Raw genomic sequence first — 60,948 nt, forward strand, 5'->3', positions numbered from 1 at the left:
CCACTAGGGTTGCCCTACTACTTTATTTACCATTGACTAGATTCACTATAACAAATGTTAAGTGTATAGCAAAGAATACTTAATGCTGAAATTAAACCAACAGGTGCTTCAATCAAATTAGAATAAGATATGTGCACATGTATACAACCAGGGCATTGCACCTTTGTGATGTTTTTTCCCCCTTCTAACACATTTTTCAGTTGAAATGCAGGATAAATGTCATGTTTTATAAGGAAAACCTTTTTTAATTATTTATTAAAGTTTAATTTCTTATATCACAAATAACTGGCATTTTTGACAGCAACTGATAAGATGCTGACAGCTGAGAGCTCTACAGAGCCCCTTGAACCAAAATCTGAACTATCCACTAATGGTTTGTATATCTTAGCTGCTTATATCTGCAAACACACGTTTGATAGCTCTATTTTGTGTGTTCTGTGCCAATGTTATCTAACCCTTCTTTGCTTCAGGGTCAACGCAGGTGAGATTGCATCTGACAAAAAGCTGGATAACTTTATTTAAACTATGTCCACTCCTCACATGTGACACCAGTGTATATCCCAGGGGGTGTCGCATTTCCCTATAACAATGCATGAATTCATCACAAGGACAAATATACAGCTAAGTGGTTCTACATTGCTGAGAAGCTCTTAAAGGCTACATTGCTTATTTTGCGCTACTGCTAGCGAGGGTTAGAAATTTCTAGAGAGCAAGGGGGAACCCACTTCAGCAAGACTCAAGGCCTCTCTGCTTTGTCTGCTGCCACTGTACTCTGCTCAAGAATCCCTATCTGTGGAATTATAATTGAGGATAAATATTATCAAGTGCAATCCGAGAGGGTGTTGTGTATTTGTGCTGGGGCCAAGACGAGAAACTCAGTGAAACTGAACACCACCGTGAGCCCTGACCACAGGAGAGCTTAGATGGAGGCAGGGGACCCATCTCCTTCTTTTGCCCACCGCAGGCAGTAGGGAACACAGAGGTGAAAGGTCAAGGTAAGAAGTATAGCGTCTTCAACTAAAACGGCATACTCAGGAATACATCTAACAAAAAGCTGAAGGTTGAACAAGTTTTATAACAAACAAGGGGCAGGGATTACTTTCACTCATGACCTTGTTCCTGGGGGTCTACATTGAGTCTTTTCTTCTAGTCTCTCATCACCAGGTGGAAGAACAACAATCCATAATCCAACTGCTCTAATCTTGTGGAGGATAACTGTCAGCACCTACATACACAGTGAAATGCTTTCCGGGCTTGTTACAGCACTGGCACCAGTGGTAATCGCTCTAATCCTGATGTATCCGTGGTAAACAAAACCCTTTTGCACAGTCATTATCTATTCACAGCCAAAGGCCGTCAGATAACAAAGTAGATCAGGGAAAAGAGAGTGAGTGAAAGAAGACAGAAAGACGCTAGCAAGAGAAAAGAGTGTGAGAAGAAGCAAAGAAGCTGAAAACTGAGGGAACTAGAGAAGGCGGGATTCTATTTAATTGTATTATATAACAATATGTAAGGTGTGCCAAGCAGGTATTACTTTTTTTTATTCAGATGAGGATTTAGTGTTGTAAAATCTGCAGCTTTGATGTAATTTTTTTTACCTCAGCTTCTCACAGGCTGCATTAGGGAGGAGACCTGCATGAACGTCTAGAGCTTGGTGGCCAAGTGAAAGACTGCATCTTTAAAGAAAGCTTGATGCCAAAATAAAGTATGGTCTGCTTTTTGTGTAACCGGCGACCATGCCCGGACAAACGTAAGGCTCGCTATCTGAACTTGGCTGTCTAAGCTCCTACAAGATCCTCCAAAAACAGATGGGTTGTCTTTAATTATGAAGCAGTTTTTCTTTCATTGCCCTGAAGAAGACGACATTTGAAATCGCAGCTCCACAAACCTGATGCGTGCGCCAGTGCGAGCAGATGCCTGCCCCAGCTGCTGGACTGAGAGCGGCCGCCACATCTTCTCTGTTGATAGGACTTGCTGAACTCAACCTGCGCTCCTGTTCATCATCAGAATGGTTTACTCTAAGAGGTTGTGTTGAGGCAGAGAACAATAGTTTAGGGTAAAGCAATTTAAATGTGGTTCATTTTATTGTGTTTTGCTTTATTTTGGTGCTTAAACTGTGTCAAGCCAGAACAGGCTTAGATCAAGACGGAGCTAAGGCTATCGGTGATTCAAACTTTATCTCAGTGAGTGGTTTGAGCACTAATAGTCTGGTAACATGCACTTGTTCTGTTTTATCAGTGTTTGCCCTTCCACTCCTCTCACTGGCTTCTATACAATATGTCTGCGCAGTGCTTATAAATCTGTTAAATTGCATCTCTGTTATCCTAGCTGCTAATGCTAACGCTAAAAGCTCTGCTAATTCTAAGACTGTAGCCAGCATTAGTTCTGCTGTGTACAACAAAGCTCGCTCTGTTTGCACCGCGATCATCCAAAGCACACCGCCATCTTGGTAGTCCATTACGCCATTTGATAAGTCACTAGGATGGCTAGTTGACACAACATTAAGAATCATTTGTCTAAAATGTTATTGATTCGTAATCCAGCTAAATATTCTTTTTAAAATAAAATTATTGTACTGAAATTTTATTTTATTTTCCCTTCTACTTTGCATTGTGAACTGGTTGTTTGAACACCTAGCAAGCTTGGAGAGTAAATTTGGCCTCATCTACCAACTCCTCAAAACATGCTTTGGTTCTTAAACATATATATTAACACTGAACTGTGACATCATTGCATTGATTTATTGGTTATAAGTGTTTCAGTTGCATTCTTATTTGTCCTTTTAACAATTTTTTCCCATAGTTTATTAGTTTTCTTTATTCCTTTCATTTGTACTCAGTAGTTTAGTTGAATGTTTGTTGACCAAAGTATTTTAACTTGAAGTTGAAGTATTTTGTTTATACATTCTTGTGGTTTGAGAGAGGTGGTTTGTGTTTATTATATATATGTGTACAGGGCTTGCTGTTTGAGAACGCTAGTGCACAAATTCACTCCCTCATCTATTGTTCAATAATACTACACCTCACTAAGCAGCTATTCATAAAACAATAAATGACAAAGACTGATCAAAATGACTACATCTGTTAATTAAAACACAACACAACACTGATGAAACTGTACATGAAGAGAACTCCGAACCTAGGATGTATGTAATTGGATCCAGCAAAGAGTAAATTAAAATATCTTGCTTAAATACTAAGGCAGAGTGATTAGTGGCATGGACAACGGGTGAGTGGTAAGTGGCAGTTGTGTGGGGGAACATGACTATGACGGAAACCGACTAATGACAGAGTATGAGTATGAAATATAAATAACTGATAAACACAGAATAACTAGAACTATAAATAAACAAAAATGAAGAAAACAAAGCTAATAATCAAAAGCACAAAAATAATTTAAAACAAGATAAAGTCACCTGATTATTAAATTGTGTTCACCTGTGCTTAATTTAATCTCAGTATGATTGTAACTGTTCTGGGAAGACCTCTGAGGTTTGTTAGAGATAATTGGTGAACAAACAGTCTCATGAATCCCAAGAAGCAAATCAAACAGAATCACTTAACAGGCAACTATTAGTTGTCCACTCCACAAATCTGGCTTCCTATAGAAGAGAGGCAAAGACAAAATTCCATTTGCATTTTACTACAAGCCATTTACAGGGAAACATGAAAAATAGTGGACAACTAACATTGCAAATCACCCTGAACACACCTTACTTGTGAAACATGGTAGCAGCAACTTCATGCAATGCTTTTCTTTAGCACGGGCAGGAAAATTGGTCGGAGTTGATGGAAAGATGGGTGGAGATAAGAATAGTGCAATTCTGGAAGAAAACATAAAGAGTCTGCAAACGACCAGACAATAACCTAGTCAAAGTCCAGACCTAAATCCATTTGGGAATCTGTGAAACCATTGTGCCTGAGCTGAAGTATCATTTCCATCCACTTTGTTGCCATGGTCTGTTACATAACACCCCAACAAAATAAATGAAAGTTTGTGTTTGTATTGTGAAACTCAAAGAGTATGAATACTTTTGCAGGACACTGTATAACCTGGAAGCACCTCAAGTTTTATTGAACAACAGATACTTCACTGGGCTGAAAGGAGAAACAAAGTCATGGCTTTCAGAGTAACCTCGAGGTCTGCTTTACATCTTTCGGTATAATTAGGAGATGTTTACTAAAAGGTATTTAAGGTGTAGCTGAGAAGCTAAGGGGTGGCAAGAATATATTGGAGAGTCTTGCAGCATCATTCCAAACCAATGTCCGTGAATGCAGCAGGCATTATGGACAATGTAAATGTACCAGAAACTTGTTTTTTATTATTACTTAAGAATTGCTAGACATATTTTTGGTCCTTCAAACACCTTCTCGTCTTTCCATAACAATTTGATTGAATAATAAATTATATTTATGTTATAGATTCAACGACTGAGCTGTGATGCAGACGGGTACTAAACTATGAGCTAAAGTAAGGCAGCAGGTATACCTGAAGGTAAAGGACATTAAAGTAAAAATCTACATGAACAATAATCACCTTCAAATGCAGCTTTATTTTTCACTGGCGTATTTTAAATGCCACAAACTGTCTCAATGGTTTTTGTCTTCTGTTTGCCAGGGAAACGTGTCCACGCACATGGCAGAGTTTTTAAATCTAAAATCTCTAAATACTGGACCCTCTTATAATCCCATGTGGTATGTTCCCACTTAACTAGTAATTGTATTTTCTCTTCACGTATTTAATAGAACAACATGGCAGCCGTGCTCCTAATTTCTTCCTTCTGCTTGGAGGACAACTGAAGTGTTGAGTGCAAAGAGAAGTGCACACAATTAGCTAATATAATTCACAGATGTGCTTGTGGAGCTTTTCTGCCTCTCTGTCCCTCATCTTAAAGCTGCACAGCAGGCTTGGCAACTTGAGAGTTATAACATGGCCCTCTGAGCTTTAACCCCATTGTGACCTGCTGGCACATACATTTCATATGACGTAGTAATTAAAATCCACTAATTTGATAATAATGCAATAACAGCGGCACCTGAAGGGCTAATTTAAAGAAAACATTTCCGCAGATTCCCAGTGAAGCATAAAGCTCCATGTAAAATACAGTAGCCTGTCGGTGCTCTTTCTAAGGTCTCTAGGGTATTAGGAGGTACTGATTTCATACCGAAGTCATTAAAAGCTTTGTTCCCCTTTGACTGTGAGCGCCTGCATGGCGTCAAAGCCTGTGAATGATATTAGATCCCCAAGGTGTAAACCTGATGAATATCTGAGGCTTTTTTGGAAAGGGTTAGGGTTGAATCTTTTCCATAGCTCAAGGTACAGAGGGGATTCTCAAAGTAAAAAAATAATCAAGTATCTTAGACTGGAGAATTGGTTTCATTTATTAAGCTAGATTTAAAACCTGAAAATGTTTATTTCTTGTTTTCTGGCAAGTACTTATGCTAACAAGAGAGCAACCAAGTGGAGTAATAGATCAGGATTGCATAGAATAAAATGCAACAACAAATGCTCTGACGATATGTTCTAACAGAAATGTTGATCATAATGAAACGTTGAGTTAAATTTCCTATGTAATCTTTGATGATTGTGGCTCAGTCAGTGTTTTCTTTAAACTTTACCACCGAAGACATTAACCCAAATAATGTTATACTTTAGAACCAGTAAAGCTAAAAATCTTAAAAAGTATGCAGCATTAATAAATCATAATCATTGTTTTTCAAAGTGAAAAGGTGATTTTAAACTACGCTTTTCTGACACAAAAAGAGCTACTTGAGTCACACCCCATAAAACCGGATATCCACTTTCATAAGGAAAAAGATTGGCACAGCACAGACTGAAAGCCTATCACTGCTAAAAGTTATGAACAGAGAACAGATTGTTTCTTTTAGAAAATAAAATATGTTCAATGGACATTTATTCAATGCATGTTTTATTAGTTATTGAAACACAGAAAAAAGATGTTGCGAGCAGTTTTGCTGGAATGATGATTAATGTGGGAAGCGTGGGGAAGCTTTGTCAAAGTAAACAGATGAATAGGCTGGATTTTTCAGTCTCTTTTTGGAATTTTTTTATTTAAGAAAAGAAACAAACCAAAGCTAAAGGAAGGGAATGCAAGACAGCTGATGCCACGCCTGTGAAAGATTGCTCAAGAAGGTACTCAGCAGCCAGACCACTGAAGTTACTGTGAGTGTTATGAGCATAAAGATTGTTAAATTAGAAAAAAAAATACTTTATTAAGGCCTTTTTCCAGGCATCATTAATACAAAAAAAAACAACTGGAACTGCTATCTAAATCATGTTCCCACTGCATATTTACCCTGAATGATTGGCTGAACTTGTGTCTTGTTTTTTCTCTGTGTCAGAACCAAATGAACAAGATCACATTTGACTACAGATGCTGACTGAATATCTTAACTTCCCCTCCATTAGCTTAAAGTGACTTTTTAGGATAAAATAGATTAAGATAGAGGGAAATGGATAGACAGATTGAGCTCTTTTAAATTTCTGGGTAGGGTGTCAGTTTGCAAAAACTCCAAGCCGCTGCTTTTAGAAAATGTTTCTCCAAACTTCTTCCTCATGATTAACATTTTTTTTTTATCTAAATCTTCATGAACTCAACTTTATAAACTCAAGTTAAGAAAGAGAATTTTCAATTACTAATCTCTTAGGTGAACATTTCTCAACATTGGAGATTAAAATGAATTTCACTGCGATTAGCAACAAGCTTGGATACAGTTATAAAGGAAAAGTTGTCAAATAAATGTATGCAAAAACCTATGCTTTTTATAAGGTTTGTAAAGTTAATATTAACTTACTATAAGATTTAATATTAGAGTTCGAAGTTATAAGTGCTTAAGTAGAAGGCAACTGTTTTGCCTCTTATTCAAATTGTTTCTTTAGCTCTGAAGGATTGTCATGTCCTGGATGACTGAAAATCTACAGCAGCATATTAACAAATTTATGAAAGCCCTCTACTCAGACTCTCCAATGTGCTGTCCAGCTTTGTTAATCATAACAAACCTCCTCATGGAAAGGCTTAGGACCTAATCCAAAGTGTGCATTGACCATGACTGTTATTAACTGTGAACTAGCAAGTTTGTCCCTGATTCCTCCTCATCAAAAACAAAGACAGGAAACTGAAAGCTGGGACATTATTTGTTTCTCCCTTTCTAGCAGAGGCATGGTAGCTTTGAAGCCTACAGGAGTGGAAGTGAAGTGATTGAACTTGCTCGGTGAAGCTTGTTCTGCAAGACAGAGTCGCACAAATCATGCCACTGACCCATTTGTGGGTGTGTTTATTGAATCTATGTGCAGTGTCTTTCCCGCTAATGATCTGCACGGACATGGTGAGGCAGTCTGCAATGTCTGGTTGACCCATTACTGGTCAAATATACTGAAGAATAGGGCAGGAGATCAACTTAGAGGTGTTTTTGTTTACTCAGAATATTTTTATTATAATATTTTATTAGTTTGAGTATACTGGTAATGATCTAAAGTGCATACGTATCGTTTTCTGCCTGCAGACTCCCAGAGGGTGGTCATGGACATAGTTTACTTTCACAGGCAAAGGCTTCCATTTGCCATTGTTGTGCTAAACACAGCTTTGGCACAGAGGAAATTGAATCAAGGAGCTATCCAGCGGCGTTCTTTCGGCTGTCTTGTCCTTATCATTTCCATCAGCCTGATCAGAAACACATTGGGCTCCCACCAGTCGAGGGTCAAAAAGCCACAAAACCTTTGGCAGGCAGACATTTCCTGAGCACTACATCATACGTTGCCTGTGTTGGATGTTTTCCGGTGATGTAATTCGTAAATAACGAGTAATTTATTTAGCCAGCAGCACTCAAGCTGCTGAAAACTACACATCAGTACCAGAAAGTAAATAAGGCTTTATTTAGATTTAACTAACTGTGTGAACAGATTAAATTTTTTTTCTTCGGCAAAGGGTTAGTCTCACACAAATTGTCCTGTAATGTCAGCAGATCGTTCACATGAAAACTTATAGAAAAAACTAAACAAAACACACACATCTCCATCAATAAAGTTTAAGATTTCAGAATGTTGATCTAAAAAAAACATGTTTCTCACTAAGTCCTAAATTGGTGCAAAAAAGTACACCAACATCTTTATAAATTTAGAACCCCTGTTCGCTATAACTTATCTTCAGTTTCCAATCATTGTAGAGCAGTTTTAGTCCACTTCCTAAATTTCAAACATTTGCTTACATACAGCCTTGCTAAGATCTATTCCCACTATGGCAAAATACATACAGGTGTATCACATCTTGTGCACATAACTAGTCCATTGTTACTCAGCATTTTAAATGATGTTTGTCCTGTTTAAATGTCTTACATTTAGTTTGGTGTGCATCTGACTGTTGAAGTGAAAGTAAACACCATGGAAACAATTAAGCGAAAATAAGATTGTAGCAGCCTGTGAGTCTGGTAGGGGATTTAAATGGGTCTCTAAAGGATCAGAAATCAGACATTCCAATGGATGGAACATAGTTTACAAGTGGAGGATATTCAAAACAACAACCAGTAAGCCCTGGTGTGGCCATCTTAGCTAGTTCATATTGACAGCAGACCACCAGATTCTAACAGAAGGCACTAAAACCTTGAAAAGTAAATAATAGGACCCACATTAGGCTCTTACCACTGTATAATCAGAAAGAAACATGCAAAGATTTAACTTTAATGAGACCTGTGAAAACAACAAATATTTTCTCTCCAGAAAAAGACTGAAGTTTACCAGAGACATGCCAACAGGTTGCTTGGGATTGAGACCAGGAAAAAGGCTTTTTGGTCTTACCATAATAAGTGTAAGCATATGGAGTTTGTTTTAATGAGATGAAGATTATGCTTTTTGGGAGGCTGTGGGCCTTTTTCTCTTCCAAAGGCTCCATGAAGCATGATAGAGAGCATGGCATCCATGAACTCTTGGTGTCATCACCCAGAAATCTGAAAATGGCTTGTCAGTTGGGTCTGTGAGAACAGACCCAGGACTGTATGATCTAAAAGAAAGATTGTATAAAGCGGAACGGTCATAAATTCATCTCTCCGTATGCTCCAGCACTATGAAAATGTTACAGGATAAGACTAAGTGCTGTCCTGTTGGCAAAATTGGTTACAGATTTTCTCTTCACCGAAATGTACTTACAATACAGGAGGCATTTTTCTAAATATTTTAGTGAGATTATGCTCCTTCAAAAAAGTTATATTCTAATGTTTTTCCCCATCTTTACCACGGGTGTCAATAAATGTGGATACATATGGATGTCAATCTTTATATTTAAAACAGCAATACACTTTTTTTTAACACATGGAACTAAAATTGCTCATTGGAAGTTTTTATCCATTTGTGAAACAAAACATATAAATTCCAACATCCAGATTTTTCTTTAAATAAGAAAAAAAAACACTAAATAGAGCATTCATAATTTTGTGAATTTTGAAAACAGAATCCAGCTAGCTTGCTCCAAAGCCAGAAAACATAAGGTCACACTAATCAACTTCTTAAGCTTCTTGCAAAACAAGCTCCAATTTATTCACTGCATCCACATGACTATATGAACATGACCTTTTGTTTTTAAAAGCAGGAGCCATTCCTGCTATTAATTTTTTCCCACAAAATGAGGTGGCACAACATTTAACCGATCACCCAATATCATGAAGTCAGGGAAAAACTGGAGGCCACAACAAATATTATAAGGTACCTTTTATGGCATACTATTATGACAGATAATGATGCAAAGCACTGACACAGCAAATTTGGGAAGATTTATCACAAACAGAATAAATGAAACAATGATTGCTTTGTTAATTTTCCTAAGAAAAAAATGTAAGAAAAAAACGATAATGGATTTAATAGTTGGAATGTTGAACAGCAGTGTTGAAAATGGATAATCGTCATTTGCAAAAGCATTGGAAAAACTGAATAGTGGTAAAAGCAAATCAATGCAAGTGAAAGACATTACTCTTCATTACTTAAGGGTTTGACATCTGTTCAGTTTACATCTCTACATCTACCCCACATCATTTCTTATTCTCATTGTGAGTCAGGACATAAAGTGCAATTAAAGACACCTAAACAATAGAAATATTTCTTGATCCTTACTGAGAAAAATACAAAACAGAAAATTCCCCAAAGTTCAAATCTTCAGAAATATAAATGACACATTTATTCCATGGCACTCAGTGCTCCTAAAAAGGCACATCTTTTAGATTCATGTGCAAAAATATAATGAAACAACACTGATACTTTAACAAGTAAAAATAAATGTGGGTAAGAAGGCAACAAACAGAGGATTTTTGTTCCTGATGTCTTCATTGTCTCTGACCACGCTCCTGCTTAAAGGCAATGATGAACTTCCAGGCTTCAACATAATGGGACAGGCAGAGTTCCTCTGGGAAGTGGTCCTCCACATCTGGGGGTATGTCCATGTCTTTCCGCTCCATGTAAGACACCAGAGTGTCTTTCAAGCTTAAGATGAGAAAAAAGAACAACTTAGAACAGGATCTGATACAGCAAGAGTAATGCAAAAAATACTACACAGTGGCTTAAACATTGTCATTAATATTGTGTGTAAAATTACACACTACATTTAATCAGTATTGCTTGGTCTACATTAGCTGCGCTCGAGTCCCATGTAATGCCAGATATTTTTGTCCAAATGGAGACTGCATAAAAATGGCTTGGGAAATACAGCTTTGATCTTTAAGATGTCTTGCTCAAGCTGAAGTCTATTTTTTATTAATATCTGTTTCCTATTCTAGGTTACACTAGCATCTTAACTCAACGCTGTGATAGACCTTGTTGATAATTGTTCTCATACCATTTTCAGTGTGGTTCCAGCTAATCATCAGATGACAACATTTGCTTTAAAATGAGTTTTGTGCTTCAAAAACTTTGTAGTTTGCTTTGAACCTCATACAGTTTATTGAGTAGCGTTTCAGATGATCTCTGTGCAGCTTTCCCTATATTCTTCTGTTTTTTTTTGTTTTTTTCAATCTTCTTGTAAAGTTTGAAAAGCACTTAGATTTTTAGGGAAACCCAGATATTTTAGATCAACTTGATAATGTGCATGGCCTATAATACAGTCATGCAGGTCATGAACACAAAAACAGGCTGTATTTTCTTTAGTTTTTAAACTGGCCTCGATAAATGTGGATGGCTCCCCAGGAGTACGGCTGCCATAAAGACAGCAACAACTTTAGTCAGAAGCTGAGATACTCATAAGTTAAAAATACCTTGATTAAAACATCCTTTTGGAAAAGTGGACCAAATAGTCACATTTATTAGACTACATGTTTTTAAAATCCTGCATATTTTGAATTCACCTGTGATGGTGAGTTCAGGCAAAACTATGACATTATAAAATTATGACAGTGCTTAACATTCATGGATCATCATCATGAATGAACAAGTGATAAACTATATACAGAAAATTCATATTACCCCCAATCAGGCCTGTAGGTATCAGGATCATTTGGCTTTTTGAGGACCAGAACCAAGAACTCGTGCATCTCTAACAGGAAAGTGTCAGCGCTGTTCTTGGAGAAGAAGGCAGTTAGCAGCCTGTGCTCTTCCTCACCCAGTGGCTCCTTGTACTTCTCTGAGACTCCCGCAAATGGGTCCTGATGACCACAGCAAAGGAATCAACAACACACCATTTACAGATTCTTCAATAACACTATAGATTACCACCACTACTGGTAGAAGAAGCGGTAGTGACACCTTACCCTCTTGAGCCGCAGCATATTTTCAGATTTAAGTGAGGCCAGCAGCTGCCACAGAGCTACACAATGCTTTAGACAACACATGCTGAAAGCCTGTCGGCAAAAATGGAGACCATTAACTCATAACCCATGACCAGAACTATATTCATTAACATGAAAGATTATAGCCTCAAAGTTGGATAAAAAAACAGTTGCAGTAAGAGGCAATTTTTGTGTGTTTGTGTATAAAAGTGTAACAAAACAGTTTCTACTACGGAAGAGAGAGTAAACATGTAGCAGATAATAGAACCGGTGTCTCCGATAGGCCGACCTTGACAATATGCTGAGCCATCTGGTCTCCCATCTGCAGAACCTCCTCCAGGTAGCAGGACAACTGGATGTGGGGTTCTCCCCCAGTCATGGCGAGGAAGCCGAGCACCACTTCCAGCGTGGACAAGGCCTCGCACACCTCGCTATAGGAGTGCAACTCCCCAGCGACGGAGAAGAGGGAGAGGGTCTGCAGGGGCTCCTGATGGTATAATTAAAGACATTATAGACACTGAGCTTGCATAGCAACACTTTTAAAATATGTGGGGTGTGTAGTATTAAGTAAGTGCAACAACAGATGAACTACAACCACAACCTTTCAAAAGTATTCACACCTTTTGAACTTATATATTTAAACACACGCAAGCAGAACCCTATTATATTACAACGTACTTGCTTGACTTTGGCTTTAACATCTTTGAGGATTATCTCATAGTTGCGATCATGCCTGTTGACCAGTGTAGGAATGCCCTGTTGTAAGAGGACATGTATATAAAGGTAAAAACTTTTTTGTTGATCTTCAGAAGGGTGCTGTAATTGTGTTTTGCATGCACTCACATCGACAGTGATGAGAGGTTTTCCCAGCAGAAAGTGGGAGATGATCTGCTGCTGGATCTTGGGCAAATCATATTCATAAAGGGTCTCCTGGCCCTTCTCGATGCTGTACTGGGTATTGGACAGAACCAGGGGCATTAAGTCCCGCTCCAGCTCATAACGGATCACATGCAGATCAGTGAGATCTGCTGGGCTCACTTTGTAGCTGTGAAATGAATACATGAATATATTCAACCAAGAGATGCAGTGGATTTGTAACATGCTACCCTAATATCTCATTATTTATTGAAAAATACCTAAAACATATATAATGCATTTGCAGAAGAAGTTGAAACGCATTAAAACCTGCAGATGAGCAAAAATGTGGCAAGAGCGCCCTCACCTGGTCTCCTCTCCGGTGTGCTTGTCCACACAATAGACGAGGTCATTGTGCAGAACAATTAGGTAGCTGATAAGAGCTGTGGAGCACAGGCCTGGACCCTGTCGCTGAGGTAAAAGCACCTTGAAGTCACTGTTCAAGTCCAGGTCGTTCTGGCAGAACTCATTTGGGATCTTAATCTCACCTGAAGAACATTTTCACGCATGTTAGACTATTACTGTGTAACTAGAGCACTTTTACTGTTGGTGTTTGTGTTTACCATTGGTTGTCAGAGACACTCTAAGCTGGTTCCAGGTTGTTAAGAAGATGTTGATGTATTTCTCATACCAGGCTTTAAGGGAAGCTGTGACCAAAAAGAAGTCAAGCATGTTTTAAGGAGCATGGAGTCACCACAGCATATTTACACAAACTGTATAAGGACTGTTTTTCTTTTAAGAATACTTATCTTATTTTAGACTAAACTCACCAATTTTCTGACAGACAAGACTATAAAATGTATGGTGCCAAGTATTTGACCATGAGACTTTAAAACATAAGTCAGTTTCTACTTCCATAAAGAGAAAATATTGCATGTATGCGAGTCACACGGTTGAATACGCTAAAATCGATGCGTGTGGATGGTCTCAATACCAGCTTTCTGACTGTGAAGAAATTCACTGATGGTGTCACAAGTCAGCTCAGTGTTGTTTTGAAACTTCTTGACCAGATCCTTCTGCAGTGTGAGGATGTCAGGGAGGTACTTCACCAGGCGGAGCTCTGCTTCCTACAAAAACAAAGTCCAAAATTGTTATAAACATTCTTGGTGTTATAAATGAGTAAATCATGTAAAAACTGATGTCCTGTCAAAATCACATATTTTGTCATAAAAGATTGTGTGATTACAGAAAGTTGTGTAACCTTAAATAAACAACTTTTAAACATTTTTATAGCGCAGAAAGTACACTATATGGCCCTTAATGTGAAAGAATATCCCAGCTATATTATTCTGATAACTCCCTGTTTCATTTTTTAGTATCCTCCGCATTAAGTGGCACTGGGTAAAGATGTGTAATAAGCCTTAAAATAAACTCACATTTTATGGCAGTGGTATCATCTGACACTGAAAATTATAGAAAATCCAAATCTTTATTTTAGTACATTTATTCGCACAATTTATGTACTCCTAACAACTACCATAAAATCAATGTAACCAAAGTATTTTTTTTTAATTTACACTTTTTTTTTAAGTCGATCGGAATGTCTAGTAACTTTTACTTTTACATGATTCCAAGTTCCAAGAGGTTCAGTGTAATAAATACAGGTCCTTCTCAAAATATTAGCATAATGTGATAAAGTTCATTATTTTCCATAATGTCATGATGAAAATTTAACATTCATATATTTTAGATTCATTGCACACTAACTGAAATATTTCAGGTCTTTTATTGTCTTAATACGGATGATTTTGGCATACAGCTCATGAAAACCCAAAATTCCTATCTCACAAAATTAGCATATCATTAAAAGGGTCTCTAAACGAGCTATGAACCTAATCATCTGAATCAACGAGTTAACTCTAAACACCTGCAAAAGATTCCTGAGGCCTTTAAAACTCCCAGCCTGGTTCATCACTCAAAACCCCAATCATGGGTAAGACTGCCGACCTGACTGCTGTCCAGAAGGCCACTATTGACACCCTCAAGCAAGAGGGTAAGACACAGAAAGAAATTTCTGAACGAATAGGCTGTTCCCAGAGTGCTGTATCAAGGCACCTCAGTGGGAAGTCTGTGGGAAGGAAAAAGTGTGGCAGAAAACGCTGCACAACGAGAAGAGGTGACCGGACCCTGAGGAAGATTGTGGAGAAGGGCCGATTCCAGACCTTGGGGGACCTGCGGAAGCAGTGGACTGAGTCTGGAGTAGAAACATCCAGAGCCACCGTGCACAGGCGTGTGCAGGAAATGGGCTACAGGTGCCGCATTCCCCAGACCTGGGCTACAGAGAAGCAGCACTGGACTGTTGCTCAGTGGTCCAAAGTACTTTTTTCGGATGAAAGCAAATTCTGCATGTCATTCGGAAATCAAGGTGCCAGAGTCTGGAGGAAGACTGGGGAGAAGGAAATGCCAAAATGCCAGAAGTCCAGTGTCAAGTACCCACAGTCAGTGATGGTCTGGGGTGCCGTGTCAGCTGCTGGTGTTGGTCCACTGTGTTTTATCAAGGGCAGGGTCAATGCAGCTAGCTATCAGGAGATTTTGGAGCACTTCATGCTTCCATCTGCTGAAAAGCTTTATGGAGATGAAGATTTCATTTTTCAGCACGACCTGGCACCTGCTCACAGTGCCAAAACCACTGGTAAATGGTTTACTGACCATGGTATCACTGTGCTCAATTGGCCTGCCAACTCTCCTGACCTGAACCCCATAGAGAATCTGTGGGATATTGTGAAGAGAACGTTGAGAGACTCAAGACCCAACACTCTGGATGAGCTAAAGGCCGCTATCGAAGCATCCTGGGTCTCCATAAGACCTCAGCAGTGCCACCGGCTGATTGCCTCCATGCCACGCCGCATTGAAGCAGTCATTTCTGCAAAAGGATTCCCGACCAAGTATTGAGTGCATAACTGTACATGATTATTTGAAGGTTGACGTTTTTTGTATTAAAAACACTTTTATTTTATTGGTCGGATGAAATATGCTAATTTTGTGAGATAGGAATTTTGGGTTTTCATGAGCTGTATGCCAAAATCATCCGTATTAAGACAATAAAAGACCTGAAATATTTCAGTTAGTGTGCAATGAATCTAAAATATAGGAATGTTAAATTTTCATCATGACATTATGGAAAATAATGAACTTTATCACAATATGCTAATATTTTGAGAAGGACCTGTATGCTCATTTGATATCCCCTTTCGTTTTTTTTTTCTTCTATTAAATCGCCTAATATAACATAATTACATTAAAAACGTAGCATTATTAGCAAGCAAAATAATAAAAAACAAAAAAACGGCTCGCACTAAGACTCAAGTCCTATCGTTCAAGGTAAGGAGCCGTTCAAAAGAATTGATTCGTTCGTGAACGTCAGATCTCTAACTGCAGCACAAGCAGATCCTAAACGGATTTTAATGAATTATTTAAAATCTGGTTGAGAATATTTATTGTACTTTAAACAGCTAAATTCATAGATTAAAAATTGTAGTAAAATATTTGCATATGTGTATACTATCTTCTCACTGTAAGCTTTTGCATGGATTTTACTTTTAATATCTGGAATATTACTCCATGATTCAGAAATGCTGGAACTTTTTAAAATTGAATTGAATTTTTATTTGAATGCATGAGTGTACGAAAAAGTCAGACCAAAGCTTTCCCCTGTGTTTTTCATTTTTTATTATCAACCTATTTTATTCCTTCATTTAAAAAATGTATTTATTTATGTATTTCAGCTAATGACTATTGATACACTAAGTTTTCATGTTTTCTCTCTGCAGTGTACGATGCCCTTTGCTGCTGATGAACTGAATTTATATTGCACTTTTCCAGCCATACCGACCACTCAAAGCACTTTACACTAAGGCCACATTCACCCAATCACACACTCATACATACACAGATACACAACTTGAGGTTAAGTGCCTTGTCCAGGAGCACATCGACATGTGGCAGGAGGAAGCTGGAATTGAACCTGCAACTTTCTGAAAGCTGAATGCTGAAATGTTCTGCTTCTAAATTCAGACAAGACAGAAGTTGTCGTCTTTGGACCGGACTCTTTAAAAAAGAAACTGCTTAGTCAATCACTTAACCTGGATGGCATTAAATTGACCTCCGATAATAAAGTAAAAAACCTTGGTGTTATTTTTGACCAGGACATGTCATTTAAATCCCACATTAAACAGGTTTCTAGGATTTCCTTCTTTCATCTCTGGAACATTGCCAAAATTAGAAATATCCTATCCAGGAGTGACGCTGAAAAACTAGTCCATGCATTTGTTACTTCAAGGCTGGACTATTGTAATTCTTTACTATCAGGATGTCCACAAAATGCAGTTAAAAGTCTTCAGCTGATTCAAAATGCTGCAGCAAGAGTTCTGATGAAAATTAAAAAGAGAGATCATATTTTCCCTACTTTAGCTTCCCTTCATTGGCTCCCTGTTAAATCCAGAATAGAATTTAAAATTCTCCTCCTCACATATAAAGCCCTTAATGATCTAGCTCCATCATACATCAGAGATCTGATTGTTCCATATGTTCCTAACAGAGCACTTCGTTCTCAGACTGCAGGTTTACTGGTGGTTCCTAGAGTCTCTAGAAGTAGAATGGGAGGCAGATCTTTTAGTTATCAGGCTCCTCTCCTGTGGAACCAGCTCCCAGCTTTAGTCCGTGAGGCAGACACCCTGTCTACTTTTAAGGCTAGGCTTAAAACTTTCCTTTTTGATGAAGCTTATAGTTAGAGTGGCTTAGGTTATCAAGGAGGGAGCCTTCCTCCCTCCCTGTTGGATTGAGTAAGGTGGAGTCAGGTTTAGCCTAAACCAGCTCAGTTATGGTTGAGGTGCAAACACACCCTCCATTTCTGCTACCTGTATGACCCCCTCTCTTTTCCAATGGTTATGGCCAATCTGACAGAGAGAGGTATCCCAATCGTTGTGGTTTTTAGTATAACAATGACCGTCAGTGGGCTCTAGATGGACAAACTGTCTACTTTTAAGGCTAGGCTTAAAACTTTCCTTTTTAATAAAGCTTATAGTTAGAGTGGCTTAGGTTATCCTGAGCTATTTCTGTAGTTATGCTGCTATAGGCTTAGGCTGCTGGAGGACATAATGACCACTTTCACCCTCTTCGCTACATTCTCATACTACTCTCTAATTTTGCATTATTTGCTGTTATTTCAGTTTTGAACTTTATGTTCTCCCTCTTTTCTCTTCCTAGAAGCTACACCTGGCCTGACTCTGTGTCTACCTGTGACACCTTTCTGGAGAGGGGCATCGTCTAAGCTTCTGCTGGCAACAACTTAATACTCACCCTCTACCGATGATCCACATAGCCCTGTCTTTCAGTGTTTAACCCTTTCTTTCTCCTAGACATGGTTACTGACTGAGCTTTTACTGTGACTAACTCTATGTTCTCTCTTTCAGACTCTAACCTTGAAAACTGGCTCAGAGTTTATCTGTTCTTTCTTTCTAGGTGAAACGACTAAAGGAGCTACATCCACTAACATTTACTTTTCCTTCCCATAGAAAGTACTCCTGGATCAGTGCTTCTGTGTTCTTTTTGTGTCTCTGCTCTGTTCTCTCTAACCCCAGTCGGTCGTGGCAGATGGCCGCTCACACTGAGCCTGGTTCTGCTGGAGGTTTCTTCCTGTTAAAAGGGAGTTTTTCCTCTCCACTGTCGCTACATGCATGCTCAGTATGAGGGATTGCTGCAAAGTCAACGCCAGTGACTGTCCACTGTCTCTACATGCTCATCCAGGAGGAGTGAATGCTGCAAGTCACTGACTGGATGCAATCTGCTGGGTTTCCTTAGACAGAAAAACTTTTTATCCAATTTGAATAAATAACTGAATCTGACTGCACTGTTCAATGATTAGGTTTAATTGGAATGTATGTACCTGACTTTGTGAAGTGCCTTGAGACAACATGTGTTGTGAATTGGTGCTATATAAATAAACTCAATTGAATTGAATTGAATTGAATAGACTACTCTTCCCACCGAGCCACAGTCACCTCGCATGACCTTTAGACAAGCGCCTAAGAATTGTGAAAAAAAAAATAAAAGCAATAATGATCTAAAATTACAGAATTATATTGCTGAAAATGACATTACTGAATAGTTCCAGTGAACATTTGAAAAAAGTAGTTGTTAAAATGAAAAGCTCTAGAATTTAGAGCCTTTTCCTTGTGTTAGACCTGAAACAAAGCTGACGTAAAATTTTTAAAATATTTAATTTGCTAATATAAAAACTATAATTGTATTGTTAGTATATTAGCTGCTGTGACAGATTAAGTTTAATATGGTTTCATTAGGAAAAGCAATTGTAAAATGAATAAAGTAGCAATAATGTGGGTTCTTTGTGGGCAATAATACACAACACATGAAATATGAACAATATACTAATAATAAAAATCGAATATAAGCTTTGAACAAGATCACACATTTTAAGGAGCCCATTTAAACTAACATTGATCAGTAAAAATGAAACAAGACCCCAACAGGAACTGTTAATGCTGCAGACGTAATGTTCACAGTTTACGGCGTGTAAATTAAATTGTGCAAATAATGTTTGCCTGATATGATCAATTAGAGCATGCATGAAAACTGCGGGGAGGTTTTTTTTTTTTCATTGAACCTTCAGCCATTATTTGTTTGAGTGAATATTTATATTCTAATATTTTATTTGGGGTCATTTTCCAGGACATATTGGTTTTCAGTGTTTGGAATTAAAATTGTTTTCACTTAAATTTTTCTGATGGAACTGTGTGGGGCTATGAAACAACACGTCATCATCAATCTATTCTCTGTGACAAAACAAAATTCCATTTTCTGTCCAACGCTTGTTCCAGAAGAGCTGAGACTTGCATTTTGCTGGTGACATTCAACCTTTAAAGATGGCGGATTCCCAAAATGTAATGAAAGAAGAGAAAAAACACAGTCTCAAACTTGAGAAATATGTAGTTCTTCCAGGTAAAATGTCTGGGTACCACACTGAAGGATTTCTGGGCAAGGGCTCCTATGGGAAAGTGGTGAAGTGCACCAAGCTCGACACCAAAGAAATAGTGGCGGTGAAGATTGTGCGCAAACACTACTTCAGAGAAGGCAAAAAAGAGGCAAGAATGCTGAAGAAAATCCTACAGCTCGACCCTGAAAGGAACAACCTGCTGAGGTTCATTGAAAGCTTCACATATAAAGGCCACTTTTGTTTGGCCTTTGAAATGTTGGATGTGAGTATCTTTGACTTTATGAAAGCCAGAGATTTTGCACCACTCCACGTATCTGAAATCAGAGTCATTGCTCAACAGCTGCTTGTGGCTTTGAATGCTTTGAAAAGTGCTGGTCTGGTTCATGCTGACATGAAGCCAGACAACATCATGTTAGTGAACCATAAATCTCAGCCCTTCAAGGTGAAGCTGATTGACTTTGGGTTGACTAAAAAAGTGTCCAAATTGTGGCTTGTGGGTACCATTCAGGCCATTGGCTACAGAGCCCCTGAAGTCATCCTGGACTTACCAAGGGATGAAAGTGTGGACATGTGGTCTCTGGGCTGCAGTTTGGCCTACATGTACCTTGGTTACAATCTCTATCCGACACACTGTGAATATGAGGTCATTAGGGCTATCGTTAAGATACATGGTCAACCCCAAGATGATGTGCTGAAAGAAGCCATGGATGTGCAACACTTCTTCACTAAACTCGGGGAATCCTCTTACCGTATGTTCAGGCTGAATACACCAGCAGAATATACCAACGCAACAGGGTTTGCTACGCAGCATAAAGCCGGGATTTACAACAAACTGCACTGCCTTGATGATCTGCTCAAGACCCGCCCAAGACCTATGGTCCCAACAGAGTGTGAAGATGCACTTGGATTTATAAGCCTGCTTAAACAGATGCTCTTGATGGATCCAAATGTCCGGATCACACCTAGAGAGGGTCTCTGTCATCATTTCATAACTATGAAACATCTCACAGGTGGTGGAAATAACCCCTATGTGGTATCAGCTTGGAAAAGGGTGGCAGACGCCCAACTTCAAGAGTTTGCAACAGAGCATTATGCAACTTTGAGTAATGTTTTTAGAAGAGAAATAGTCCATTCGAAAAAGAATGGACAAATTGAAGATGCAGCAGGCAGAGTTGCAGGTGAGACTAAAGATAAGCCATCAGTAGTACCTCAGTTCTTAAAACCAGTAAGAAAATCCCAATATCAACTATTAAAACCACCTTATTCAAAGATGACAAACTCCTTTTTTCAGATAAAGAGCAGGTAAGAAGGACCTTAATCAAAGAGGGGTTCTGCTTTACAGTTTCCCAAGAAGATGCAATCCAGCCTGACACTGCAGCTGATGGGCGTAATGATAAACCCTCAGGTGAAGCTCACACTAACACCTTTGCTTCTAAAACCTTTGAGAAAATATCTGTCTCAACACTGAAGATGACAAACTCTCTTTTAGATAAGGAGTGGACAGGGAGGACCTTCATCAAATTGAAGCCTCGTTTTGTTGCTCACCAAGAATCAGCAGAAACAGCTGACAAACCAGGCAAGGGTGAATATATACCACTTGGTAAGACATCAACACCTTAGCACCTTACGCCTTTGAGAAAATATTTGTTTCAAATAATGAAACCACTTATTGCATTTCATCTGATCTAACCCTAGAAAAAACAGGACGCAATACATGCCAGCAGAAGGGCTCTGAGTCAAACACCACAGGAAAAGCTCTAAAAGATAAAGAGCGGAAAGAAAAGACCATTATCCAAGTGAAGCCATATTCTGCTGTTGAGGATGAAAGAAAGGACAGAGCCTACAAGGTAGATGTTCTGTCAGGAAAAGCCAAGGTTCCTGGACCTTCCAAAAAAAGCTGTACTGCAGAGAAAGAAGCCATTTTCTGCAAAGAAGGGAGACCTTCTGATCTCGTGGAAGTAAAAACTCGCAAGACACTAATGAGGAGGGCCTGGAATAGCTTCTCCCGGCAGATCGCATCCATCTCATGCATTAGAGGATGTAAATGAAGGAACTGCACACAAAGGCAAAGCCACCACACACAAGACTTTGGAGCTGCCAGAAATTTCCAAGAAATGTTCATCTCTGCACATCACAAAACCTACTTTAATTGCATTACAAAATTCAAATAAATATTACATTTATTTGATGTGTGTATTACCTTTATTGTACATTATCAAGAGAATCTCTTGTTTAATTTTTTCTAACAGTGAATATATACTTTCGCAGGGATTTTTGATCCCTGAATAATCATATCTATATATATGTGTATATACAGTGTCTTGCGAAAGTATTCGGCCCCCTTGAACTTTTCAACCTCTTGCCACATTTCAGGCTTCAAACATAAAGATGTAAAATTAATTTTTTTTATGAAGAATCAACAAGTGGGACACAATCGTGAAGTGGAATGAAATTTATTGGATGTGTCAAACGTTTTTAACAAATAAAAAACTGAAAAATGGGGCGTGCAATATTATTCGGCCCCCTTGCGTTAATACTTTGTAGCGCCAACCTTCACTGCAATTACAGCTGCAAGTCTCTTGGGGTTTGTCTCTATCAGTTTTGCACATCGAGAGACTGAAATTCTTGCCCATTCTTCCTTGCAAAACAGCTCGACCTCAGTGAGGTTGGATGGAGAGCATTCGTGAACAGCAGTCTTCAGCTCTTTCCATAGATGATTGGACTCAGGTCTGGACTTTGACTTGTCCATTCCAAGTCAAAGTCTGGTTTTCTTCCAGAATGGTCCTGTATTTGGCCCCATCCATCTTCCCATCAATTTTGACCATCTTCCCTGTCCCTGCTGACGAAAAGCAGGCCCAAACCATGATGCTGCCACCACCATGTTTGACAGTGGAGATGGTGTGTTCAGGGTGATGAGCTGTGTTGCTTTTACGCCAAACATATTGTTTTGCATTGTGGCCAAACAGTTCGATTTTGGTTTCATCTGACCAGAGCACCTTCTTCCACATGTTTGGTGTGTCTCCCAGGTGGCTTGTGGCAAACTTTAAACAAGACTTTTTATGGATATCTTTGAGTAATGGCTTTCTTCTTGTCACTCTTCCATAAAGGCCAGATTTGTGCAGTGTACGACTGATTGTTGTCCTATGGACAGACTCTCCCACCTCAGCTGTAGATCTCTGCAGTTCATCCAGAGTGATCATGGGCCTCTTAGCTGCATCTCTGATCAGTCTTCTCCTTGTTCGAGATGAAAGTTTAGAGGAACTTGGTAGATTTGCAGTGGTCTGATACTCCTTCCATTTTAATATGATTGCTTGCACAGTTCTCCTTGGGATGTTTAAAGCTTGGGAAATCATTTTCTATCCAAATCCAGCTTTAAACTTCTCCACAACAGTATCTCGGACCTGCCTGGTGTGTTTCTTGGTCTTCATGATGCTCTCTGCGCTTTGAACACAACCCTGAGACTATCACAGGGCAGGTGCATTTATACGGAGACTTGATTACACACAGGTTGATTCTATTTATCATCATCAGTCATTTGGGACAACATTGGATCATTCAGAGATCCTCACTGAACTTCTGGAGTGAGTTTACTGCACTGAAAGTAAAGGGGCTGAATAATATTGCACGCCACACTTTTCAGTTTTTTATTTGTTAAAAAAGTTTGACACATTCAATAAATTTCATTCCACTTCAAGATTGTGTCCCACTTGTTGTTGATTCGTCACAAAAAATTAGAATTTTATATCTTTATGTTTGAAGCCTGAAATGTGGCAAGAGGTTGACTAGTTCATGGGGGCCGAATACTTTCGCAAGGCACTGTATAAAACCTGCATGACAACACGAAGTAGGCTAAGAGATCTCAAAAAGCAACAAATATTTACCTATCACTCTGGCAAGGGTAGATATGCTAAACATTAAGGCTTTAGAACTCCAGTAAACTGTAATGAATGTCGTTATTCACAAATGGAGAAAACATAGGATAAACCTTCACTGGAATGGCCAGCCTATCAAAATAAATGGTAAATGGCCCGCACTTGTATAGCGCTTATTCAAGTCCACAGAGACCCCGAAGCTCTTTACACTACAATCAGTCATCCACCCATTCATACACTGACAGTGGTAGCCTACATTGTAGTCACAGCTGCCCTGGGGCTGACAGAAGTGAGGCTGCTATGCAGTCGGCACCACCGGTCTCTGACCACCATCAGCAGGCAAGGCGGGTGAAATGCCTTGCCCAAGGACACAACAACTGAGACAGACATGGCGGGGTTCAAACCACCAACCCACCAACTCCTACCACCTAAGCCACAGTCGTCCCACAGTCGTTAAATAACCCCAAAACCAACAATTCATTCAGGAACCCAAAACAACATCTAAAAATACTGCAGGCCTGTTTGGTTTAGTTAAAGTCTAAGTTCATAATAGAACATTAAGAGACAAAGAATGGGCAAAAATATTGTGGCATGACCTTAAAAGGGCTGTTCGTGCTCAACCAAAATGTCTAAATTGGAAAAACAATCTGGGCCAGGTTGGTTTGGATATATTTTCCTCCTGAATAAAATAAATTATGTTTTGATAACTTCTTTTAGGTTGTCTTTCATTTAATTAAATTTACTCCTAGATCACTTAGTGTTTTGCTTCCCTCTTGTGGCTAGATTTTAAAACTGCAAAAATACATTAATCAGTCCAATTATTTTGGTTCAATTTTTTTACTGTTATCCTTTCGTGCTATTTGCTGGATGGCTGGCAATTGGTGTGATTGTTACATTGTTTCACAGTGCAACTAAAATAAAACAAAACCGAAGGAAACAAAAACGTGGAGGGCATTTTAACAGTGTAAAAACAACAGTTGAAGCATTTTTATTTTGAAACTTATACATTTTTCACGCAGATTGTAAGTTATCTTTAATTGGATCTCCACTTGTTCAACCAAATGTATTCCTCTCCATGAAATGACTGCTACTAATTATGATGGACTTCATGACTAACACGCTCTCTGTCTGCCTAATTGTGCCAGAAAGCATCTATTGGTTTATGTTTATGGGCAGAGTGACAAATTATGAAATTATGTGTGCATTGCAGGAGTCAGATTCTACATTTTCCATTTTGGTAATTAGGGAAAGAAATCAATTAGAAATTACATTGCCTTTCTTGTAAAATAAGCAAAAAAAAAATAATTTAACATGCTTCAAGGTTATATGTGAGGCGATGTGTAGTTTCTGTAGAAGGGTTTTCATGAGGGAAATCAAAGCAGTTGTACAGAAATTGAGGGCTCCTATTTCACTTCGCAGTCATCAGGCTGAAATGACCATAAAAAAAAAAAGGAATACAGTGTCAATCTTTCTGTGCTGCCTTCTGATAGTAACAGGGACATTTCACTGCGAAGAGGGTTTCTGATGAAAATATCAAGGAACTGAGCTGCATCATGGCAAGTCCTTACTACTCCAATCAAAGATAAAAATTACTCATATATTAAGTCCAGCCCTTTGAGTTCACAGCATTGAATTTTGTTTCCATACACAGGTCCTTCTCAAAATATTAGCATATTGTGATAAAGTTCATTATTTTCCATAATGTCATGATGAAAATTTAACATTCATATATTTTATATTCATTGCACACTAACTGAAATATTTCAGGTCTTTTATTGTCTTAATACGGATGATTTTGGCATACAGCTCATGAAAACCCAAAATTCCTATCTCACAAAATTAGCATATCATTAAAAGGGTCTCTAAACGAGCTATGAACCTAATCATCTGAATCAACAAGTTAACTCTAAACACCTGCAAAAGATTCCTGAGGTCTTTAAAACTCCCAGCCTGGTTCATCACTCAAAACCCCAATCATGGGTAAGACTGCCGACCTGACTGCTGTCCAGAAGGCCACTATTGACACCCTCAAGCAAGAGGGTAAGACACAGACAGAAATTTCTGAACGAATAGGCTGTTCCCAGAGTGCTGTATCAAGGCACCTCAGTGGGAAGTCTGTGGGAAGGAAAAAGTGTGGCAGAAAACGCTGCACAACGAGAAGAGGTGACCGGACCCTGAGGAAGATTGTGGAGAAGGGCTGATTCCAGACCTTGGGGGACCTGCGGAAGCAGTGGACTGAGTCTGGAGTAGAAACATCCAGAGCCACCGTGCACAGGCGTGTGCAGGAAATGGGCTACAGGTGCCGCATTCCCCAGGTCAAGCCACTTTTGAACCAGAAACAGCGGCAGAAGCGCCTGACCTGGGCTACAGAGAAGCAGCACTGGACTGTTGCTCAGTGGTCCAAAGTACTTTTTTCGGATGAAAGCAAATTCTGCATGTCATTCGGAAATCTAGGTGCCAGAGTCTGGAGGAAGACTGGGGAGAAGGAAATGCCAAAATGCCAGAAGTCCAGTGTCAAGTACCCACAGTCAGTGATGGTCTGGGGTGCCGTGTCAGCTGCTGGTGTTGGTCCACTGTGTTTTATCAAGGGCAGGGTCAATGCAGCTAGCTATCAGGAGATTTTGGAGCACTTCATGCTTCCATCTGCTGAAAAGCTTTATGGAGATGAAGATTTCATTTTTCAGCACGACCTGGCACCTGCTCACAGTGCCAAAACCACTGGTAAATGGTTTACTGACCATGGTATCACTGTGCTCAATTGGCCTGCCAACTCTCCTGACCTGAACCCCACAGAGAATCTGTGGGATATTGTGAAGAGAACGTTGAGAGACTCAAGACCCAACACTCTGGATGAGCTAAAGGCCGCTATCGAAGCATCCTGGGCCTCCATAAGACCTCAGCCGTGCCACAGGCTGATTGCCTCCATGCCACGCCGCATTGAAGCAGTCATTTCTGCAAAAGGATTCCCGACCAAGTATTGAGTGCATAACTGTACATGATTATTTGAAGGTTGACGTTTTTTGTATTAAAAACACTTTTCTTTTATTGGTCGGATGAAATATGCTAATTTTGTGAGATAGGAATTTTGGGTTTTCATGAGCTGTATGCCAAAATCATCCGTATTAAGACAATAAAAGACCTGAAATATTTCAGTTAGTGTGCAATGAATCTAAAATATATTAATGTTAAATTTTCATCATTACATTATGGAAAATAATGAACTTTATCACAATATGCTAATATTTTGAGAAGTACCTGTACACATGACACACAGGCCCATTTATCTCAGCTACTCAAAGACAAGAGAACATGCCATTCATGAATTATGTGGTTGAAACAGCTGGAACTGTGAAAAACAAAGCCAGAGGAGGACCTAAGTTCATCTTTCCCCTATGCATACTAAGGAGGTTTGAACGAGTGATAAAAACACTCCAAAGCTCAGTGATAAATGAAGCAAAGAGAAGCATCCTAGGGTGGTCAAATCTATATAATAAAGCATTATCTACATGTAATATAGATGAAGTCTCCATTACATAGACTTTATCAGAGCCAGCTGGCCCGTTAGGCAGAATAGGCATGCTAAGTGCTCGGTGGCCTCCAAGGGAATCGCAAAATCAGGAATAAATTCAGCTTCAATATAATTATATTAAAACTAGTTATTACTATTGACTAAAACTGATGCAAATGTAAAGCAATAATAAGTTAACATTCCTACTGAAAATATAGGAATGTACAACTGCAGCAGGAGAGGTGAGGTTGAGCAGGTGGTGGCATGGCTAAACACTCTGGTGGATGCAGTAATAAAAAACACCACTGGAGGTCTGTAAAATGCCTTTTATGTACATAATTTTGAATAGGTGTATTTTTAATAGCTTTTGTATTGCATAAAGTAAATGTAGTTTATGTGTAGAGTTACTGTGTGCAACCTGTGTGGTTATTACATTTTATTTAAAGATGGACAAATTTTACATTATTACCTTTTACCTAATTTTTACCATATGTGCCAATAAGTGTAAAAGATGCTCTAAGTAACCAATCAACACGTATTACGATAGAATTTCCTTTTAAGCTTGCATGTTTTGCTGTTGTTTTCTTACCCTGTGCAGAAATCTCCACAGCACAGGCACAGTGTCTTTGCCCTCGTTCTGCTCTAGGATGTGAGTAAGGCTCATGACACACACTTTCTCCCTGCAGCTCCACACGGCAGAACAGTGGAGCAGAGACCTCTGTGGCAGGGAGACCAATAAGAGACGAGGATCACCAAACACTAGCTTCATGATTGGGTTGGCAGAGATGCGTGAGTCTGCCCGGATGAAGGTGTTCACTTCTTTCAGCTGTCTATCCAAGTGCTGTGGAAGAGAGGATGACAGCAGGCAACATGTTTTACTTAAGGTTGCTCATGAAGATGGGCGACAGAATTACCTTTTGAGTCCAATACTTTATTTTCTACCTTTAGCTGAGGTGTGATGACAGCATTGCTCATTTCCAACTCCCATCCGTTTCTGGCCTCTTTATTTGAAAGCTGATTGTCATAAGGAACTGGCCCTGGAAAACAAAGCCAACTATTTTAAACCAGATTCCTCAGAGTAAATATTTTTTTTAGTATATTAACTAAACTAGAAAGAACCCAGTGATGCATTATTTATTTGCAAAGCGCAACACTGTTTCTTATTGGCCACTAGAGATCACTGTTTTGTACCATTCACATGAAAACGAGGAAAAACACTCAAATGAACATTAATGGAGCTTAACAGGCAAGAGGTGTAAATAAACAATCCTGGGTCAAACAAATTTCTTCACAGTTCTCACTGAATATTATTTGGTGTAAAGAGTCATGAAGATTGTTGCTTACATTTCTGCTGCTGGTGGGGTCCCAGCAAGCTGCTGATTAGCAGGTGAACTGCTGTGATTATGTCATCGGTCCCCTTACCCAGAGACCTGATCAGATGTTCTATATCTCTTCTCAGGTGAGCAAGCAGGAATGCAGCAGGCTCTGCAACTGGAGGTTTGATGATCGCAGAGATATACTAGAAATACAAGACGAAGCAGTATTAAAGATCAGAGGTAAATCGGACTACTGCGATCACACAGCAAAATAGTTCTTTTTATTCTTGCATTTACTTGAACATCAGCACCTCCGTCTTTTTTTATTTAGACTAGTTTTTTTTTATTTCAATTATTTTATATCTATCTAATTTTAGATAGATATATCAGTTTGGTTCTACTGCATATTTAGTTTGCTCTTGATGTCTTTAATATTAATTATTTATCTTGTCAAACTACTTCTATGATGATCTAGATCTATACTCTTTCCTCATTTACAATTGCAACTGCATTTCCTCTTTTCTATATTTTGATGTTGTTCTATGTACCTGTTAATATATAATAATATTCTATTTACTTAGTTTAACTTTTTCTGCTGTGGTTGTTGTTTGCATTCGTATTTCTTTGCTCTTAAACTCTACAAAGGACGTCATGTTCACAAAAAGTGCTCAAATCTAATTTACCTGTGTGTGATTACAGGCCCCGAGCAGCATCGCCATGTGTGTGAGCATTCGAACAATAGTAAAGGGAACGGGTGAAATGTTCTTTGTGTCCAGCATATCTGGATTGTTCCGGCGACTTGGATCACCGAGGATGTGGCCTGTCTGGGTGCGGTCACCTCTGTTAGAGGAGGAAGAAAAGTTTTCACAAAATGGGATCTAATACCATTGCACATTTTGTCCTGGATTTTGAAAAGCACTTACTGCAAGGGAAGAACCTGAAATCCCTGCACAGGCCTATGGTCACTTCCTCCAATTACAGCACCACAGTCGACGCAGCGACTTGTTTGCATTGGCTGGCCGCACTGGGGAAACACAAGTTGCAAAATATTTCAAAATAAAAAAAATAAAATAAAACCCGAGTTCTTATAATATTTTTATATTTTAATCTAATCTGACTGAACATAACATACCTCCCCGATGGTGCAGGGATGACCATTTGGACAACCTGTGGGGTGATATGTAATGGCTCAGCTTTTGACAGTTTAATCTCAAATATCTGCAGTAAGTGCATAAAATCTTTATTCTTTACTTACAGTACCACTGCAGTGGACCCAGAGCTTGTTGAGCTGCTGCTACCATATCTTCTGGCATAGAAGGCAAAAACGCTGCCTATAAAGTTAATTAAAAAAAGTATTACATTTATTTCAAACAAGAAGTGTTAGCAAATATGATTGAAAACAGCTGCAACACAAACCTGCATGTTGGCAGGTGTCAGTGCTAGCTGCTGCAGTGGAGCTAAGATCGCCTGGTTTCCACAGAACAGTATGGCAGCTAAATGAACAGTTAATTCCACTGCGACGCTTTGGGCCCCGGAGGTGCCAGGACGAACAGAAAGAGGCCCCATTCTGTTGGTCACCAGAGCCTGCGCAAAGGTCTTCACCTCTGCACTGGCAAGGATGTTGGATTTCTGGATGTAAGCTTCAAGGGCTTCAAGTTGCTGTTGGTACAATTATACAAAAAATATACAACATCTCTTATACACACAGAAAAGTGCCTTTCCAAAAAAGATTATTTGAGATTTTACAGCTTTGGAAATATAGAGAGCCTTGCAAAGGTATTTGAAAACATCTGAACTTTTCCACATTTTGTCACAATACAACAACAAACTTGAGTTTATTTCAACAGGATTTTATGTGATACAATAAACTAGTACATAATTGGTAATTGAAAGAGAGAGGACACACAGTTTTCAAATTCTTTTACAAATAGAAATCTAAAGAATGTCCCATGTGTATAATTTCATACCCCTTTACTTTGATTCTCCTAAATAAAATCCAGTGCAACCTCCGGAGTCACTAATTGCAATCTGAGTCTGCTTGTCGGTAATTTAATTTCAGTATAAATATAGCTGTTTTATAAAGGCCTCAGAGGTTTATTGGAGACTTAATAAACAGAGCATCACCCGAAATTTTAAACAGTATGGCACAACTCCAAATTTGCAATACTGTTATCATTTTTCCTCCAGTTCAAATGCTTTAGACTAATTTAGGGATTTTGATTCAAAGATTTACCTGCGGCTTGGGATGGAATACCTCATTAGCTTGCCTATACAGAGTGGTGATTTCTCTGTACAGCGCTAACAGAAGGTAAACTGCTTTCAATTGTGGTAGACATCTGCAGCCCTATAGTAAAACAAGAGAGCATGTAGATACTCATAAAAATATATTTTTAAAAATACAAAGTCCTGGCCTGAACCTAAATTAATAAAAAGAGTAACGTTACCTCACAGGCCTCTTCCAGTCCTTCTACTTTGCCTTCCATAACCATCTTTGCAACAGCTTCTCTGATTTTCTTGTAATCTTCTCCACACACTAGATAGTGATCTGCTGGGGGGGTCTCTTCATTCTGGGTGCAGTCAGTGAAAATTGAACCACAATAGTTAATATGTGCCTATGTACATAATTCAGCAACTACCATAAAAAATAAATGTCACACTAAACCTGCTGCTGAACTTCTTCAGGGAACAGCCAACCCATCTGACCCCGCCTAAGAAGTTTCTGGACAAACTCCACTCCATGTTGGCTGCAGATCTTGCGGATCAAATAGACACGATACCAGTCGTTCCGACTCCGCCTGCACAGGTTCACCACACTATCCAGAAAGGCTGCGGTTCCATTTTGACCACCTTGGGGAGAGGCTGGAGGAAGTTTAAAAGGAGAGAAGGGCTAAAATGAACACATTTTGAAATGGAGTACATTCAAACCGCTCTTGAAACATAGAAGAGACATTGTTCTGCCTTGTAATGTCATCATTACACACCTGTTGCTCTCAATTGTTCCGCAATCAGGCTAGCAGCCATATCCAGGTCCATACGCACTCTGGCCAACTGCTGCAGGTACTCCACAGTCGGCTTTTCAGCATGCTGACTGTGCGTTTGCAGATACTCAGTCAGGAAAGCACTTTCATTTTGTAAATACGCCTTCTGATCTGCAGCAGACCTGATCTGGAGCTTCTCAAACATGGAATCCTAGAATGAATAAAGAGACAATGAAATGCTAAAAAAAATAATCTACAAAGCATTGTAAGATACTGCAATCTGGATGTAGCTTTTAAAGCCAAGCGTACCTCCAGACAGTTAATGTACAAGCAGTAGAGTTCAGTTTTGTCTGCCTCCTCCAAGAGGTTGCTCTGCTCAACAGCCGCTAGATGCTTCTGCAAATATCTCTTCACTTCATCAAAGCTAAGAAGAAAAATGTTAGAAATATAAGAAATGCGAACACATGCAGCAGCCTCCTCACATATTGGCTCCTTGGTACAGATGTGCAAAAATAGTTAAAATAAATACATATTTTATTACATCCTTTACAGCCTTTAGTTTGAGTGCATTCATAAGTCAACAAGAATGGATGCTAAAAAGTAGCAAATTTGTACTTTTGTAAAAACAAAATGATCATGTTGGATTTTTATCCCACTTAATAAAATGTATTAGAATTGAAATTGGATTATTCTAAATGTTCTCAGTGAAATTATGCATTTTCTTCTTGATTTTTTTTACACATCTTTGCTAAGAGCATCAATAGGTGTGCAGGCACTGTATTTAGGAAGCAAACAAGCACAATACAACTAGAATAATAGCAAAATAATGTAACCATTACACCTCACCTATACTTCATCAGAAGTTTGAGCACCACTGAGCGAACAACAGGATTTTTATCAACTGAGTCATCAAACGGAGAGAGCACTTTTGTCAGCATTTGTCGATTGACTAAAAAGAAAACGATGTTCAGATTTTAATGTTATAGGTACACACAGACATAGAAGGAGGGGGAAAAGGCTGTAACACAGTACCTCTAAGGATAGGAACCGGGCTGGCCTCCACCATTAGGAAAGATAGCAAATGAAGAATGACCGTTGGACACGGTGGAGAGTTGTCCTTGAAGCACACGGTAGACACCAGGTCTATGAAGAAAGCGTTGCACCGCTTTCTGAACTGGGCATGCTGGCTGACAAGAATCCTACACAGAACAAGAGGCACAGATATATTAATTAAATTAGATCTCATGTCTGATTGTCCGAGCTCACAAATCCTCTAAAAAGATTAAATAAATATACATTAAAAACACAACTCATAGATTACTTACTTGATATCATTTGAGGGAACCAAGGGGAAGTTTTCTTGAACTGGATCCATGCAAAGGGGACAGTACATCTGACCGGGGACCAGCCAGCGTTTGATACAAGCTACACAGTAGATGTGGTTACATTGCAGGCAGAGTGGATCTTGGGGGTCTCCCATGCAAACTGGACACAGCATGTGACCGAACCTGGTCACAGAAAATACAAACATAACCAGAAAAGCCAGGTTTCATTCAAGAATACAAAGATTCCACAGTAAATATTCAGTTTAGGATCTAGTTACTAACATTTTTTAGGCTAAGATAAAACTATGTAGTAAAGACACTTGGTCAGTTCCTTGAAGGTACCACCAAACATCATTAACAAAAAAAGAAGGAGCTGTAATCATCATTGCAATTTCACTGTGTGCAATATTGCAAGATGCTTCAACGCAATATTTGGTAGAATATAACACATCCGGGACCATGCATTAAAACACTGCTTCCTGCAATACATTTGGGTCATTTTATGTCTTTTATCACTGCACCTAATATAGAACTTAGTGACAAGCTCAATAAAAGTGGTGAAGACATTTCAGTGGTAGAAAAGAAACAGAAGAGAGGCCGAAAGAGAGTAATTGCTATCAATATCATTATTGCGATATTCAACAGCAAAAACATAATTTTACGTTTTCCTAATTTCGTGCAGCCCAGAATTCAATTCTAAGGATGACTGTCATCAATTTTATGCTTTTTGTTTTAAATATATATACTGAATTTTAGATTTTTACCTGAAAATGCGATCCACAGCTCCATCTTTGCAGTTTTTCAGCAAACCAATTACTGCCTCAAAAATCTGCTGAGTTTTGATTTCGGAATTTTTTTCAAGAATCTTGATGGAAAAGAAAAATGTAAACATTTAAGCTTCACTGGGAAAACAAAAAAACAGTTTGGAGCCAGCTTTATGCTAACATTTCAAAAGAAAACTGAAAAAAGGTAAAAACCTTGCCAAGCCCTCGCATACTCTCCAACACTAAAGGTGTGAGCTTCTTGTCCAGCTCCTCTATTTCCAGCAACATGTGCTCCACGAATAAAGAGAGAGAAAATATGCGATTCCATCCGGATCTGAATACAAAGGAACACAATACCAGCTTTCCTCACAGTTTGTATCATTAAGTAAACACACTATAAACCTTGATGATGATTTTCCCTTAACTTACTGGACTCTGTTGACTATCATCTTGCTCCTCTCTCCATAATGCCTCACACTGTCTTCTGAACAGATTAGTTCAATAGGAACCTGAAGTTTCTTCACCTGCCTGAGCCACCCTTGTCTTTGAGCATCAGTGTCCAGCAATCTGGGCTCCAAGTGCTCCAAACATGCAAAAGCAGCATAAATGTCGAGGACCTTGGAGACAAGGAAAATGTATTTCAAGACATTAAAGTCAAAAGCCTGATGACTAGCATAAAAAAAATATATATAAAAAATGTATGTGGGGCAAGTTTAGGCTTACAAGTTCAATGTTGTCTCCTGCATGTGGATTCCCAAGGAGGTCGTTGGTCACCTGGGGTTCGATACACATCATTCGGGAGAGATTCTGCAGCCGGTTTTTAAACTTGTGATAAGCAGCATGAACCCATGGAAGAGCTGTCACATTCTCAGTGTCATTCAGCTGTAGTCGTAGTTCACTGACACAACTATTCAAGGCACCACAGAGAAGCTGGAAAGGCAGAACATGTGCTTTAATACAATATGCGTTCTCAGACAATGTGACATTATAGGGCATTGAGTAAAATCAAGACAACCTGCAGATCTTCTGGAGAAGTGACATTCATTGACATAAAGATGAAATCTTGAAGGTAGCGATGATAAAACTCCATCTGAGTCTCTGAATCGGCTTTCTCAATGCAGCGGCCGAGCGGTGTTTTCCAAAAGAACTCAAGAAATTCTAATTCAGTGTGTCCTGGGAAACATATAAATCAAGTTTGATACTGTATATCTGCATCTGTAATAGGTTAACTTAAGGACCTATTAATTTGCTTATACCTTCATTCTGTAGGGCATAAATGCAAAGTTCCTCTAAATAGTCCTTAATTCTCCAGCTGAAGGGCATGCTGCAGCACATGTTCCTGTCTTGAGCAATGTAGTTCTGAACAAGGATCGTTCTTGTCTCAGAGCTGAAAAAGGTATAAACATAAAAAGGTAAACAACCTGTTACAGTAAATATTATTATAAAAAACATTTTGCTACTACTGACCTAGGATCCATCATTAAGTGTGAGATTTCCAGCAGTTTTTCATTGCTAAAGATATCCAACCACAATCTCTTCACCAACTCAGAGGAGTTTTTATCAAGCAGGAGATCCATGTTTTGGTCCCGGTCAATCACTGAAACTAGATGTGCCAAAATGGGGACTACCACAGCCTGAACACGCTTCCATAAGGTGTGTCTGAAATAATTGCAAAACAAGTCAACAAAAGCTTCCAACAAACGTTATTTTACATTGTATGCATTGAGGTTATTGTGGTTACCTGAAAGTGCCTCCTTCCTGCAAGGCATCGATGTTTGAAGCCTCTTTGAGTACCCAGTCGCTCTTGGATAATGTGTTCCCATCATGAATCAGTAACAATGAGTGAAGACGCCTTTTCACTGTTTGAAGAAATTCCTCTGACAACAAACAAAATGACAAGTACAGCAACTGTAGTCAACCTAAATATTAGTAATAATATTAATAAATAATAAAACAGTTAAAACAAAAATACAGGTCCTTCTCAAAATATTAGCATATTGTGATAAAGTTCATTATTTTCCATAATGTCATGATGAAAATTTAACATTCATATATTTTAGATTCATTGCACACTAACTGAAATATTTCAGGTCTTTTATTGTCTTAATACGGATAATTTTGGCATACAGCTCATGAAAACCCAAAATTCCTATCTCACAAAATTAGCATATTTCATCCGACCAATAAAAGAAAAGTGTTTTTAATACAAAAAACGTCAACCTTCAAATAATCATGTACAGTTATGCACTCAATACTTGGTCGGGAATCCTTTTGCAGAAATGACTGCTTCAATGCGGCGTGGCATGGAGGCAATCAGCCTGTGGCACTGCTGAGGTCTTATGGAGGCCCAGGATGCTTCGATAGCGGCCTTTAGCTCATCCAGAGTGTTGGGTCTTGAGTCTCTCAACGTTCTCTTCACAATATCCCACAGATTCTCTATGGGGTTCAGGTCAGGAGAGTTGGCAGGCCAATTGAGCACAGTGATACCATGGTCAGTAAACCATTTACCAGTGGTTTTGGCACTGTGAGCAGGTGCCAGGTCATGCTGAAAAATGAAATCTTCATCTCCATAAAGCTTTTCAGCAGATGGAAGCATGAAGTGCTCCAAAATCTCCTGATAGCTAGCTGCATTGACCCTGCCCTTGATAAAACACAGTGGACCAACACCAGCAGCTGACACGGCACCCCAGACCATCACTGACTGTGGGTACTTGACACTGGACTTCTGGCATTTTGGCATTTCCTTCTCCCCAGTCTTCCTCCAGACTCTGGCACCTTGATTTCCGAATAACATGCAGAATTTGCTTTCATCCGAAAAAAGTACTTTGGACCACTGAGCAACAGTCCAGTGCTGCTTCTCTGTAGCCCAGGTCTGGGGAATGCGGCACCTGTAGCCCATTTCCTGCACACGCCTGTGCACGGTGGCTCTCGATGTTTCTACTCCACACTCAGTCCACTGCTTCCGCAGGTCCCCCAAGGTCTGGAATCGGCCCTTCTCCACAATCTTCCTCAGGGTCCGGTCACCTCTTCTCGTTGTGCAGCGTTTTCTGCCACACTTTTTCCTTCCCACAGACTTCCCACTGAGGTGCCTTGATACAGCACTCTGGGAACAGCCTATTCGTTCAGAAATGTCTTTCTGTGTCTTACCCTCTTGCTTGAGGGTGTCAATAGTGGCCTTCTGGACAGCAGTCAGGTCGGCAGTCTTACCCATGATTGGGGTTTTGAGTGATGAACCAGGCTGGGAGTTTTAAAGGCCTCAGGAATCTTTTGCAGATGTTTAGAGTTAACTCGTTGATTCAGATTATTAGGTTCATAGCTCGTTTAGAGACCCTTTTAATTATATGCTAATTTTGTGAGATAGGAATTTTGGGTTTTCATGAGCTGTATGCCAAAATCATCCATATTAAGACAATAAAAGACCTGAAATATTTCAGTTAGTGTGCAATGAATCTAAAATATATTAATGTTAAATTTTCATCATGACATTATGGAAAATAATGAACTTCATCACAATATGCTAATATTTTGAGAAGGACCTGTATATATGATCTAACCATCATGATTTTAGTAAACCAGAAAACATTTACCGTAAATTCCGGATTATAAGCCGCTACTTTTTTCACACACTTTGAACACTGCGGCCCATAAAACGGTGTGGCTAGTGCATGTTTTTTTTTTTCATGCCGCCAAAAACATTTTGCCTGCTAACAGTAGACCAATCAAATTGATGAGTAGTTCAAAGAGGTCCAATGAACTAAAATTAGAGCATGTGGCTTTTAATCAGGTGCGCTCTGTAGTCCGGAATTTACGGTATTACGAAACTATTGTTTCAAAACAGTGATATTGACAATGAAAGAAAAACACAGATGTTTATCGTTTTACCTTTTATTTCATCATTGTTACTCAGGAGAGCCAAAAGGATCTCAACCCTCCGAGTGCTGCGGAAGCCACATGTGGCTTGGTCTCTTAGCATGCCGACAGCAGCCTGCACACAGCTCCGAAGCAACGATGTGGTGTCCACAACATTTTCCAAGCCCTTCATGAAGGAGACAAGTTGATATTAAAATATGCACTTATAGTGGACAAGAGACGGAAAACATAAGGAGGCACAATTAGTGTATTATAGCCATATTCACAAAGTTAGAATATGGTGTCCGATAAGGCTCGTTTGTCAAATTAAAAGTGCCGTTTTAAAGAAACAAACCTCAATCTGGTATTAAGCACCACATTTATGTTTTAAGAATTGTTTGGTCTGGTTGTTTGGTAATGTTCTAATCTTAAATGTCTTGTTTTCATTAGCTGTAAGCCAAAAATCATCACAAATAAAAGAAATAAAAGCTTGAAAACATATTTATGTGTGTATTTAGTCTATATGTCTCACTTGTTGAAATGAATTACTGAAATAATAAGTGTACTTTTAAATAATGTTTTTATTTATTGAACATGACTGTATATATTGGTTTAATCTTACTAAAAATGTCAAATTTACAGTCTATACTTACGCTTTCTTCCAACTCTTCCTGCTCACTCTCTGTGTACATGTCATCAGTCTCCATAGCTGTAAAAAACAAATATATATGTAGTGCAAAACATATAGGTGAAAGTTGTACCTTAGTTTGAGCCCTTACTTTTACCTTCAGGCTGAGTTGCTTTTGTTTCAAACATTTGACTGATTTTCATGTTTTGCAAGGTCTTGATGTCTGAAACAATGTCCTTTGACCTTCTGAGGTCATCTATATGAACTGATCTCCAAGGGCCTGTAAAACGTATGATGTCTTGGATTATTTCCTGGTCAGATTAAAAACAAAAAATACACAAATAGTATTATCCTACCTCCATGGAAACCAATGTAAGAAGTCCCTCCTTCCATTCTTGGCAACCTTGTGATAAAGTAGACAAACACCTTTCTTCCTGTGCTCTCCTGTGTTAACTTGTTGATCTCATTTAGTGATGAATACCTGAAAATGTACCACAACATTCAACATGGCGACAGGACAAGGTGGTGAAATCCACACAGAAAACAAATGGACTAACTTTGCAGACGCAATCAGGTTGGTGCTCTCAGAGGGTTCATCAAAATTACACTGAATGATGAGGATTCGATTGCATGGTCCAGTCAAACTGCCTCCATTTTCAGCTGTGAGGAAGTTCCTTCAATAAAAACAGAATTTGATCTTTCATTTTTTGAATATTCCTTGTAAGTAAGGTTAACAATATCAAATTACATTTTATAAAATGCTAGTCTGACAAAACCATGGCTCTAAACATAAGACTTTCTGTATGTGACACCACTGGTGGAACTTGGGCTGCCGTATGTGCTTCTCTGAAGAAATATGAAGAATTGACTTCTCTTTAGCCACCTGTTCACTAAAGGAGGTTGTATAGTGCTGCACAGGGTTATTTATTATTATGTTTTGCTATTTTTATGTCAAATCCTGTTGTAATACTGTTTTAAAATTTTTGTAACGATGCTGCTATTTGAAAAACCTAGTAGTCATTTAGGTGGTACATGTTATAAAAGGTTTGAGAACCACTGGTATAGAAAATATCATCGAAGATGTGTTTTTAGATGTAGTTTATTTCACCGAGTGACCGTTTATTTATGGTTTGGTAGTCACTACAATATCAGGACAACAAAAAACAAACCTTATCTTTTTTAGGAAGGAGTGCTCTGTGTCAAACTGTTGGAGAGAGAGAAGCTCCACGCTGTGAAACATTTTCTTCAGAGGTTCCATGTCAAACGCGGTCAAAAGTCTGGAGAATGTCGTCACCTATGGTTTGACATTCACGTTAGATCTTATAATCGTAAGCAACTAAAGGCTTTATTTGAAGATAAAAGGCCAGTAAGCATTACCTCTGTGAAGAATGTGCTGCTACTTGTCTCCTGTCTTGTGTGAGCATGGATGTAGTCAGCTAAACAGCTGTTGCTCTGCTCCTCAAAGTACACTTTGGCCATATGCTGACTTTCCACTTTTGGCAGGCCTGTGCAGTCCAATCGCACCACAGAGTCTGGTGTAGCACATTTGAGTAGTATGAGTTTCGCCTCATCAAGCAGTCCCCTCTCAGAATCTGAAGTTTCCAAATTGTCCTTCTGCTCCTCCATCACTTGAAGAATCACAGAAGCACAGGTATCGGAGTGGTAGCCAATGAAAACATCGGGGGGGGTGTACTTGTAAGTCTCAGCTGCTCCAGTATGCTGACCAATAAGAGAAACAAAAAGCTGCACCCATGTCTCCAGTTTTTCCACCATGTTTTTTTGCTCAGCCTTAAGGACAGTGTGGATGTCAAGGTAGTGTTTCTCCAGTCTGTTGATGAGAGGTATCGGGAATTGTTTGTAGACCACTTCTCTTTCCTCAATGACAATTAGGCGGAAGTCTTTGTGCACTCTGCACTTAACACGATGGGTTCCTAATCCAAGATCGACATATTTCTGTCCTCCCAAGCATACATAGTACTGATTGAGGGCATCATAGAGACTTTCATAGAGGTTTTGCAAGTTTAGAAGCACAACTGTTTGACCTGTCTCCATGCATATCTTCACTCTGTTGATGTTGCGACAGATTTGGGTGTACTCTTGGTCTTTTGGAAAGCTAGATCCAAAGATTATTTCTGGTTGACCACTTTCTGAAAAGAATGTTTGCTGTAGGATCTGTAGGGCTGCATAGTTTTTTGTTAGCACAAGGAGGTACCGACACTCTTCCTCTTGTCCCACAGCTTGAATGTTTTCTTTCACAAACTCAATGGTGTTGATGTTCTCCAGATTTGGAGCAATTTGAAGTCTTTCGGTAAAGACAACAACTGCATCTACATCATCCCTGCCACTGAAATTTCTCAACACAGCCTTAACAATCTCCTCTGCTGTGGGCTTTCGTTGAGAGGTTTTGGCCACAGCAAAGATCATCTTTATCAAGCTGTAATAGTCACGTAGGCCAAAGAATCCTTTCCCTTGTTTCCGACAAATGTTCAAGTAGGATCTTGCAAATGGTTTAAAGAAATCACGAACTCTCTCTAAAACCATTACATCAGACGAGCATATGCCTTTAGCACTCTCAATGAGTTCTTTCTCATCAGGGTCACCACGTGAGACAAAAATGCCCCTATTCATCTTTGCAGGGTCTAGTGCCCAGTTGGAAATACCAATGAATCCAACCTTTTTGTGTGGTAGTGGTTCATCATCAATGCAACCCTCTTCCAGCAATGGGTGAAGAGTTTTTAGCGGCATCTTTGGAGAGTCCTCTGCCAACCCAATTTCATCAAGAACCACAACTGAAATGTACTCATTCAGGTTTTTCCCTTCCTGAAACCGCCCACATTGCTTGAATGTGTTGATGATGCCTTCTGGAGTTGAGTGAGGGCTACACTGGAAAGACACCAAATGGATCTGTTTGAGCATCTTATAAAGGTCAGAATGAGCAGCTTGGCCCTGCATGGCATCTGCTACTAGAGTTTTAGAAAGGGACTTTGAGCTTCCAGGTTTTCCAACTAAAAAGAGGGGGATTCTTAGCTCAATGCAGAGAACCATCATGAAGACGTTCTCTTTGAGGGCACTGTTTCTTGCAATAGTATCTCCCATTGGCACACCACTCAAAAGTAAATCTTGCATGAGTGAGATGTCATGCATTAATCTCACTGGTTTATATGATGGTGGTAGTCGCTTGCTGATTTTCTGTCTGTATTTGTCCTTATTTTCAAGGCAGGCATGATAGCACACTCCTATGGCCATGACAAGCGACCAGAGAACAGGATCTCGATCCTCAGGATCTCTGTGGTGTCCTTCATTTCCTTCTTTGTTTTGACTACTCTCAAATTTCTGAAGCTCTGAAAAGAACATTTCATGGTGGTCATGGAACCAAACAAAAGCTTGCATGCAGCGCTCCACATCTCTCAAACTGACAAAGCTGCATTCATCCTTCCTGGTCCTCATGTATTTCTGTGAGGCTGAAAGAACATCCGTGATGCATTGAATGTAAGTTTGATCAATTGCTTTGGTTGTAGTGACTCTTTGCACAATCTGCTGGATGTATATTTTTTCTGTGTGATCATTTAACTGTCCAAAGTCCCATACCAGAGGTATCATGCTTGGTGGCAATGCTTGAACTCTATACACTAGCTGGCGTAAAGGTATAGACCCCAGTTTTTCATCAGTCTCTTCTGCTCTAACTCGGTACCCAAGGCCAGCAGATTCCAACCTTTGAATCATGTCATCTGTGTGCTTTCTGTAGGGATTGCATGCAGCAATGATCTGCAACCCTAAGTTGGGTGTTAAATATTCTCCCTTCACGGTCTTGTCACAGAGGACCTCCTTGATACTGCTGATAGCCTCTGTAGTATTGGCCTCATCAAAGAAAAGCACAGAGTCAAACCCAAAGTCTTGCTTGTTGATATAAGCAATGTCTTCTGCTTCTTTGACTTTAGCATAGATCATCTCTGAGGTTGTCCCTCCATGCACCTTGACCAGTTTCATGTTCTCAGTTGCGACTCCAGTTCTTCGCAATTCACAAAGGAATTTTATCAGCCTGGTTTTGCCACACCCTGTCTCTCCCATTATGATGACAGGTATGCCACATCTGAACCGCATATGGATTGCTAGCATCTTTAATATGTTGTCTGTTGTGAGTTCATATGTCTCATCGGGGTCAAGAGGCCACTGGATACCAAGCACATTGCAGATTCGCTCTATTTTCTCCCATCTTGGAAGGGTATCAAAGTCAATGTTGAAAGGAACTCTTTGAAGCTGTAGGCCTTCATACAATGCTCTGGTCATGACGTTCTGTCTGATGACCCTTCCAGATGTGGGCTCAATGGCATCAACATAGTTCTGATCATTGGGTTGAAGATGAAAACCAATAAAGGTCATGGAAACATGATCATCATTAAAGAAGATGTATGGATGTGGTTCAGTTTCCCATCTTTTTCTGATGAGAAAAGGAGCCAGATCTTCATCTCGGACACCAGCCAGATTAACTTGTGACCTGCCAGGACTCTGGTCAGAGATGCTTAGTGATGGAGTGGCAAAGTCCTTGGCCATCAGAATCATGAAGTCCACCACAAAGGTTTTAAATCCACTGAGTGTGTCCCCAGTGAAAGTGGCATCACAAAAAACTGATGTCTCACAGTCTCTCAGTTGCAGGTTAAGAAACCAAGTGAAATTTCTAAGTTCAGCCCAGGATGGGTCCATTACACCACAGTACATGAGAAGCATCTGAAGACATTGTACATGTGACCCCTCAACACCCTGATATGTAAACACATCTAGATCGATGTGGTTATAGAACCGTGTCAGGTACTGATAAGGCCGCTGAAAGGCCTCACTCCTGAACTCTTTATCATCCATCAGTGGGTCATCACTGCTCACAATGTTAGGATCCTCCTGCATTCTCATCTCTAGCATGAGGACCTCTTTGGGTGGTCGACAGAAAATATTAGGAAACACGTCCAAAAACGTGCCATTTGCTGTTTGTGCCTATTAAGAAAAAGGTAGAGAGAGGTGAGGTAGACAAAGATAAACAAAGGGTGATCAATATGAAATGCTAAAAACTCTTACCTCCCGAGTAGCATTTCTTGTTGACTTGACAGTGGGCTCTAAAATCTCTATCACATACAGCTGTTTGTCATTGCACCTCCACATTTTCCCCTCAGAGTCCATCAAATAACGCAGAACCAACAATTTGAAGAGGAATTCTTGGAGACCTTTCTGGACCTTTTCAGAATCAAAAAAAGACCCCATGTTCAACAGAAAATAAAATACAATATGCCAGAATAATTTCTTAAATGACTTATAATTATAAATAAATTAATATTTACCGATGATGTGACATCAAAATGGAAAATAATGAGCTCTTTTCTTTTAGGAGTGTCGAGCAAAGACTGAAGGATGGTAGTCTCATCAACTTTAGGTTCAATCAAGCAAATGCATTTCAACATTGACTGCTCTTTATTTGAGTGCTCAAGTTTTTCATACAGCCTCCTGATGTACAGAGATTTACCTGCAATTTAAAAAATACATACAGAGCTATAAACAATTATATTTCCTATGCTGTAAGTGATCAAGGTGAAATATTTCATATACCTACCAACACCAGCCCTCTGAGACGAGACAACACCAACACAGAGTCTGTCTTTGAATGCTGCTGCAGCGCTGCACTGTTCTGCTGGGACAGTGTAGTGTTTGTGGAGGTACTGCTGGATCCCCGCTAATGGCTCTTGGGGAATCATGTGCAACCTGTACTGGCTGAAGGCAGATGGAAGGTATGCATGTTCTCTCTCTGAGCTACAAATGATGACAAGGCTGTAGTTTTTCCTGCTCTGCATTTTCATCCGCTGGAAAAAGTTCTCAACTTTAGAGCTAACATCGTAACTCAGGAGATCTCCATATACTAGAGAGTATATCTTCTGTCCCCTGTACCCAGTGCCAAGGCAGCGCCTGAGGAATAGCTCCACTTGTTCATATGGAGTTGAGGGATTGCACAGTAGGACTTCATCATAGGTGGGAAGAGCTTCATCTTTGCTGCTCATGTAAACTGAGATGCAAGATGTCAAGGCATCATCATGCGGACAAACAACGAGATTTGGCTTTCCAGTGACCAAACCTCTAGGCAGCTGCCTGTTTATGATATTCCTAATGTTGTCATCAGAAATGTCTTCTTCACTGTCATCTTCTTCATCCTCGTCATCTTTGTTGGCCAGTATTTCTAACAGTCGGCCAAGACTTTTTATATCAAGAATGTTGGGAAGAAAATTCTTCATGTCTTTCATGTAAGCATTCCATATGTGATCAAATAACTGAAGACCCTTTGCTTTTTCCACAAGACTTGGCAAAGGATCCAATTCACTTGAGAACTCTTCCAGGTCACTTCTTGACACTACAACAAAAGTCTGAAACTCAATGTCCTCGTTTTGATCTTCGGGTTTTGTAATGATTTGATATTGGAGCTCGTGCCAAACTTGCCTCAGATCTTTAGATGTGCAATTTGGCTTGATGAAGGAGAGCATCATAAGAACTTGGTCCTCGACATTATTTACATTTTGCTGCGTCAGCTTGCTACATAGGTAGACAATCTGCTCGGCCGTGTAGTAATTTAAGAAGTAATGTTGGGATCTCTGTTTGTGTACAAAGTTCATCCAGTATTCCAGACATTTCTCCATTTTTCTACAGAGTTCAGGAAGCTGCTCATCTGTGCTGCTCTCCACGATGACATTGGGTGCACTGTCCAAATTAAAATCCATCAAAATGCTAGATTCAAAGCCACGTGAGGAGCAATTAATTTGCACTTCCCAGTGTCTGAACAGAGGATTTCCAGCAGTGTATAGAGCAATGAAGGCTTCTGTTAGTCTTTGAACACTGGCAAAAACCTGTAACATGGAAAAAGTAATTCACAAGGAAGAAAACCTTTCAAGAATCAGTATGCAAAAATATTTATGATTTTCTCTAAAGTCACTGATTGAATGAATAGTTAATTTTACTCAAGATATAATACATTGCACTAGCTCTTAATGTACTGACTTTAAAGACACTTTAATAAAGTGACCACCATAATCCATAAACTCCAGTTTTGTTTAAACAGGTGTGTGCCCATCCTTTCACATAAATCTTAACTCATTCTTTTCTGTTTACCTCTGCTTTTTAGGTTCCTTGAACTTTATAGATACACTATGTTCTTGTACTGCAGTGTTATAACACTAGAGATTGAAGTGTCTTTTCTCATTATATAATTTCAAAGACATTAAACGTTGGTGGCAAATCTCTGCAGATCTCTTGGTATTCCAGTTGTCCTTAAAGCATGTTTTTTTTTTTTTTCCAAACAACACAGAACACATGACGGGTTTAGCAACAATTTGTGCACATTAGCAGATACTGTCAGCAAGAGATTCAAATACAGCCAATGTCTTGATAGTGCAATTCTCCACAGTGGACCATGAATGTTTTTACATATTAAGAGTAATCACAGTAAACCAAATGTACCTAATCTGAATATGCAGATAATCTTGAGACATTTCTAATTTGTTACTTTTTGCCATAAGTCAAATCAATATAAAACATAATGCATATAGAAAATCGTCTGTATGCTCTTTACAGATTAAATTATTTAATTTTACCTCTACAAAATGTTCAACTTCATTCTGTCCTTGATCCCCTTTTCCAGACATAAGCATGAGTTTGTTTTGCAGCTCCCTTAGGTCTTCAAGAGAGTAGCAGCGCATATGTCGACCTTCATCGTGCTCCTCAGGGATCTGCAGCTTCAGGGCAGTTTCAAGACTCAACTGGATCCAACCAAAAACAGAGAAATAAGCTTGTATCCATGATTTTGTAGAAACTATGTTCTTAGAGATGACCTCTTTAATGCATGAAGAGAGACAGAGCAATCTTTTACTGAACTGATTTTACCTTTTTTACACCTTGTGCATTAATTAGGTAGATTCCTTTGTTGTTGATGGCTGTGGCTAAAGAGAGAGAGGATAGCTCTACTGACCCGTGGCTGTCCTTCACAGTTTTTAACCACTCAAGATGACGTGCGCTGTCACGCTGAAAGATTAGAAAAATATATTTTTATCACAAAATATCCTATTCCCTAATATAAACAAAATGCTTGGAATTAGTCTTCATTAGAGATGTTTATATTGTTATCTCACCAGTTTTTTTGGCAAATTGTTGTCATTCTCCAAAGCTCTCCAGAGCTTTTTGAGCACTTCTTTGAAAGCAGGAAAACCAGAGTCTGCTTTAAGCTCATACAGCACAGAAGAATAACCAAGGACTGCATCATGGAAGCAAGCTACACGATCCACATCCATATCATTCTCTCCAGCAGAGATGGAAGCCAAGTCGACAAACACCTTCAACTCATTGATATCTACAAATAACATGTAAGTACAATTTTTTACTTTGCAAAATACTACTTAAATAAATTTGTTTTATGAAAAAAATAACTATACACACCCTCAAGGGCATCCTTCACCCATCTCACAAAGTGTTGTCTAAGTCCCAGCTCATCTAAACACAATCTGCGGGGCTCCGTAATGTCAACCAGCACCATCTTTGCCTGCATCAAGTCATTGTCAATCCTATTTAGTGGCTCTCTCTGAAAGTCTGCATGAATCTGAGAAGGAAAAGGACATTAAGTTAAAGTGTACATCCATTTTAAACTAATGAGGCTACTGAGTCGTTGTTGTAGCGTTCATAATACTTTATCTACGATGATAAATTGTTTACATTTGAATGTAAACAAAAATGTGGTATAATAAACTAATAGTTACATATTTATTTTTGCCTGGATAGCACGATACGGCTATTTCCCAAAGTCTTCTGGTGCTGGTGAAATTGAAGCATCATATTTGTTTGGAAACTCTGAATTCCTCTCTGCTTTCTTCCCACAGACATCCCTACTAGAATCTCATTTTTGTAAAATGTGGTAACAGTCGTTCATCAAGTAAATGTTTCAAACTGACTCTCAATAGCTTTTCATTAAATTATGAAATAGTTCATGATACTGATTATTCACATATATTAATATAGTTTAATCTACAGGTCCTTCTCAAAAAATTAGCATATTGTGATAAAGTTCATTATTTTCCATAATGTCATGATGAAAATTTAACATTCATATATTTTAGATTCATTGCACACTAACTGAAATATTTCAGGTCTTTTATTGTCTTAATACGGATGATTGTGGCATACAGCTCATGAAAACCCAAAATTCCTATCTCACCAAATTAGCATATCATTAAAAGGGTCTCTAAACGAGCTATGAACCTAATCATCTGAATCAACGAGTTAACTCTAAACACCTGCAAAAGATTCCTGAGGCCTTTAAAACTCCCAGCCTGGTTCATCACTCAAAACCCCAATCATGGGTAAGACTGCCGACCTGACTGCTGTCCAGAAGGCCACTATTGACACCCTCAAGCAAGAGGGTAAGACACAGAAAGAAATTTCTGAATGAATAGGCTGTTCCCAGAGTGCTGTATCAAGGCACCTCAGTGGGAAGTCTGTGGGAAGGAAAAAGTGTGGCAGAAAACGCTGCACAACGAGAAGAGGTGACCGGACCCTGAGGAAGATTGTGGAGAAGGGCCGATTCCAGACCTTGGGGGACCTGCGGAAGCAGTGGACTGAGTCTGGAGTAGAAACATCCAGAGCCACCGTGCACAGGCGTGTGCAGGAAATGGGCTACAGGTGCCGCATTCCCCAGACCTGGGCTACAGAGAAGCAGCACTGGACTGTTGCTCAGTGGTCCAAAGTACTTTTTTCGGATGAAAGCAAATTCTGCATGTCATTCGGAAATCAAGGTGCCAGAGTCTGAAGGAAGACTGGGGAGAAGGAAATGCCAAAATGCCAGAAGTCCAGTGTCAAGTACCCACAGTCAGTGATGGTCTGGGGTGCCGTGTCAGCTGCTGGTGTTGGTCCACTGTGTTTTATCAAGGGCAGGGTCAATGCAGCTAGCTATCAGGAGATTTTGGAGCACTTCATGCTTCCATCTGCTGAAAAGCTTTATGGAGATGAAGATTTCATTTTTCAGCACGACCTGGCACCTGCTCACAGTGCCAAAACCACTGGTAAATGGTTTACTGACCATGGTATCACTGTGCTCAATTGGCTTGCCAACTCTCCTGACCTGAAACCCATAGAGAATCTGTGGGATATTGTGAAGAGAACGTTGAGAGACTCAAGACCCAACACTCTGGATGAGCTAAAGGCCGCTATCGAAGCATCCTGGGCCTCCATAAGACCTCAGCAGTGCCACAGGCTGATTGCCTCCATGCCACGCCGCATTGAAGCAGTCATTTCTGCAAAAGGATTCCCGACCAAGTATTGAGTGCATAACTGTACATGATTATTTGAAGGTTGACGTTGTTTGTATTAAAAACACTTTTCTTTTATTGGTCGGATGAAATATGCTAATTTTGTGAGATAGGAATTTTGGGTTTTCATGAACTGTATGCCAAAATCATCCGTATTAAGACAATAAAAGACCTGAAATATTTCAGTTAGTGTGCAACGAATCTAAAATATATGAATGTTAAATTTTCATCATTACATTATAGAAAATAATGAACTTTATCACAATATGCTAATTTTTTGAGAAGGACCTGTAGTTCTTTAACTGCTACACTGTATTTCCATGCATTATTGTGCTCATTCTCAAACATGGCTACTTACCGCATTTGTCAGTGTTTCCAAAACTCTGAAGTCCCCTTGCAGACCAAGTGTGTCTTTGACCTTTATGATAACTTGAGCAGAGGCCACAGCGAGATGAAGCTCGTGATATTGCTGAACCTGTTCAACCCTGTTGTGGATCCACTGCTTGTTTGTAGATTTTTCAAGTTCACACATAATGTTAAGTTCCTGAGTGAGATCATCGTATTTGTCCTTGTAGGCTTTGAAAAGCTGGTTGACTTCTTCAAGTCTTATGCTTCCATTTTTTAAACAAGAATAGATATCTTTGTATTCATTAATACAAGGCAAGTAAATCTCATCGTATATCATTTCTGGTGTTGCCCCGATGTCCACTATTTGATGCTCTACAGTATTGTCATCTTCCATTCCGTCCTTGGCCATCTGTATAGCAAATTTTTCCCAACACCCTCGGAAGACAATACTTTCATTAAATGTGTACAGGAATTCTGCCATTTCTCTGATTTCTTCCTCCAGGCTGAAGAAGGTAACAATACCAGACAATGTGGTTGCCAGCTGGTCAAAGTAATGAACTTCCATGAAATGGTCCAGGGACATCGTCTCAATGTTGACTTGTGTTTTTTCCTCCAGATCAGAAACGTCCACTAATCAAAGAAATTAAATAATCGACTATTACCTTTGCAGCAACAATTCAAAGTTAACTAAACGTCTTTACATGAGCTTTATACCTGTCATATATTCCTCAAGTTTGTGACTCATTGTTAATATAACATCCACAAGCTCCTTTTCATGGTACACAGCTTTAACTTCATCTTCTCTGTATTGTAAAAGCCTCCTCATTTTTGAAAGATCCTTGTGTTGTTCCTTCTCAGTCAGGCAGTCTGTTCAAAGCACAACATACAAAAATCTCAGCAATATGGTCACTGATATGTCAGTTAACATTTATGTTAAATTCTGATCTTGTTTTCTAGGAATACCAATCTTCAGCAGTTCTAAGAAGGCGTCTTTCCTCTTCAGAATGATGTTGAGCAGGCTGATCCTAATGTCTCCCTGTATCAGCTGGTTGCTTATGGCTGTGAATGCTGATATGGCTATGGCCAATCGGTCTCTGGCATCTTGAGAGAGCTTCTCAATCAGCTTTGTGTCTGTGCCTGCACACACACAATTTAAAAGTTATTGTCTTTTTATCTCAAAACAACCAGCAAGAACCACAGTGCGTCACGCGTGTTAATGGTCTCAAGTCTATTTGTGGTTTGTTCTTTGTCAAAGAGTTTTTAAGCCATGGGTAATTCAGTTTTGTGTACCTTCCCAAATTAGGTAATGCTTTCCCTTAGATAGTAATGTTTCAAGGCTTATTTCTTTGAGTGAAAATATACCATATAGATGGAAAATGTCTTTGGCTGCTGTCCAGGAGAGGAGGTGTTGAAGGACCACTTCTTCCTGTTCCTGATAGTTTCCTTGACCATCCCTTGGCCAGGATTTTTGAATAATGGCAGAAATGAGATTCCCGAACTTCCAGTTTATTTTAAACCTCTCAAACAGTTTCCCTTCAGACCTGGTCTGTATACAGTAAAGAGAAAATTTTACAGCTAATAAATACAATTAAAGGATATTTAGTATTCAGTACACATGTAAATTGTGCAAATCTATTTTTGTCTATTTTTTTCTTTCTTGTCAAGGTGCATAGAAAAATTTAAGAAACATACAATCCATTTTGCCATTAGAAACATTTTATATTATGCAGTCTTAGCTATTAAGAATAGCTAAGACTGCCAAAAGCTATGGAACCAATGTTAAAAATTTAAGTACCTGGCACAAAGATGTAACAGCTTCAAGAGCACACTTCTCAACACTGGCAGCAACATGTGGATAGGAAGCACTAAGTTCCTCTATGTTTGTGCAGTAGAATTCAATTTGATTGAGAGCAGATTCCTAAAAACATGCACAAATAAGTTAAATAACAGTTATTTCTAATCAAAAATTATCTCCCAAGTCTCCGATGTATCACCTACCTGTTTGAACTTGCCCTCAAAGTCCATTATAAATGTTTGCCTCCATTTGTTCGTGCATTCTTTATCTTTAAAGTTAATGGAGATAATGTTGTTCCATGTCTGAAATGAAAGAATTAAAGTCACATTTCTGGTAATTTTCAGTCTTAAACATGTAGTATATTTCTGTCAATATTAAGCATTTAACTAAGAAGATTTTTTAAAAAAAACACCCACCTCCAGTTCCTCTTTTTTAGCGTTGTAATAGGTTGAAAATCCCATACTTAACAAACTTTGTTTGAATGACTGATTCATCCAGTTTCTCATTATTCTCATCCCCTGAGAGGTTACCAAATCTTTTGCATTTTGCTGTTCTCCATCTCCATCTTGAGTCTCCTAAATATGAATTATTTACAACTTTTAATATGTGCAAATAAATGTAAATAGGGAAACTACAATTTCCCAGAAATGAAATATGTTTCTTACCTGTTGCTTGTTAGACAGAAGGAAGTCTAAAACTGATGCAACAAGATTAATCGCTGCCAAAGGGATTTCAGGAAAGTTTTGGATATATGATCCTGGTTTGACTCCTCTGCAGACCTTTTCTAACAATCTCATTGCTGTTGCCAAACAGTCCTTCCTGTAAGCTTGTGTGAAGCAGCTATAACAGAGAAAATTAACAGATGATTAGAGTTGGGTGATACTCAGACATGTATTGGTGCTTTAATGTACATGAGCCCCAGATAATTTTGTTAGCATTTCTTTCAAGAGAACCTTAAACACATTGGAAATAGTCTGTCCACTGACATCCATGGATTGCTACATTAAATTAAATTCATAACTGCTCTCTCCATATTTACTCACTATTGCTTGCATTGTCTGCTATAGAGAGACATTTTTTTGTCTAAACAAAATGAATAAAATTTTATATGTGCAAAAAAGTAAGACTTTTATCTGCTTCCATTCACTGTTCGTTTTGGGGGTTTTTTCAACCGCAACCACTCCTTGGCTCACTACTATAAAGTATTTTGGAGGAACCAAAGTAGGGAAAAAGAAAGAGGAGCACTGAAGCATCCCCATCAGTATTCTAAATGCTGGTTAGAAGCAAAGCAGACATTGCATCTAACAGAAAATGTAAAACATATAAATAAATAAAACATTTTATGACTATAACTTATTTTACAAGAGGTCATTGGTCTCTGTGGTTATGTACAGGCAGACTGGGCTCGCCACAGCCAGATCTCATACTACGTTTCTCTTCTTCAACTGACACCGTATGAATCTTGGCATTATGAACTCACATTCCAGCTGGACATTTTGCTCATTAATCTTATTTTAATTTTGGTGAGAATTGGCCAATGCAATAATGTTCATGTTTGATTTTCCCTAAGCAATGTAATTTATATAATTATTGCAAGCTAAATGTCTGAACACAACTGACTGATAATAGATGCCTTTTTATTTATACTTTAATAACTGCTTTTGTTACTCTTTTTCCTAGATTTTATCCCGTAATCTTTCAGACTTATTGTGCTCACACACCCATTACATTCTTTAGTCACTCGCACTCATCCAATGCTGGCAATTTTGCATAATATAAAAGGGGCTTAAAGATCATCGCATAAATTCTGAGGTTTATTATGAATTTATTTATGAATAAAGAAATAAATTGTCACAGGCTTCACAAACAGACAACACTTTATGAAATAGTTATATCGATGTGTCACTACCTGTATTTTTCCTCAATAAGATGCTCTTGGATGTAGGCAAGAATTTCAGTGACAACCTAAAAATGGGTAACAGAAAGCCAGGAATAAAACTGATTAACACCATCACTGATAACTATTGACTATCATTTCATTTGGAAACAAGTTTTCCTGTAAAGAAATTAAAGGATGTTTATGTATCTATGATGCAACTATAATAACACTTAAGCATGATGTTAGTAAAGATATGTGGTGGCTTCAGAATTTTAAATTATGAACATGCAGAACCTAATCTATATTTAACAATATCATTGTCCGGATTTCCACTCACCTGAGAACTGCTGCCATTTATTTCCTGAGGAACTTTATTAGTAAAAACATTAAGTATGTCCAGAAGTTCGGGATTAATGCTGATGCTACACTCCAACTGTTCATCAAGTGGCATCAGGTACAAGCAGGACCGAACAAAAAGTGGATCCACCTTCATCAAATGACTGTTGTTTTTCATCACATTTAGAAGTGCTCTGAAAAAGAGACAATCAAAAAGTGTTCATTATGAAGATAAATATATTATAATATGTGCAAATAAGGGCTAAAATCTGCTAAATCTTACTTCCTCTCTTGACTGTTTAGGTACATCTGGCTGCTAATGTCAATGCCTTCCAAACCTGCCCAGGACAAGCTATACTTTGTGTTTCCAGAGGTTTTTCCTTCAAAGGGCTTTATGTCTCTCAGCAGATGAAGGAGTGGCAGTAATATAATCCATCGAGGCATGTTTGCTCTTTTGACAGTTTTTAACAGATCCAGCAGCATTTCTGGCAAACTACAAAACAAAAAAAAAACTTAAAATCGGGTAATAATTTGTGGCATTCATTGTTTTGTAATTAAATTCCATTTTGTAATCAAAATTAAAGGACATCCTGAGTACTTACTTTTTGAGTACCGAGACATCTTGAGAAAAATTTGTCCAGTACTGAAGGAATTTGTCCTTCTCTAGTTTAGGCAAACACAGTGCAGAACAGAGGCGGTGAAGCTCAGCGTTTTCAAGTTTGATTTGATAGTGTTTCCACACATAAAGCATGATCACAGCTGTTCTCAAGGGGTCCTGGATGTAGAGACCTTTCTCATTTCCTTCCTTGAGCTGAGGGATCACCTGTGTCAGCATGAACTCTTTCAGGATCTTCCTCACCTATGATATTGCATCAAAAGCAGAGGGTAAGTTGAATTGGCCAAACAGGGAGGGTCTAGACTGTACACACAAAGCTTCTGGACTTACATCATCTTCCCCAAAGTTTAAGGAGTACCATTTCTTTTGCTTCTCTTCATATACAAAAGGGTTTGCATAAACCTGGAAGAACTGATTTAACTGGATTTGAAAACTTTTTAGATTGGTATCACTCCAGCTCCTTAGAAGATCAAATATGGACTCCAACATTACATTTGCAGCAATTACTCTTCCTTGAATCAGATTTGTACGCGTTTCAGGCAAAAATGTCTCCTTGATACGCTTCAGCATGTTCTTTGATGGCTCAGCACAGATGATGTCATCATACTGATGCCAGTCCCCTTTTTCAGAAAACATAAAATACAAATACCAGTGTCTGCTATAAAATTCCAGCTTAATATAGAAAAAATACTGCAATGGTAACAAAAATTATGGCACATCATAAATGAGTGAAGGTTTTTTTATTTACCATATTCAGTGATGAGGTGGGGTTTCACAAACAAACACCTGTTGGTATGGTATTGTGAAGAGTCCAGTTTGTATATGTACTCATACTCATAGTTCTCCTTCTTGTAGACAACATATTTATACGCTATGGACTCAGACACAGTTTTGGTTTTGCTCGTTGTCAGCGTTCCTTCAACAAGAAAACCGTGCTCTCCAAGCTCCCTGCAAGAGGAGGAGAAAAAAATTGTAGGGTTTATGTTGTAAAATCATTGAGACAAAAATTAAATCAACTTTTCATGTTTGTGTTTAAACCTAAAACAATCTATGTCTCTCGTCTTTCACGCACTTTTAAAACCTCTCAAATTATCCCTCATCTCTTTATATTTTGCTTTCAGACCCATATTTTGTCATCAAGTACTGTTAAATAATAGTTCTTTGAGATTTCCTATTTTTTAAGTTTTTGAAGCTGACTATTTTCTGGGCAAATTTGTTTTGTTTTGATAAGCACTTTGTTACCTGGTTACATGCAGCTCAGCTACATTATTATCCCAGCTATCTGCAATAGGTTTTCCAGCTCTGATGAAGATTTGATCTTTATTAGGATCAAATTTAAAATCTTTCGAGAGAACTGCGTGGAAGTAAATTGTGAGCCTGTCTCGTGTGGTGATGTTGTTTTGGACCTGCCTACAAAGCAAAGAGAAGAAAGGAAAACTGGTTTAGTGAACTTTTTTCACCAAAAAGAAAAAGTATTGTTTTAAAGGTGGACATGACTCACGTTTTAGGGGGTGGTGCTGGTTGAGTGTTGGCTTTATTGCTGTCACCACCTGAAGTTGTGCCTTTCCTGTTCCCAGGCTCCTCATATTCCATTTTCTCCACTGGGTCCACACTGGAGCCCGTGGTTTTAATCTGTAATATTAAGTATAAATGCTAACTGTACACACCTTGAGCTGGTAGAAAACTGTCCATAAAACAGAGCAGGATGCAGGTATTTGTCATTAACAATTACTTATCATAAACACTACCAACAGTACCTCTGATGGCGCTGAATGCTGATTTTGTTTCTGCTGACTTTTTCCTTTTTGTTTCTGACCATCCTGACCTTTACCCTTTGCCTTTGTTTCTTCTGTTTCATTTGCATTTGGATCTAAATTCACATCCTGATTCCCATTAGATTGCTTCTTGTTTCTTTGAGCCTTTGGGGCAGCCTTTTGTTCTTTAAGATCAGCAGGCTTTCCCCCCTTTGGATCAGCAGGCTTTTCCCCCTCAGCTGAAGCTGACTGAGAGGTTTTCTTGTCCATTGAGATTTGAGCTTGAGCTGAAGAATCACCAGCTGCTTTCTCAGGTGCTTCATTCTGAGATGACTTATTGGCATCGTTCTTATTCTCTTCAACATTAACTGGGGTTTCCTCAGACTGGCTCGCTGTAGTGCCCTCATCTGTAGATGCAGGTTTTTCACTCTGACTGTTTTCAGAAGAGGCTGCTGTGCTATTAGCCGGTAGTGAAGTAGGCTGCTTTTCTGCCAAGGAGAAATCATCTTGGACTGAGACGGCTGTTTCTTCCACTTCACCGTCTGAGCTTTCACTCTCACTGGAGCCTCCTTTTTCTTGCGTCTTCCTCTGATTGTCTTCCAGAGATACGTGTGACAGGTCAGACTGGCTTTGATCTTGATCTGATGGCATGTTGTCGTCTTTCTTTCTTTTGTTCTTCTTTCTTTTTTTCTTCTATAAAGACAAAAGGAAAAACATATATGTATGTACAAGCAAGTAGCCCAAAATCAGAACACTCTGCAACTATTTAAGCGCTTCATTTACTTAATCCAACATTATTTGCTATATATCCATACTCTCAATGAATTCGCATTCTAGACCCAAAAATAATTAATTCTGACCTCGTTTTAAAGCTTATATACCACATTTATTCTTCATTTTCAAAATTTAATTCTTCTTCTGACTCAGATTTTAAGATCCTCAGTCACTTTTAGACATTCTTTATAAGTGTAAAAACATACCTTCACTTCAATATAAGCTTCACTGTATATTTGTGGATTGATGGATGGATGGATGGATGGATGGATGGATGGATGGATGGCTGGATGGATGGATGGATGGATGGATGGATGGATGGATGGATGGATGGATGGATTAGAGATATAGTCTGGAAATAACAAATTTTGTTGCAAACTTTTTTCAACCTTGTTTATGTACTACACTCACCGGCCACTTTATTAGGTACACCTGTCCAACTGTTTAACACACATTTCTAATCAGCCAATCACATGTCAGCAACTCAATGCATTTATCCATGTAGACATGGTCAAGACAATCAGCTGCAGTTCAAACCGAGCATCAGAATGGGGAAGAACGGTGATTTAAGTGACTTTGAACGTGGCATGGTTGTTGGTGCCAGACGGGCTGGTCTGAGTATTTCAGAAACTGCTGATCTACTGGGATTTTCACGCACTACCATTTCTAGGGTTTACAGAGAATGGTCTGAAAAAGAGAAAATATCTAGTGAGCATCAGTTCTGTGGGTGCAAATGCTTTGTTGATGCCAGAGGTCAGAGGAGAACAGCCAGACTGTTTGGAGCTGATAGAAAGGCAACAGTAACTCAAATAACCACTTGTTACAACCAAGGCATGTAGAAGAGCATCTCTGAACGCACAACACGTTGAACCTTGAGGCGGATGGGCTACAGCAGCAGAAGACCACACCGGGTGCCACTCCTGTCAGCTAAGAACAGGAAACTGAGGCCACAATTCGCACAGGCTCACCAAAATTGGACAATAGAAGATTAGAAAAACGTTGCCTGGTCTGATGAGTCTCAATTTCTGCTGCGATAATCAGATGGTAGGGTCAGAATTTGGCGTTAACAACATGAAAGCATGAATCCACCCTGCCTTGTATCAACGGTTCAGGCTGGTGGTGTAATGGTGTGGGGGATATTTTCTTGGTATACTTTGGGCCCCTTAGTATCAGTTGAGATTCGTGTCAACGCCACAGCCTACCTGAGTATTGTTGCTGACCATGTCCATCCCTTTATGACCATAGTGTACCCATCTTCTGATGGTTACTTCCAGCAGGATAACGCGCCATGTCATAAAGCAGGAATCATCTCAGACTGGTTTCTTGAACAATGAGTTCACTGTACTCAAATGGTCTCCACAGTCACCAGATCTCAATCCAATAGAGCACCTTTGGGATGTGGAGGAACGGGAGATTCGCATCATGGATGTGCAGCCGACAAATCTGCAGCATCTGTGTGGTGCTATCATGTCAATATGGACCAAACTCTCTGAGGAATGTTTCCAGTACCTTGTTGAATCTATGCCACGAAGGATTAAGGCCGATCTGAAGGCAAAAGGGGGTCCAACCCGGTACTAGCAAGGTGTACCTAATAAAGTGGCCAGTGAGTGTATGTAACTACAGGAATAGAGATTGGTGCCAACACTACTCTAATGACGTTACAAATAAGAATGGTAAAAAGTGTTAGTTACTTACTCTCACCTTTTTCTTTGGATTGGGCTGTTCATCATTTGGTCGTTTGGGTGATTTATTGGATTCTTTGTTCTCTGCAGGCTCTGATTCCTCAGTTTTGCTCTCTGAGTTTGCTATCAATGGTTTTGGCTGATTTCCTGTACCTGACGTAAAGATAAGAATAAACATATAATTTTAAAAACATATATGAGAAAACAACTCTGGTTTGTCAGATAGTCCTTACATATTTGTGCTTATAACTGCAGTGTTTAAGACTATCAATTTGTCAAGATTTAGAACAGACTGAAACTACCTAATAAAATGACCAAGCTAAGTCTGATTTTTTCTTCTTGGTATTAAAAAATTAAATAAAATGAAAACAAGTGAAAGCATCTTTATTAAGCTTTATTTTGTCAGGTTTTTTTCTTCTGTCTTTATTCCAAATCCATAATACTCAGCATCGAAGAATAATGAGATATTAGGGAAATTGAACAGTGGTGATCCAGATTTCTTATTTCAAATGTCCTCTGGCAGAGGACATGTGATGCTGTGGGCCTGCTTTGAAAGAGAAAACTGTCCACAGCATCACATACTGTCCACCATGCTTAACAGTGGGAATGTAACATCTACATCTTTTGTTTCACAGCAGACATACATATGCTGTTTGTTGTCAAAAAGCCCCACCTTAGTCACATTTGACCCAACCACATGATTCCACTTAAAGACACAGTGACAATAAAATCTTAAAGTATAAGACGATGCAACTGCAAGTCCGAGTACACAAAAAAATCTATTAAAAGGCTAAAAAGTGGATTCTGCAAGATATGTCCCCTTTAAGGTTTTTTTACAGCTCTTTAAAATTGATATAGAGCATGCTGAATATTAAGATTAGGACATAACTAGATAAACAAGTACTTATTTTCATGCAAGCTAAACAATTTGATTAGTGACGTTTTATAGAAAAAAATTTTATATTTGTTATAATTGTGTGATTTTAAATAAAGAACTACACATTCATGTCATCTCCCGGAGTACAATTTTGTTTTAATGTTTCTATTTTATTACTGGTGATGTTACATACCGTTTAAAATGTAATGAGAGAAGTGTTTACTCTTGATGGCGCCTTGTAAATGCAACAAGGCCCACAGACAGAGCATAGTATAATTTTTAAGCATATAAGCAGAAAAAACACATTCTGCATGAGATTAGACCAAATGTCCGAACTTGTCTACTTACCCTCTGTGTTTGATGGTGTGGCAGAAAGCTTTATGCCACATTCACTGCAAAACTTGGGTTTCTTTTCCAAAATATCATGAGAACACTGTGGACACTTCATCTTCAGGCTTCAGTGACTTCTGTAAAAGAAGAAAGCACCTTTCATGATACCCCAGCATAAGGCAGTTTGCTTTCACTTTCTGTTTTGCCAAGCATGGTCTCATGATAGTGGTCAGCATGATAAGAATCACAGAAAAAGTAGTTCCCCTCATATGAACTTTGACCAGTGTCACATGGCAGTTTTACACAGCAGCCATCTGTCCCACCAACATGTACCTCAGAAAAAAAAAAAAAACTAGAGAAACGGTGAGCGCTGACAACACATTTCAATAGTAAAAAAAAAAAATAACTATTATAAAAAATTTTAAAATTATATTTAGGACTCAAAAAGATAGCTGAATGGCAGCAGCGCAGCAGACCAACTTTCTAATAGAAAACGTTCTAATAAGTTTCATTTTCCTTTTTCCACCTTGACAGTTGGGTGCTTAGTCATTTAGGACTTCGAAACAGTATAATTACGAACTATAATGAAATCTATTTTAGCCCTATACTTGTTTTGAACCCTAACTATTGAAACATGACTCACATTTATTGCAGAATAAAAATAACATAATACAAGTAATTATGTGTTTCCTATTTGATTTTTTGCTTAATTAATCAATATTATTACCTATTATTATTTATTTTAAGTACATAAGTTTAAATAAAAACGTTTATTAGTATACTTTTTCACAAAAAAACCTAAATGTGATTCATAGTAAAAACAAAAGTTAAAACAACTAAATCTAATATGATTTCTTAAAATAAACCTATTTTAAATTTGAATCATTAAGTATTAATTTTACATAAGATGTGAGGCATATAATGTGAGTTGCCATAATTAATTATTTTTATTTATTTTTTTGTCTGAAATATTGAGCAATATTTTATGACTTTTAAAATTTGATTTATAATTGCTTATTAATTTCACCTGAGATTTGAGTGATCTCTATTAATCTCTATTTTGTATATTGATTATAATCAATTTATTATTTATTTGCATTAAATATGAGTTATAAAGAAGCTGGTTATTGTTGATGATCAGCTTTGTCTCAGCTGGATAGATAGATAGATAGATAGATAGATAGATAGATAGATAGATAGATAGATAGATAGATAGATAGATAGATAGATAGATAGATAGATAGATAGATAGATAGATAGATAGATAGATAGATAGATAGATAGATAGATAGATAGATAGATAGATAGATAGATAGATAGATAGATAGATAGATAGCGAAGTGCGGCTTCACTTAACAAGAAACGATCTTTGGCTCTATATTTCAGCCAATCACATGTTTGCGACGCACTTCCTTGTTATTTGGACAACAAAAACCTGTGAATGACAGCTTAATGAACACGTTCTCCGTAAACACGATCAATTCAGTGATATTTCCAAGCAGTCATCCCCACTAAACGCATCAGATAAATGCTAACCACCAAAATCAAGCAGCTGGTGCGCTAGCTAGCCCAGTGGTTAACCCTAAAACTGCTAACTTTAGCTACGAGCTCTGTCAGAATCTAACCCAAAAACAGCTGTAAAAATAGGTGTCAGCCGAACCACAACACGGTTTTAGCCCACTTCTCTTCCACTTAGTCCGCTGTGTCATGTCACAACGAGCTCTTATAGTCTCTCCAGCTAATAGGATTAGTCTATTCCCACTTTGTCAAAACGTACACACGGACGTTGCTACATCCGGTGGTGTGCGACATAAACATTTCAGCGCTCACCAGAACCGAGTGGGTCCTCAATCCTCTTCCTGCTGTCCAGTTAGGCACAGACCATCTCTGCTGGACGTACTGCGTGTTCCTGTTGGCTGTTCTGGTTTAGGAAGTCTTTTCGCTCAGACACATTTCCGTCTCTGCTGAAGTTTCGTTTTATCATAAATGGGCGTTAACAAATAAAGTTTACTTTCATGATAAATTATAAAAGCGGATCTCACGGTTTCGATCACACACTGTATGCGTGGAATTACATTAAGATCCACTTCTGTAGTTGTAATTGGGCTACATTTGTTATTTTGTTAGTCAGAGCACTCAGACGTTTTAGAGTATTTGTAAATAGCAAAGTTTTTTCGAAGTTAAAAAATACTGAAATTAAAAAAAGGAAAACTAAAACTAAAAAAGGGGACACAGACCACCAAAATGTTTTTGATAAAATCTGAAATGATTGCAAATAATAGCAAAGATGATATCGTATTTTTAATATTGTTAATAACCGAAATAGAAATTGACTAAAGAAACATAAAAATACTTATTTAACTTCAAACTGA

At 38.8% G+C, this 60,948-nt stretch overlaps 2 protein-coding genes across 3 annotated transcripts; one reads left to right on the forward strand and one right to left on the reverse strand.

The window, feature by feature from the left end:
* Window positions 1-9,704: 9,704 nt before the first annotated feature.
* LOC124862656 (E3 ubiquitin-protein ligase rnf213-alpha-like) lies at window positions 9,705-60,561 on the reverse strand. 2 transcript variants are annotated; one of them, XM_047356703.1, is made up of 67 exons: window positions 60,407-60,561; window positions 58,595-58,713; window positions 57,389-57,522; window positions 54,917-55,606; window positions 54,661-54,791; window positions 54,402-54,569; window positions 53,908-54,107; window positions 53,490-53,779; window positions 53,146-53,402; window positions 52,827-53,036; window positions 52,545-52,737; window positions 52,238-52,293; window positions 50,994-51,168; window positions 50,745-50,903; window positions 50,532-50,630; window positions 50,329-50,451; window positions 49,896-50,079; window positions 49,497-49,670; window positions 49,248-49,400; window positions 48,544-49,163; window positions 46,324-46,483; window positions 46,020-46,237; window positions 45,775-45,912; window positions 45,486-45,650; window positions 43,463-44,741; window positions 43,194-43,375; window positions 42,934-43,089; window positions 39,244-42,852; window positions 39,036-39,160; window positions 38,424-38,540; window positions 38,223-38,347; window positions 38,024-38,146; window positions 37,892-37,947; window positions 37,272-37,425; window positions 35,131-35,266; window positions 34,857-35,048; window positions 34,646-34,776; window positions 34,405-34,562; window positions 34,113-34,319; window positions 33,819-34,006; window positions 33,603-33,723; window positions 33,390-33,490; window positions 32,626-32,808; window positions 32,333-32,499; window positions 32,147-32,249; window positions 31,610-31,724; window positions 31,304-31,511; window positions 30,985-31,181; window positions 30,767-30,889; window positions 30,556-30,666; window positions 29,739-29,981; window positions 29,578-29,653; window positions 29,455-29,489; window positions 29,246-29,346; window positions 29,006-29,162; window positions 28,351-28,525; window positions 27,949-28,043; window positions 27,596-27,847; window positions 13,609-13,741; window positions 13,238-13,321; window positions 12,982-13,162; window positions 12,603-12,804; window positions 12,438-12,515; window positions 12,049-12,246; window positions 11,742-11,831; window positions 11,458-11,636; window positions 9,705-10,482 (listed from the first exon to the last, which is right to left on the reverse strand). In XM_047356703.1, the coding sequence occupies exons 2-67, from the start codon at window positions 58,692-58,694 to the stop codon at window positions 10,326-10,328; spliced, it is 15,600 nt and encodes a 5,199-aa protein (XP_047212659.1). In that variant the 5' UTR covers window positions 58,695-58,713; window positions 60,407-60,561; the 3' UTR covers window positions 9,705-10,325. The 2 variants fall into 2 exon arrangements, with proteins under 2 accessions (XP_047212659.1, XP_047212658.1); XM_047356702.1 differs by having other exon boundaries at window positions 57,383-57,522.
* On the forward strand, window positions 19,229-21,993 carry LOC124862657 (homeodomain-interacting protein kinase 1-like). The gene is made up of 4 exons (XM_047356704.1): window positions 19,229-20,804; window positions 20,918-21,031; window positions 21,116-21,226; window positions 21,322-21,993. The coding sequence occupies exons 1-4, from the start codon at window positions 19,556-19,558 to the stop codon at window positions 21,672-21,674; spliced, it is 1,827 nt and encodes a 608-aa protein (XP_047212660.1). The 5' UTR covers window positions 19,229-19,555; the 3' UTR covers window positions 21,675-21,993.
* Window positions 60,562-60,948: the final 387 nt, after the last annotated feature.

This window comes from Girardinichthys multiradiatus, chromosome X (genome assembly GCF_021462225.1).
Source record: "Girardinichthys multiradiatus isolate DD_20200921_A chromosome X, DD_fGirMul_XY1, whole genome shotgun sequence".
Classification (NCBI taxonomy): Eukaryota; Metazoa; Chordata; class Actinopteri; order Cyprinodontiformes; family Goodeidae; genus Girardinichthys; species Girardinichthys multiradiatus.

Excerpts from the sequence above, each read along its gene's own strand:
- LOC124862657 (XM_047356704.1), top strand. The coding sequence starts at position 19,556 with ATGGCGGATTCCCAAAATGTAATGAAAGAAGAGAAAAAACACAGTCTC. Across the intron at positions 20,805-20,917 it reads TGCAGCAGGCAGAGTTGCAG|ATAAAGAGCAGGTAAGAAGG; the intron begins GTGAGACTAAAG and ends TCCTTTTTTCAG. Across the intron at positions 21,227-21,321 it reads GGGTGAATATATACCACTTG|AAAAAACAGGACGCAATACA; the intron begins GTAAGACATCAA and ends ATCTAACCCTAG.
- LOC124862656 (XM_047356702.1), bottom strand. The coding sequence starts at position 58,694 with ATGAAGTGTCCACAGTGTTCTCATGATATTTTGGAAAAGAAACCCAAG. Across the intron at positions 37,426-37,891 it reads AGGAAGAGTTGGAAGAAAGC|GGCTTGGAAAATGTTGTGGA; the intron begins GTAAGTATAGAC and ends TCCTTCATGAAG. Across the intron at positions 30,667-30,766 it reads GACTGGAAGAGGCCTGTGAG|GGCTGCAGATGTCTACCACA; the intron begins GTAACGTTACTC and ends GTTTTACTATAG.